The sequence below is a fragment of the Excalfactoria chinensis genome, chromosome 15 (genome assembly GCF_039878825.1).
Source record: "Excalfactoria chinensis isolate bCotChi1 chromosome 15, bCotChi1.hap2, whole genome shotgun sequence".
NCBI lineage: Eukaryota > Metazoa > Chordata > Aves > Galliformes > Phasianidae > Excalfactoria > Excalfactoria chinensis.
Genome location: NC_092839.1, coordinates 1,152,424 through 1,221,891, shown reverse-complemented (window position 1 = coordinate 1,221,891; position 69,468 = coordinate 1,152,424). Strand labels below are relative to the sequence as shown.

The 69,468-nt window shown below is 51.4% G+C and overlaps 4 protein-coding genes across 15 annotated transcripts in view; all 4 read right to left on the bottom strand.

Moving 5' to 3' along the window:
* The window catches only part of MMP24 (matrix metallopeptidase 24), a 41,909-nt gene extending 26,819 nt beyond the window's left edge, over positions 1-15,090 (bottom strand). The window contains exons 1-4 of the mRNA XM_072349857.1: positions 14,955-15,090; positions 12,842-12,990; positions 9,147-9,263; positions 6,740-7,044 (exon numbers count right to left, since the gene is read on the bottom strand). Of these exons, the coding sequence (XP_072205958.1) occupies positions 6,740-7,044; positions 9,147-9,263; positions 12,842-12,990; positions 14,955-15,053 (670 nt within the window). The 5' untranslated portion in view covers positions 15,054-15,090. The remainder of the gene's footprint in view (positions 1-6,739; positions 7,045-9,146; positions 9,264-12,841; positions 12,991-14,954) is intronic.
* Positions 15,091-28,500: 13,410 nt separating this feature from the next.
* On the bottom strand, positions 28,501-40,944 carry MAP1LC3A (microtubule associated protein 1 light chain 3 alpha). The gene is made up of 4 exons (XM_072350148.1): positions 40,790-40,944; positions 33,896-33,951; positions 30,151-30,257; positions 28,501-29,714 (listed from the first exon to the last, which is right to left on the bottom strand). Exons 1-4 carry the CDS (start codon positions 40,827-40,829, stop codon positions 29,552-29,554), a joined length of 366 nt encoding a protein of 121 aa, XP_072206249.1. The 5' UTR covers positions 40,830-40,944; the 3' UTR covers positions 28,501-29,551.
* A 3,508-nt stretch (positions 40,945-44,452) lies between these two features.
* LOC140259118 (dynein light chain roadblock-type 1) lies at positions 44,453-51,867 on the bottom strand. The gene is made up of 4 exons (XM_072350147.1): positions 51,612-51,867; positions 49,214-49,289; positions 48,507-48,674; positions 44,453-45,545 (listed from the first exon to the last, which is right to left on the bottom strand). The coding sequence occupies exons 1-4, from the start codon at positions 51,735-51,737 to the stop codon at positions 45,502-45,504; spliced, it is 414 nt and encodes a 137-aa protein (XP_072206248.1). The 5' UTR covers positions 51,738-51,867; the 3' UTR covers positions 44,453-45,501.
* Positions 51,868-52,653: 786 nt separating this feature from the next.
* Positions 52,654-67,650, bottom strand: LOC140259029 (uncharacterized). 12 transcript variants are annotated; one of them, XR_011905351.1, is made up of 13 exons: positions 67,413-67,650; positions 66,320-67,167; positions 65,743-65,937; positions 64,262-64,333; positions 63,865-63,924; positions 62,989-63,060; positions 62,537-62,629; positions 61,625-61,738; positions 61,166-61,313; positions 53,692-60,874; positions 53,543-53,606; positions 53,280-53,390; positions 52,654-53,182 (listed from the first exon to the last, which is right to left on the bottom strand). XR_011905351.1 is itself a non-coding variant. In XM_072349945.1 (6 exons), exons 1-6 carry the CDS (start codon positions 64,061-64,063, stop codon positions 60,745-60,747), a joined length of 756 nt encoding a protein of 251 aa, XP_072206046.1. In that variant the 5' UTR covers positions 64,064-64,233; the 3' UTR covers positions 53,419-60,744. The 12 variants fall into 12 exon arrangements, 1 of the variants encoding a protein (XP_072206046.1); XR_011905350.1 differs by having other exon boundaries at positions 67,426-67,650; XR_011905349.1 differs by lacking the exon at positions 67,413-67,650 and adding an exon at positions 67,296-67,378.
* Between the last annotated feature and the right edge of the window lie 1,818 nt (positions 67,651-69,468).

The window sequence follows — 69,468 nt, the reverse complement described above, 5'->3', positions numbered from 1 at the left end:
TTTTAATCAAAGGCACCAGACAGGACAGAAGTCACATAATAGGCAACGGTTCTGAAGTGATGTCTTATGATGACCAGTTTAAATAAAAGACAAACCTACTTACACAGTCTGCTTAGTATGACCCTAACACACCCCCAATACATTTATAATACCCATCAGTGATGCTTACAGCACTACTTACATAGAATACTGCCATCTACCTTTTCATGCACATCAGTCCTCCCTCGTGAATAATGACAGCATTAAAAGATTCCTTTTACTAAGAAGGGAATTTGCTGCCATCATTCTATAAGCTGAATACCTTCTTACAGCTCTGAGCTGCTGTGGGAAGATTAAAATACAAGATTAAAATACAAGTCCAACTAGTATAGAAAACTGCCTGACCTACACAGAGCAGAACCATTACAGTAAAAATACAAAGAAACACTGAAGATTCATCCAGGGTCTGACACACACATAAACAGGGGCTAAGTGAAACAGAACCTTGCATTTTCTAGTATTGAGTGCTTCTGTAACCTGATTTGAACAGTTTTCTGTGTGAAAATTCCTCTTTAACAAATGAGAAGCACACACTAATGTGAGCTGATGCAGGGCTTCCTAATGTTTATTTCCTTGAAGAACCCAAGTCCCACCTGCTAGCCTTGTGACCATGCCTAGTACCCATGGGTGATCTGGGGCTTTGAAAGCCAGAAGTCTCTCTCTCTGTGCAACTGAATTCTGCAGAGGAAGCAGGGATGTGACAGAGGATTCTGTCTTTAGGAAAAGGGATACAGTTATCACAGGAATCTGAAAGGCCTGTGATATCCACACTGCCAAGACAGAAAACAACAAACCTGCAGTGGCAGACACTAAAGAAGAGAACCGAACAGTTCAGTTGGAAGGGACCTAGAAGGATCATAGAATCCAATGGCCTGACCACTTCAGGGCTAACCAGAAGTAAAAGCGTATGTTGGAGTGCCTTGTCCAAATGCCTCTTGAAAACCCACAGGCTCACGGCATCATTAGGAAACCTTTTCCCATCCCTGACAGCCCTCACAGTAAGATGTTTCCTGACACCCACTCTGAGCCTCCCCCGGGTCAGCTCTGTGCTGTTCCCATCCCACCACCACTTCCCAGGAGCAGCCCCCTCTGCTCCCCCTCCTCAGGGGCTGCAGGCTGCTGTGAGGCCACCTCTCAGCCCACTGCTCTTCAGACCAGGCAACCCCTGTGATCTCAGGCCCTCCCCACAGCACACGCCTCCCAGCCCTGCTCTGTGTTCTCCTTGGGATGCCTTCAAGGACCTTAACATCCCTTTCACATTGTACAGCCCAGAGCTGCACACAAGACTCAAGGTGAGGCCACATCAGTGCTACACACAGCAGGAGAATTCCTGCTTCTGACTGGCTGGCCATGCTGCATTCAGTGCACCCAGAATGTGGTCTGCCCTTCAAGCCGGGCACACCGCTGGCTCCCGCTGACACCAGTGCTGCCAGTCCCTTCCTGCTGAGCTGCTCCAGCCAACAGCTCCATGCTGTGCCTGCACGCTCTGCACATGCTGCCTCCACAGATTAAATGTCAGCTCAGAGCGCTGCACCTCCTCCCCACCAACAGGCAGAATTCCCCCTCAGAGGCTGTAACACTCACTGGACAACAAGATTCTCCTCCAAAATCAGCTACTCTAGCCAAAATTTCTTCCTTGACATCCTTGCTGAACACTGACCAGCTTTGATGGCTTCTGGCTGTCCCAAAAACCCTGCTGAGCATATGCCACGTCCAGATGGCCGCTTGAGCATTTGTTCTGCTGTCCAGCAAGCTGTTCACTGAAACAGCACTTGTCCTTGTGGTGGAAACACAGAGAGAAGCCTCTCAGTTCTCTGTGGCAAACAGGAGCCTTCCTGCCAAGCAGCTCACACCCTTCTCCTCCACAACCCCTGCAGGAGCTCCTGCAGGCACTGCTCCTTGCACTGATGGTGACACAAGCAGGTACTGGCACTGCAAACAGATACTAATAGCTGTGTGCACTGCAGAGCTAATAGCTGCAGCACTTTGGCACACTGCGCACTCAGACACGTGGTGCTGACAGCAACAATCATAGAAAACAAAAAACAAAAACACGAGGAAGATTTGACTGGGATGTTATTTGCAGTGTTAATCAGGGGGATTAAAACTGACTTCTTGTAATTAAGCCGGGTTACAGAAACATCTGAGTTGTTAGAGAGGTATGAGAACAGTCATGCTTAAAGTGGATATCTAACATGACAGTTCAGTTTCTGCCACTTGGTAAGATACGTTTTCAAGCTATTATTGCAGATCCATGAAAATACATTATTAACAGTTTAATATAAAGGCTAAAAAATACTTGCACTGGCCCAGTTAACAATAGATGTCATACAGCACATCTACACTTGATTCAAGCTAAGTAAGACCCTGTGGCAGCCATGGGAGTGGTCACAGCACAGCACAGCCTGGATGTCCTCTTTCAGGCACAGGCTTTGCATCCTACAGTGAACAACGCATGGCAGCAGCTGTGAGTCCTGAGACAGCTATTCTGATGTGTGCTCAGCTTTTATTCATATTTCACATGAATAAACGCCCAAGGCTTGGAGAAAGCACAGCACAGTCATCTTTGATGTGCCTTCTGGTAATAGAAACAACCGAGATACTGGGGCTGCATTCATGAGCAGGCTCATTGACCAAGCACTCCAAGCAGCCAACAGGGGCCACCTGTCTCACAAGCAACCCATACCCAGCACACCACTAAAAGACAACAAATCCGAAATGGCTTCAGCTGCCTCCACATGCCCACACACTGAAAACTAATGAACAGGAGTGTCTGCTGCCACAAGTCTGGGGTCAGCTGAGGGCTGAGTGCTGCTTTCACTGCTACTGAGAAGCACCTTGCAGGAAAAGTAAGAGATACATCTTCCTACTGCGACCACTCCAGTGCCTCCTCACTGTGTGGTTGAGCAGCTGATTTATCTCTAAATGAAAATGAAAACCATACTCCTCTTCTTCAGTTGCTTCCTGTTTGCCACATCACTTGCTTGCCTTGATCCTTCTGAATTCCAAGCCTGCCTCATGCTTGTTGCAGCTCCCACTGACAGCCCCCTTCTAATACTTAGCAAAGGAATTCTGTACGCATGACAAGGACAGCTCCATGAATTCAGCTTCCTACTCAGCTTTGCAGATCCTTATATTAACTAAATTAGTTTTCTCCATAGCTTACTTATGGCAACCTGAGAGAAGGCAGTAGAATTAACATGAAAACACAGTAGTCATGAATTGATAGCACAGTATTACTTGGCTAAAGGAACTGAATGCAGAAGAGAAACTGTATTTAAAATACAATGTGAAGGGGACTGCATTTACCTCTCCACAGCAGAAGATACAGACGTGCTTGGAGAACACACCCCTATGAGCCCAGTCTTGGACAATCAACATCATGCCTATTACGATCATACCACTGATTTTAATGGACACAGTAACAGTCTGCAATAGGCCAAGTCAGCATAACAATGATCATGCAAAACAATGAGCACACGAATTTCAACTGACTACGCACTGGCTGCTGTGATAAACTGCTACTGAAGTTCAGCCGGTTACCGCAGGGTGTTTTCACATGATTCATACTTTGATGAATGGGAGCACTGTGACAGGCTGTGCAGAGAGGTGGTGTACTGCCCTTCTCTGAGGGTATTCAGAACCCATGTGGGCACTGTGCTGCACAACCTGCTCTGGGGAACCTGCTCTGGCATGGGGTGGAATGGGATCTCCAGAGGTCCCCTCCAGCCTCTACAAATCTGTATGTCATGTTTCCCATAGACAAGAAATGACACAGAAACATCCATTCACACCATTCTTCATTTCTCCTGCCCGGATGAGCCTCCAAGGGAAATGTTTTGCCTCTGTCCACACAACTAGCACAACTACTGAAGACTCTCAAGTAGCTCCTCTGCAGGGTGACAGTTGCAACCAGTCATGGATTTAGTGCAACTCCTCAGGTGCTACAACACAGTAAGACAAATGCAGACCAACAAAAGCAAACCTTCAAGTCATATCATTTTGCAACAAAACCACACAGAGCTCTCATCAGCCAAGTGTTCTGTGGATCCATGGTGCCAGCCTCAGCATCCTGGCACACTGACCAGAGGGTCTACCTTTACAATTACCACAAGGAGACACCATTCAAATTTCCCTTACAATTAACACATTCTTATCAGGAATTGAACATTTTACAGGTTCCTTTTTGCATAGGAACACAAGTGAGAATGCTTTGCTACTGGTCTGCTGGTAATGTTTTGTGGGTATTTTCGCTGAGACCATTTTTCAGTTCTATACTGCCCCAAAATACTAATCATAAGAACAAGCAAGACAATGTGTGAAGAACTATTTCCTGTTAAAGAAGCAACATTGTCCTTGCTAATGTTTTATTTCCAACAAAAAAAGGTACTGAGATGATTGCAGTCAAGAAAAATGACAAAGGAGAAACTCTCTAAGAGCGGTTAACTGCATTTCAAGTAAAACACATCAGAAAGTGAGACCATGGAGCTGGTGAGAGTTGTAATGACAAGAGATTGTGAAACAGAAAGAAAAACCCTCCTACAAAGGCCTTGGCCACCTCTAGCAATGAGACAGGATATCGTCACATTGGCACATCAAGGCTAAGAACACAAGAAAACCAAGCTAGTCATGTTTAATGCCCACATTTACAGTGCTGAGTACAGACTCACCCCGTCACCCTCCACATACGACATTCCCCTTCTGCCATCAGCAATTCCCTCAGATGCAGGGGGCACATATGATCACACCATTCTCATTTCCCTTCCTGGTCACTTTTATAGATATTTTAAAACAACTATGCCATCCAGATAATGCTTCACCCAAGTGCAGAAGTAACATTTGTGCTCTGGATAGAAAAGTTCAACGCTTTAATCAGTTTCCACAAGTAGCAGAGTGCACACCAGTCCCTCAAATACCAACCAGAGGCACTCTGAGGACATCACCCAGTCTCAACAGAGAAATGCACCGTGTGTTTTCAAGAGCCACCATGTAAGACATAGTTTTCATACAAAAAGAGGCCATCAACTCATTGTACACATTGCTCTCAAATGATGTCCTAAAACACACACACAAAGAAAAGAAGAAAACCTCAAGAAAGTGACAGTGTCGTACCATCGTACCAAAGAGGAAGTTTTCCCCAAAGCCACCCCTCCAAGACTTTAAACTGCCTCCCAACCTGTTAGAAGAAGGAAGTTTATGGGTTGAAAAAAAAGTAAAACTTGCCAAAAGCTCTCCTTCCACCTTCCTGTAAGGAGCTCCTGTTCCAGCACATCTGAGGGCCTCTTACAGGCTTGCCTATCAAGCTGCACCCTGCACACAGTCCACCAATATGGAATCCACACAATCCAATATGGAAACTGGATAACTGCTAAGGCCAGAAAACTTGCACAGACCACTGATGGAACACAAAAGCAGCTCTCACAAGGCAGCTTCTCAGTCTTTGATTCTCAGTCTCGATCCTCAAAGAAATCTATGAGCTGCCTACCAGCCACAAACACAGCAATTAAAATTCATAACATCTCAAAGATAGCAGAGTGCTTTTCCACCGCACCATCATCTCCCACGCTCTCCACAACCCACAGGCTATAACCTCTCTTTATTTGATCATTTAAACATGCCAGGAAAGATTTCTTCTCTTTCCCTGAGAAAATAATTATCTCATAAGTGCTGCTTTCCTTCAAATTAGCATTTCCATACTGTATTTAGCAGCTCTATTTCTCATCAAAGATGATCTGATAGATAACAACTCAAAACTCAGGGATTTTCTCCGTTTGCATTCTATTCTGAAAGAAAGCTGCAACAAGAATGCTGTCTGGTTGAAGGAAAGTTATCACCACTGCGTTTGTTCTTAGACATCATAGCCATGACATCATAGACATCATGGCCACACAAAGGATCCTGTGCATTTGTACTATTTAAAAATCAAGTCATTTACATGCCAAAAAGTTCAAATATTTATAAACTGTTCCAAAACACGATTTTTGAATCCCATGTTCTCTCTAGCGCATTAAAGTCAATAGAAATTCAAGATCACTATAAAATTCTGGTTTTCCAAATTAAGAAGTTTTACAAATCATCACAATCCTGAATTATAGGTTTTAAAATAAATCAGAAAATGCACATTGTCACTTGACAGCAAGATAAAGCCACAAAGACACCGAAGCTTTTCATCGCTTAATATCAAAAGAACAGTTCTTCTAATTATCTGCCTTCCTTAACAAGGCAGCCAGCCCCATCCTCTGACAGAAGGCATAATGACTACACCCAGTTTGTGGGAAAATAAATATAGATTCAAACTATTCGAAATACAAATGCCTTCATTCTCTCCATTTTCTGTTCATTACTACAACCAGCTAAGCATTCTGTGGGACACAGTTTACAGTCCATGATCCTCCTGTTCATCTTGTCCCTTGGGAAACCTAACCTTCTGCAGCAACAATGGCCCAGATCTCAAGATACTCAGTGAGCAAGAAGATGCATCCTTCTGTTCAACACTCAGCATGTACCACATGCTCATGGCAGCATGCACTCATAAACCTACTAACGAGATGATTTATCCATTTAAGGCAATACATGCCTTAGAACACATCTGAACTGCCGTTTGGGAAGGGAAAGCTCTGCTAAGCACTTCCAGTTATAAGCCTTCCAGTGTGCTTACATTCGACTTTTTCTTATTCTGAAAAAGAACTTGCACTCTTACCATCATGATTGGAATTTCCCAGGGTCCACGGCTCATCTGAATCAAAGTGAGTGTCCCCTCCTATTCCTGGTCCAGGAAAGTAAGCATGAGCTAGGAATCCACCTTCTCCATCAAATGGAGAACTGTCACCATGGAAACCAGAGGCAAAAAATATCATAATATCTGCCTCCTTCCTGTCATTTTTAATTTCATGGTAGGGGACCTCTTCAAAGGTAAGTGGTGTCACTCTCTGCCAAACATCAAATGCCTGACGAATGGCTCTCCTTGTATCAAGCTCTCCAACCTTGGGGGTATAGTTGTGTACACTGTGAATGAGAGAGAAGGAGCATTTAGAAGCGCAGATTCCAGACTTACTATAACTCCAGTACTCACCCACAGCATTTTTACTGATTGCAGACTCGACTTTGGCCATGACAAGTTTCGCTGTTACAGATAAAGTTACCAACAAAATAACAGCCTGGATCTGGACCGCATTTATTAGTAAGAATAATCCCAGTACTGAGGTTCATCTTGTAATTGCTAACGTTCTTCCAAATCCTCACAAACAGAACTAAGTTTAAAAACAAGTAAATTATTCCATATTTTCCCTGAAAATACTACACTAAAATAGAATCCACCATATGAAAACACCTGACTAGTATAATTCTTTTTGAGAAACAAACCTTTCAGTAAATCTTTTTAGACTAAAGGTCCACTACGGTGAGCCTCAGTCCACAACAGCTAATGCAGGGGTTAATAAAAAATGCCTAGGTCCCTCTTAGAGCCATGTCTGCCATTTACTGCTGTGGAAATCACAACAGGTACAAAGAGCACAATAACACTCCCCGAAAGAGCAAATTTTAAACTACAAAACACTATTTTTCAGCATAGTCACCATCATTAGTTCTGCATTTTTGCCAGTGAAGAACAAGAGCCTGTATGAGGTGCTCAAAAATCTGCATGGCTATCTGGAAGGCGGCACTGTCGCCACTGCTGAAGTGTACCAACTCACTGTGCTCACATTCACTGTTTGGCCTCCCTAAACGTTCACCAAGTGTCAACAGATGTCAGTGGGTGTCATTTTTTCCACATAGAAGAGTTCAATTCCACACCTCTGCTCCACATATGCTCCCATATGAGATGCCGTTTTGTCAGACTGCCCCTCTGCCACTGTCTGTCATACAGCAGCAAAATGAAACGGGGTTCAACCTCTACTGCCATCCCACCTCTGACATTGTGGTACAAAAGCACAAAATAGGAGGCATTACTTTCGGAGTACACCTCATAGCTTAACTGCAGATATATTTCTCATAATTGTAAACTTCAGCTTAAAGAGTGCTGCTTTCGGAGTTTTGGCTTTGTTTGTTGGTGGACATAGAGCAGACTCAAGGCCCAAGGAACATAACACATCCATATATGGTAAAGCAACCACTGCCAGTGTTTAATGAAACCACTTCAATTTAATAGAATGACTGAGAGATTAAACATCCTGCAATATATTTAGTGGTAAAATAAGACATCCAAGACCACACTGTCACATACTCTGCCTCTCACATCTTCACATATACAGGGTAGCCTTTTATCATTTCAGTTAAAGGAGTAAGTTTTGGAGAAAGATTTGAACTAGGCCCCAGAAATAATTCCTTCTACCACTCTCAGTGCTCCCTCACTGTTCAATAGAAGAATTCTCCTCCTCTCTCAAAAGAAATACTGAAACTCCACAGACCCTAATTCTCCTTCCCTTTACACTGTCATCTCTCTTGCTATATGTGGGCTCAGGCAAATTACTTATGCCACTCATTCAGATTTCTACCTCTTCAATACAGATCTCTTTCTTTCCATTGAAACTTGGTTTATCCGTATCTTCTCCTTAGTGTCTCATTCCTAAGTATTACTCCGCCCAAAATTAGAAGGCCGCACTTCTGGAACTCTCATCTGCAAGGGCTTTACATTTTCTTTTAATAGTGACAAACCATTGTGAATGTCATTCAGCATCACTAAAAAGCAAGGGAGCAAAACAACTAACAAAAGGCTTCTCTGGAAAACAACCATCACCACGTAACACTCATTTGACACTTGTTGATTACTTCAGCGTCTTGTCTTAGCAGGTCTAAGTCTGGACAAAAGCAAGAGTTGCACTACATGACCAAAATTAAGCACTCTGCAAAAACAAATATGCAGTAAAATGTTGCACATCAGTGGAAGGAGAAAGCATTACTCCTTTAGACAGTAATATCCCTTCTGTTTAAGGGGCTGTTTATTTGAGAAACATATGATTTGAGGGTTAGAATCCTGCTGACCCCAACCTTAGCTGCGGTTCCAAGGATTACATTTCATAAGCATTTAGATTTCCAAGGCCATTTGTACTCCAAACAAACACAGAACATTTTTCCCCCCTAAATATAAAGAGTGAGTGAGCAGACTATACCTGTAGGTTATATGCTTCTGTCTCCATTTTTGCCCTGTTAACGCGTACCGCTTTTTCCTCCGGCTATGGCCTAAGTGGGGATGATCTGGAACTCCACATCGAGGCTTCTTCATCCACCTAGAGGAGCCAAAGAGCAAAAAAGGAAGCTAATGAAGGGTTTGGAAAAGAGATTCAGAAGAACTCAATGGCAACCAGAAGACCTCCTGGGATGACAAACATACACTAAGAAAGGCTCAGTATTCCCCTCCTTGTGCAGAGCTATAAACTCCATCTCTGCTGACATTCCACACACATCAGCACACCAAAAAGGCTTCATTTTTCCTTTGGGAAAGGGATACCAGGGGCAGGTAGCCCTCATTCTTGACAACAACTGAACAGTGAGACCACGAGGGACCCTGCATCCCAGGCTGCATGTGCGTATACACTAGGATCAAATTCTTTTATCACCTTCTGCACCTGCTCTACCTCTGCTGAAGTACTCCTGTCTTGGTCAAAGCAAAAGAAAACCACAACACCACCACCAAAAGCCACCCCAAGGCAGAACTCACAGGAGAAAAATCAAACAAGTGCTACCACTCCCCTCTCATCTACTGACTGCAGCTGCCTGTAATCACCAGAACAGGACACCAAAGCCTGGGGGTCTCAGCCACCCAACTCCCACAGCTCCTCTGGGTAACCCTTGTCTCTTTGGCTGTAACTCACAACATAGGAAACCCCTGCTTTCCCTGTAGGAAACACTACAGTTTTTAGCACAACCTTACATAAAGTGCAGAGTGAATTAGGTTTTTCTTTCATACGCTTCATGAAAACTCTGGTCATCTCAACATCACTCTCCTCAGTTCCTGATTACACTGTCAGAAAATTATCTTCTATTTTCTTCCAGTACCTCCTGGAAGACAGAGGCCAGCTGCAACACGCTGCTCTGGGCTTTAAGAACTTCTGGAGCCAAAGCTCCTATGGCATCAGCACTCGCAGAGCTGACTGACAGCAGACTTCTGTTGCATACAGCTGCCTTGTTCCTCTTTGGATCCCATTGTATTTAGGCCAGACTGAGCTCCCAAAGTGTACCACAGCTTATTCCATAGTTCAGCTACACGTTGCTCAAAATACATCAAATACAAAATGCCTAATTACCTTGTGTCCTGATTCTGGCCCGGTTATTTTTCTTAATACACCAAACTTTCAATTGCTGCAGAACAGTGTGGACAGAGTCAAAGGCATTTCATCTCCTTGCAATGTCCTGTCAGCAAGGAGCTGGGACATACAGAACCTGGACAGCTGACCAAAACAGACCAAAGGGATATTCCGTGCCACATGGCTTTACACTCAGTGATAAAAGCTAGGGGGAGAGGAGGAAGGGTGTTCGCCTTCCCAAGAAACTCTGCTTTACCAGCAAAGGAAAGTAGCGTGCAGATTATGCTTTACCTAGCACAACATCTCAACCCACCAGTTCTCACACTTTACCCTTCTAATTCTCTCCCCAATCCTGCATGGGCATAGCAATCTAGCAGCCGGGTAGTGCTGGGCTGCAGGCCAGGTTACACCACACCACCTGGCTGTAACTAGGCAAATCTTTTTTTTAAATAGGACACAAAGAGCATTTGGCCACCAGATGTCCTACGTCACACTGTTCAAGTATTGACTACTGCACTCCTCCAGCTGCTTGGCATACAGAACCATGGGTAATTTCCTACAGAAGGGACAGCCAGCTCTTGACCACACACAACTGCTTTCCCCGGCTCAGGTTCCAAGTCCTCCAGTAGCCTCTCCTGTTTAAGAGGAAGCTGTCACTCTTGTCCTGCTACTGTTGAGCAGATGGCAGTGGTACCTTTAAACTCACTGATGTAAATAATTAAATAAGACAGCTGTGTCTTGCATCTCAAGGTGGGGGACCTATGCAACAGGCTCAAGATGCAGAAGACATACACACATCCAACACAACTAAGACTATTTCTTGGTTCTCCTCAAGCCTATGTGATTACAAGCAATAAAACAGCGAGCACTCCTGTTAGGTGCTAGTGCGCCTTCTCTCCCTGCATACTCCCAGGATTATATGCTTGCTTAGCTGTTAAATCAAATTACTATTCAACCCACTTACTGCAGGCAGACAAAGTTTGCTGAGGTGCTGTTGAATGCAGAGTAGGAGGAGGCTGTTCTAAGTATCTCCCACGCTCTTTTCACAGGAAATCACACATCCTCAACCTGTTCTCTCAAGACATCCCCCCTTGTCCCTTTGCTGAACACCAACTACCTTCCCTACAAGAACCAGTAAGCCAGAGTAACGGCCTTCTTCCTTCCTATTTCCCACTCCCACTGGCAGAGCTTGTACAGCAGCTTCCACACACTTGGATGCCACTCTTGGAGGAAAGCCCAAGCTCAGGGTTTGTGTGTGAAGGAGATAAAGAACATGAGGCATCTATAATAAGCGTAAATAGAAGATACAAAATTTTCTGCCTAACAAAGAAGACATAGAAACTAATAATTTTGCACACTGACCAATTGCACACCAAACCTTTAAAGGCACAGAGCACATGACACCACCAGAAGTGACAGAAAACTTCACAAATCCAATCTCCACAACCATATCACAGATTGAAATAACAACTTAGTAAGCACCTGACTAACTTGGAGCCCTTAGAGCCAGTCTGCACTGCTGGTTCTGCTCCCTTTGCTCAGCTTCCAGAACAGTGCGATTTTCCACAGCTGGGTCCAAGGAAATAACAGAGCCCAATGAAGCCCAGTGAGTCCCCTCCCATTCAAAATGCAGGCTCACAGCAGTAAGGACTTCTCTTTTCTTTAGTCTGACTCCTAAGTAGGTACTCCAGCTCATCCCTGTCATACAAGAAATGGACCTACTGGTTAGACACAGCAACAGCACAATCCTGCACAGCCCATGTGTACTTGGTTGCAGGTTTTAAGCCTCTGGAGATTTGTTTCAGAAAATGGAACACAGCTTTTTTCACCATCAGCAACTGAGTCTCCGTGCAGTGATAAAACCTGCCTTCATACACTGAGTACAAAAAAGACACCACCTTCTTTTTCTCCAGAAAAATCCTTCTGCTTACTAAAGCTTCCACATACAGTTTGCTCCCTTCCCCCACCACCCAAAAGGCAGCAGCTGCTCATGGCCCCTTCACCACCCTGCGTCAACTCACAATCATTCCACCCTCAAGCTTCTACACATCAGCTACACATACAAAGCCTTGCTCTCCTCTAGCTCTGCTTCAATGCAGACTATCACAACTCACTTCAAATCAGCACTGGAGCTCTCCAGAGGCAGCATCTATGCAAATCCACTGCTCCAGTTCATGAAGAAATACTCTATTATTGGTCATTTCTGGAGCCAGCTTTTCACCTAGGTCTAGATGCAGATGCAATAAATGAAACCCTTGAGGCTCAGTGCCTTCAGAAGCCTCATACTTCCCTTCTGCACTAGCAACAGGGATCCCCATATTAAGAATGATATTTAACAAGAGCTTCTCACACTCCCAAACAGCACTGCAGACAACAAGATCAAGCTGGAGTTGTCCACGTGTTCATTAGGGGCACCTCTCTGCAAACACTGAGACTTCTCTGATGAGGCTCAGTCAGACAAATCTATCCCCCCTGAAGACTTCTGGCACCTGGGACAACTACCCAGGTAACAAGACAAGGCTGTGAGAATGAAAGACAAAATGAGCCCACATCAATCTTACTCAAGAGTTGTTTGGTCCAAAACTCCTGTTACCGGGATCCCATAAAATTGTTGCATAGTGGCCACTGCAGACTGCACAGCTTTTCCCGACTGCGCGGCAGACATTTGGCTGTCAGATGGAAGCAAGTAGCCATAAGTTTTTAACCAACCCTGAAAAAGAAAAAAACAGATCATAAGTTTCTGCCACGGTAAATTTTTAGCTTAACAAATCAAAGCATTTTTCAAAAGAAAGAGTGACAAACTAGCACAATAAATTCAGCAGCCTCTCTTTTTCAATGAGCTTTGAGTGCAGTGGATCTCTGGGAAGGCCCAGCAACCATCTGTCCTAACCTGGCAACTAGAAACAGCCAGTGTTCTCATCGACTAATTGGGGAAGACTAAGGTTTGTGGTGCAACACAAATGCCCAAGGAGATCTGTTCCTTGTGCAGACTGTGCCTGCCCCACAGACCTCCTGCACACCTCACCATCACCGCCAGGCTGTTCAGCTCCCACAGCAACACACTCCAGACAGACACTGCTCACCCCCTGGACGGCTCCCAGGGCACAGCTCTGAGCAAACAGCTCAGCAGCCCTGGGCAGTTCCCATGAGTTCTGCTTTATGCCTGCACTGAGCACAGCAGCATTTCCCCCAATAAACAACTCAGAAAGTTAACATGGACCCTCAGTAGGCAGCCTTTCCTCTCAATACCGTAACATGGACCCTCAGTAGGCAGCCTTTCCTCTCAATACCGTGTCTCCCAACAGTTTTCAGAGCAAAACAATTAAATGAAGCATTGTTTATCTCTACCCCTCTCAAGTACAGCTCTGCAGACCAGGGACAGTGTTTTCAAAACCAGCCAAGTAAACCAACACTTTCTTTTGAATTACTATACTATCATGAGAAAAAGTCACATTAATTCAACATTAAATGAAAAAACAAACCAACCAACCAAGAAACCAACCCTGAATGCAGATTTGCTTTCGCAAACTTTCAAGGTAACATTCAGTGAACACACCACAGTGGGTTTTTTTCTGGCCAATACCCAACAGAAATTAACACAACCATGCTGACAAGCTCTCCAACATCCAGAAACACAGCAAAGAAACCTGAAGTATTAATAACCAAGCAGAAGGACGCCCAACTGCTCTGGCACACTTCACATTCCAAAAAGAGGTTTATAAAACCTTCATAATGCCCAGCTGTCTCAGACAATGCTTGCTTAGGCCACGATTACTACAAGCCCTGCACAGAGCCCACCAGCTTCCTCCCGCCAGCAGGACAACATGCCAACGAACCAACACAGGAGTGCTGACGGCTGCCGAGAGCAGGGAAGGCAGGAAGGCACATCTGCCTTCACCTGATGTAGTGTAGAAGAGTTCAGGTGAGGAGTGTGGGGGGACAGCAAGCCCCATTTCTTTTTAAGTAAATGCAAGGGAGACAGAAAGGCTTTGCTTGCACAGCTGGAAAAGCATCACAACACAGCACCAGGGTTGGTGGTGCCAAAGCTCACGAAGTAACTGGACTCGCAGCGTGGTCACCAAAGGCATCACCAACAGCTCGAGCTGCAGAGCTGCTCGGATACGGGGCGTTTTTAGTGCCGTCCCACACCTCAAGTTGGCCTCCGATACGCACAGGACACCCGAAGGCACCGACCGCCCTCTCACCGAAGCCCGCTGCCCCCGAGCAGTGCCGCCCCCGCTCCGCCTCAGCCCGGCCCAACCGGCGGGGTCGGGGCACGGCCCGCAGCACCGCACCGCACCGCACGCTCCTCTGGGAGTACGAAGCAGGGCACGGCGAGCTCCGGCATCCGGTTCGCCCCCGAAAGACGAACGCGCACAGGAAAAGAGCTCGGGCACGGCCAAAGGAGCCGCCGGGGAGCGAGGCCGCGCCTCCGAGCCCCGCTGGGCAGCGGCCCCCAGGGCGGGCGGGCTGCTCGCGGAACGGCGGGGCCCGGAGCAGCTGCCGGAGCGATCCCGGCGGGGCAGCCGAAGCAGAACGGTGCGGAGATTTCGGGGGCGCCTCCCGGCCCGCCTCCGGACACCCCCCCGCCCGCTGCCCCGCTCCCGGCCGCAGAGTTCTGCGGCCTCCCGGCAGAGCCGCGCCGGTGCCCTCAGAGACGCGACCGGCACCCACCCGGCCGGTGCTGGTGTCGGCGGCGGCGCGGAGCAGGGCGCAGAGCAGCGGTAGCAGGGAGCCCGCCGCGGCCAGGCCCCGGCGCCGCCTCGGCGCCATGGCAGCGCGGCGGGGCTCCGGGCAGCGCTCCGGCCCGGCGGCGCGGGCTGCGGCTGCGCGGGGACGGCGGAACTGGGAGGCGGCGGCCGCGGCAACGCCTCTTCCTCCGCTGGGCCGGGCCGCGGGGGGTGGCGGCTGCGGCTGTGCCTCCGGGTCGGGTCGCGTCCGTGCGGTACCGGACAGCCGCGGGAGAGTGTGCGGAGGGGCTCGGCGGCCCTTGGGTCCTACGCTGTAGCAGGGCTCCGTCCGTCTGCGCCGGCCTCTCCTCACGGAACGCGCTCCTTTCCCGCTCTCGGAGCTCTTGAAGGCGGGCGGACTCCGGACGGCCACGCGGGGTGCCGTGGGTTCCTCGCGTGTTCTGCTTGGCCGCAGCGCGTGAGGCGGAGAACAGCGCGGCTGCTCTGTTGTCCGGGAGCCCCAAAGCGCAGAACATCCCGTGCTCCGCACAGCAGCACCCCAACGCAGCTCGGGGCCGTGCCCGCCGCCCTGGCAGCCTGCGCCATGCCCACCGCCCTCTGGGGCACGGCCTTGCCCTGACCCACAGCTGATCCTTCCCTGACCCAGCTCTGTGCTGTTCCTCAGCCCCTGTCGCTGTCACAGAGCAGAGCTCAGCTGCAACTGCCTTGAGGGCTCCCCTCAGCCAGTTCTCTAATATAGATATCCAACGAGTTATTAGAAAATCCTTCACCATGAGGGTAGTGAGGCACTGGAAGTGGCTGCCCAGGGAAGCTGTGGGCACCCCATCCCTGGGACTCTACCAGGTTGGACAGGACTTTGAATAATTTGTTCTAATGGGAGATTATCTTGAGAGTGGAGCCCATCTGGTCCCATGGACTTGTGACAGTCCAGGTGGAGGAGGAGCTCTTCAACTATCTCCACCTGAATCACTGGAGATGTATTCTGCGTTCCATCCCAGACTTTCAGATCGGGGCATAAAGTGCATTGAAGATAACAGTTCTGCCCATTAAAGGCAGATGTAAAGAAGGCGTTGAGGACCTCAGCCTTCCCCTTATCCTCAGTGGTCACATTCCCTGCTGCATCAAGTCAGGGGTGGACATTTTCCTTGGTTCTCCTCGTACCATTAGTATATTTGTAAAAAGATTTTTTATTCTCTTTTACTGTCGTGGCCAATCTAAATTTGAGTTGGGCTTTAGCCTTCCTAACTTCATCCATGCATACATTAGCAATCTATCGTCAGGTTCCTCAGGTTGGCTTTGAGGTTGCAGTAGGCCTGCTGATGTGGGTCATGCCGGCTGTTATACTCTGTGCACAGTAGAGCACAGTGTGGATCCTCCACATCAAATTGAGAAGGTTGGTTGAGCTGGATGTTCTAGAATTGGGACTGGGGGTGGAGAGAGCAGGCAAGACACAAAGATGCTTCCAAGCTTCTCAAGCACACAGTCAAGCCTTTTGCACACCCAGCTGGAGGAGAGTCAGAATTGTATCATAGGATGGCCTGGGTCAAAAAGGACCGCAATGATCATCTGGTTTCAACCCCTGCTGTGTGCAGGGTCACTAACCACCAGACCAGGCTTCCCAGAGCCACATCCAGCCTGGCCTGGAATGCCTCCAGAGATGGGGCATCCACAGCCTCCGTGGGCAACCTGTTCCAGTGCGTCACCACCCTCTGCATAGAAAAACTTCCTCCTAATATCCAACCTAATCCCCCACCGTCTCAGTTTTAAACTATTCCCCCTTGTCTTATCACTGCCCACCCTTGCAAACATTCATTCCACCTCCTGTTTATACTCTCCCTTCAAGAACTGGCAGGCCACAATGAGGTCTCCCTGAGGCCTTTCCTGAGCTAAACAAGCCCAGTTCCCTCAACCTTTCCTCACAGGAGAGGTGCTCCAGCCCTCTGATCTTCTAAGTGTCCCTCCTCTGGACTCGTTCCAAGAGCTCCAAGTCTTTCTCGTGCTGGAGGCAGTATTGCAGGTGGGGCCTCACAGGAGCTGAGGTGAGGGGGACAATCACCTCCCTCTCCCTGCTGGCCACCCTTTTCTTAATGCAGCCCAGCACACAGTTGGCCTTTTGGGCTGCAAGCACACACTGCCAGCTCATGTCCAGCTTCTCATTTATCAGGACCTCCAAGTCCTCCGCAGGGCTGTTCTCAAGATCTTCCCCCAGTCTGTATAAATACCTGGGATTGCCCTGACCCAAGTGCAGCACCCTGCGCTTGGCCTTATTCAACCTCCTTAGGTTCACATGGGACCACTTATACAGCCTGTACAGGCCCCTGCCTGGCAGCCTGGAAAGTCCTCCTGAGGAGACCTGTGTTGGTCAGCCCAACAGCCAAACCTACTCTGCCACCCTTGGTGACCAAGCCTCTTTCCTTTAGGTTTCCTTTAGGCCCTGCTTTGAGCCTGGGGCCTGGGTCACTTCCACAGCCTCCTTCCCACCACAACGCTTTTGTCATTCTCAGAAGGATACACACGTCTATCAGCACAAAACATGGAATGTCCACACAGAAAAGCTTTGTTTGTTTGTTTCAGTGATCACAAATGCATCATCCTCAGTAGCTGTGTAAGAACATTTCATGCAGGTCACACCTATTTTGATAACTTCCAAAGCTTTCTTCTTCAAAAGATCCGTGCAGCCTACCAGCAGCTGCTGTGCTTAGAATCATAGCATTGCTCAGGTTGGGAAAGACCTTCAAGATCAAGTCCAACCTCAACGTAACCATACCACCCCCAAACTCATAACAATCCACAGCTAAGTCACATCCATGAGCACTTCCTGAACTTCCCACATCCATGGCCCTCCATCCTGCAGCATTTCTCCCTCAGTCTCCCTCATGCCTTGTCATACAAGGTAGGAGGCTTTGCATGAACATACAAGGGCTCCTCTCTGCCACTCCCTGACTCTCCCCTTCTCCTCTCCCATCCCTCCAGCATGCCTGCTCCACCAGCACTCCTGAGAAGAGCCACAGTGTTAGTTCAGTCTTTGTGCCCAGCATGCAGAAATGAACACATGGTTAGAGTCTACACAGAAAAGCAAACTTCATTAGATAGCGTAGCAACCTTTCTCCTGCCAATGTTTCTTCAAAAGCCCAAGAACTGTCAAGGTAGCTATACAGGCAGCCTTCCACAAAACCGGGGGGCCCCAGTGGCAGGGGAGCCACCCCATGCTACACCACCCCCTGCCACAAAAGAGGGGCCACAGATTTCATCCCATCCAGGACTGAGCCTCCACAACACTCAGGCAGTGCAAGGCATCCAGACAACAGCAGGAGTGGGAATTGCCAACAGGGTTTTGGGGCTAAGCATGTTCCCAGGGAAAGCAGCATGACTGCCTTGTGTCCTCCACCAGCAACAGGAGGCTGCAGCAAGTGCTCTGGAAACCCATCCCAAGGAGGCCTGTGTTGGTCGCTTCAGTATTCAAACCTACCATGCCATTGCTGGCTCTTAGAATCATCAAAGAATCACAAGGTTGGAAAGGACCTACAAGATCATCTAGTCCAACCGTCCTCCCTTTACCATACCTACAGCAAACCACTAACCCATATCTCCTAGCTCCCTATCCAGACGCCTCTTGAACACTGCCAGGGGTGGCGACTCCACCACCTCCCTGGGCAGCTATTCCAGTGCCTGACCACTCTCTGAGAGAAAAAGTTCCTTCTGATGTCCAGTCTAAACCTCATCTGATACAACTTGTGGCCGTTTCCTCGGGTCCTCTTTATTGCCTGGGAGAAAAGGCCAAGCCCTTCCTCATCACAGCCTCCCTTCAGGAGGTTCTAGAGTGCAGTGGGGTCTCCCCTGAGCCTCCTCTTCTCCAGGCTGAACAATCCCAGCTCCCTGAGCCGCTCCTCATAAGACTTGTGCTCCAGACCCCTCACCAGTTTCGCTGCCCTTCTCTGGACACGTTCCAGGGCCTCAACGTCTTTCTTGTAGTGAGGAGCCCCAAACTGCACACAGTACTCGAGATGCGGCCTCACCAGAGCTGAGTACAGAGGGATGATCACCTCTCTGCTCCTGCTGGCCACACTATTTCTTATACAGGCCAGGATGCCGTTGGCTCTCTTGGCCACCCGGGCACACTGTGGGCTCATGTTGAGCCGAGCATCGACCAACACCCCCAGGTCCCTTTCCTCTTCACAGTCATCCAGCCATTCTGCCCCAAGCCTGCAGCACTGCCTGTCCCAGAAGAGAACAGCTACATCCCCCAGAGGATTGCTTGCTGCTCTGTCACCCTTTCTGCTCAGAGCAAAAGATAAAAGCCATTCGTAAATCACTTGACCTCCCCTTTCCTTTTTGATCCCAGCAGCATGTGAGCTCCCTGGGTTGTCTCACCTCGGCTTTAGAATAAGGACTTCAGTTTTCAGACACATTTTGTAATTTTTTTTGGTTGTTTTTATTGGTTTTAATTCTAATGATGTTGCATTATATTGTACTGCAGTGTGTTATCTTGCATTCTGATATCTTCTTTGGTAAATGAGTGTGCTTCTTCTCAGATCGTTGCCACAGTTTTGGTTTTTGGCCCATGTCTCTACTCGTTTTCCCTTTGTTTCCCTTTTCCCTTCCCAGGGGCCTGGATCTGCAGGTCCCTCCGCCCCGCCAGGCGTGGAACCGGGCCGAACCAGGCCATAAACTGTTGACAAATGCTGCTACTCAGATGAGACACGTCAGCAGCGCTTGGTATCGGTTGGATCGTGGGCAGCTTTTCTCTCTGGCTTGTTGCTGGGCTCTGATCTTCTGATGAGCCTCGTCCTTCCTTCCTGCTCTGCCACTACAGAGGCACTTGGGATGGCTGCGGCTGCCTCTGATGGAGATGGCTGGTGGGAAGCTCGATGGTTTCAGAATATTCGCAGCCAAAGTCTTGCTCAGAGTGAGAAGCTACAAAGGTGGTTCTACAATTGGCAACATGTTCCATTTTCAGAGGCTTCTAGTATGACTTGGTGAAGGAAGCCTGTGAGGATGCTTTGTCAGAGGCTTCCCTTCCTCTGGTTTTCCTGTTCTGAATGTTATTCCAGTAATGGACTGCTCCCACAGCCTGGCTGCTGGCCTTGGCTCAGGCGCAGTGTGTTGGATTCGAATGAATTCTACTTTGAGGTTTTCTTCAGGATGCTCCCTGCCACATTCCAAGCCAGCAATGCAACTTTCTGCTCGGTATTGAGAGGTGGAATCTTTGAAGGCTCTGCTCTTTTGGTGCTCCTAGATACATTGGGGCTGTTCTTTTGCGGAGCCTTCCTTAAGGAGCAGACAGGATGATCCGGTGCCTTCAACTTCCCCTTTACTTCTCTCCGCCGAGTCCCAGTCACCTCTGGAAGACTCCCTGCTTGTTTTTCAGACAACCCTCTGAATTTGCAGTGTCCAGGGAGCTGTGGTTTTCTTGTTGAAGCAGAAGCAGCCTGGTTGATTCTGGGGAGTCTGGAGTCTGTTGCAGATGCAGAAGCAGCCTGGATGCTTCTGGGGAGTCTGGAGCCTTCCCTGCCCAGCTCAGGTTTGGGTAACTTCTCAGGCAGGTTCATTGCACGCCGTGTGCTCAGTGAGTCTCCCTGAAGGCCATGCTCCATCAAAGCCACGCTCCTTCTGTGTTGGCCAGACAGGAGGTTATGGCATGAAGGAGAGGGGCCAGCTGGTTTACGAAGTTTTGTGGGTCTGATTTTCGCACCCACAATGTAATCCACAGGACCGTGATGGAAATCGGACATGGCCATCTTTAGTCTGTCGACAGATTTCTCCAAGTTGGAAATCTCCCGAAGAAGCTCCTCCTGGAAGGGAACAGCGGGTTGATGCTTGGTCTTGTCTTAGAGAGTGCTTCCCACCCAGAGTGCTGATGCTTTATGCAGATGAGGGCAAGCACTCTGCTTCAGCCTTGCAATGAGGGCAGAAGAGAACGGCTGCCACAGTGCTCTGTTTGTAAGCAAGCGGCTTTCCAGGCTGCCTTCACACCAGCACGCTGTGCTAGCTCAGCTCTGAGCTGAGTTGTCCTTCCCATGCCGCAATGCCCAGACCACCAGCCCGTCCCTCACCTTTTCTGCTTTCCCCATCTCCCTCAGATCCATCAAGTAAAGCCCATGCCCTCAGTGCCATGCCGCTGACACACGCGCCTTCCAGTACTGGGCTTTGCCTACCTCTTCTCGCCTCTTTGCCTGCTTGTGGTCCTGCTTCAGCCTGGTCAGGTACTGCCTGTACTCGTTGAACTCTTTCAGAGTGCAGACAACCTAGAGAGGAGACAGTGACAGATGGCACTCAAAAACTGCCGAGGTAGCTGCCCACCAATGAGCAGGCCCCCAGCAGCAGGGGAGCTGCTCCTCTTCACCCTCCTGTCCCCATCTGGGGGGCCGCTGCCTCCTCCCTCCTTCCCAGGGCCAAGAGGACTCCTGGCTGCAGTGTCAGGCCCCTGCCTGGCAGCCTGGAAAGCCCTCCTGAGGAGACCTGTGTTGGTCAGCCCAAGAGCCAAACCTACTTCGCAATCCTCGGTGACCAAGCCTCTTTTCTTCAGGTTCCGCAGGTTGTCCTTGCGGTTGTGGAATTTCCGCAGATGCGGGTCGTGCAGGCTGTTGTATTCTGTGCTCATCTGGCGACAGTACGGATCACTCAGGTCGAACAGAGGATGCGGCTGGTGGAGCTGGAAGAGATGTGTTGCAGAATGTGAATGGGGAAGGAGAGAGCAGCAAAGAGACAGAGACGCTTCCAAGCTGCTCACACCCACAGGCTGGCCTCTTGCCTCTTTCCCCAACAGTCATGTCGGGGTTTTTCTAAGTCCTCCAAGAGGGAGAGCAGAAGGTTGCACCCTCCTCCAGGAACGACCTGGTCTCCACATTTCTGGCTGTGCCAGATGGGTGCCTGGCCCCGGCATCCCAACCCATGGCCAGCAGCTGCCTGCTTGCCTGGTGCCAGATACGGTGAGGGAACTGTTGCAGGAGAGCTCGTCCAGTGTGAAGAGCCCAGACCCTCTCCTGACTGGCAGGCACTGCTATTGGCAAGCCCTTGGTTGTCTCCCTGCTGTGGAGCCAGAAGCATCCCCTCATTCCCATATGCAGTTGGGGCAAAGGGCCACAGCTCCCACAATAGAGGCACGAGGTGGCCACAAGGCCTCCTTGGCATGGTGGCAACCCCAGGAAACAAGAGGCCTTTTTGACGCTTCCCTCCTCCTCTCACCTTTTCCCCCAGCTTTGTCCTGCTGAAGACAGGCTTGGTGCTGGGCTGCACAGGGATTTTGACCCCGAGTGGAAGGTCCAGCAGCCCGCTACCTCCTGCTCCAACTTCCCGTCCTCCGGGTCGGAGCTAGAAAGACAAAGACACGCTTGAACACTCAGACACTCCATTCCCCTCTCCAGCCCACCTCCGCTCCCTTTGGCAGCTCCCTCCCCACTTCTGTACCCGATGCTGGGATGTGCAGAGAGGTGCGATTCCCTGCAAGCCTTCTCCAGCACCAGCATGAGAAGAAATGTCCCTCAGCCTCTGGAGAGCATCTACAGCCCCAGAGCAGCCCCGCATACCCCAGGCTGCTGCACTCAGCTCTCGCTTGATGTAGCAGCGCTCACCTTTCCACTCTTCCCCGCTTTGCTACAAGATTCATCTGGATTTCGCAATCCAGCAGTGCTACAGCGCTCCATTGCTCCTAGTAGGAACTCTCCGAGAGCTGCAACCATCCACTGCCACCTCTCGCTCCAGCAGCAGCGAACTGAGGCCACCCCAGCCGGAGTTCCAGCCTGCAGCTTTATGTCACGCTCACCCACTGTTGCATCACAATGCCATGGAATGACACGCGGCAACCCTGCAGCTGCATGGAGGCCCTTCTGGGTGCACTCGTGGTAAGCTGCTCCAGTTGGCCCTGCTTTGAGCCAAAAAGGCTTGCTGAGTCCTGAGGCCTGCTGTAGGCTTCCTTGGTTTCTATCACAGGTGATGCTGCACGTGGAACAAATACCTGATCGGGTTGTCCCAGAGCCTGTTTTATAAGTAAATGACACTGAAACAATGTGGGAGAGCTGGCCTGTTTTTCTGTCATAGAATCTTAGAATGGTTTGTGTTGGAAGGGACCCTTCAGAGCACCTCGTTCCATCCTGCTCTAGACAGGGACACCTCGCTGTAGACCAGGTTGCTCACAGCGCGTCCAGCCTGGCCTTGAGTGCTTCCAGGGAGAGGAGGCGTCCACAGCCTCACTGGGGAAGCTGTTCCAACGTCTCACCACCCTCACAGTAAAGTTCTTCCTGGTACGTATTCTAAATCTACCCTCTTCCAGTTTAAAACCATTTTCCTTCATCCTGTCACTACACGCCTTTATAAAAAGTCCCTCCCCAGCTTTCTTATGGACTCCCTTCAGATACGGGGATGCAGTTGCTGTAAGGTTCCCCTGCAGCCTTCTCTTCTCCAGGCTGAAGAGCCCCAGCTCTCTCAGCCTGTCCTCATAGAGGAGGTGCTCCAGCCCTCTGATCGTCTCCATTTCCCTCATCTGGACCTGCTCCAACAGCTCAGTGTCCTTGTGTTGGGGTCCCCACAGCTGGACGCAGTACTCCATGTGGGCTCTTACAAGAGCAGCGTAGAGGGGCAGAAGCACCTCCTCGACCTGCCGGCCACGCTTCTCTTGATGAAACCCGGGATATAGTTGGCCTTCCAGGCTGCAAGCGTACATTGCCACCTCGTGCTGAATCATCTGACACCCCCAAATCCTTCTCCTCAGTGCTGCTCTCAAGCCATTCTGCACCCAACCTTGATCTGCGCTTGAGATTGCCCCAGCTCAGGGCACTTGGCCTTGTTGAACTTCATGAAGTTGACATGGGCCGCCAAGTTTGTCAGGTGTGACTTGCCCATGGTGAAACCATTTTGATGACCACCAGTCACCTTGTCTTTGTTTTCCGTGTGGTGCAGTAGGGCCTTCAGTTGGATTTGCCCCATGATCTTACCAAGCACGGAGGGGAGACTGACTGGCCTCTGGTTCCCTGGATCTTCTTTTTTCCCGTTCTGGAAAAGGGGGGTTATGTTTCCCCTTTTCTGATCAGTGGGATCAGATTCACCAGACTGCCGTGACCTTTCAAATATGACACATACCAGCTTGGCAAGTTCATCCACCAGTTCCCTCAGAACCTGCAGATAGATCTCTTTGGGTCCCTTGGACTTGTGCACCTTCAGATTCTTTAGATGGACTTGAACCTGATCTCCACTTACATCACACAGATCCACCTTCTCCAAGTTTTACTGTTGCTTTCTGCACTCTGGGCTCTGTGCCTAGAGCCCTTGCCAGCGAGGACTGAAGCAAAGAAGTCATTGAGCACCTCAGCTTTCTCCGTGTTCCTCGTGACCAGGCCTCTGCTTTCCTTCCAGAGAGGGCCCACATCCTCCCTTATGTTCTTTTGAATCACTGATGTTCCCCTTTCTGTCCTAGATTTAGTTCTGCCTGGGTTTTAGCTTTCCTAACCTGATCTTTGAGGTTCCTGTACTACTTGGAAGAGGAAGTTATCATCAACACATTCCAGAAACCTCTTTGATTTCTGGTGCAATGCTTTGTTGTCCATCCCACAGATATCAGGGTGGTTGAAGTCCCTATGAGAACCAAGTTTTTTGAACGTGAAGCTGCTCCTATCTGCTTACAGAGGACCTCATCCACTCGGTCTTCCTGATCGGGCAGCCTGTAGCAGACCCCCACTATAATGTCGCCTTCCCCTTCCTTCCTCTCAACCTTAACCCATAAACTCTGTCAGCTCCTCATTTATCCTCAGGTGGAGCTCAGGTCCAGGTTTGAGGATCCCCACCCCTAGCAACTCTAGGTTAAAGCGCTCCTGATTAAATCACAGAATCATAGAGTCACAAGGTTGGAAAGGACCTACAAGATCATCTAGTCCAACCGTTCTCCCTTTACCATACCTACAGCAAACCACTAACCCATATCTCCTAGCTCCCTATCCAGACGCCTCTTGAACACTGCCAGGGGTGGCGACTCCACCACCTCCCTGGGCAGCCATTCAAGTGCCTTGAGGATGACTGTTCTGCCCTTTAAAGGCAGATGTAAAGAAGGCATTGAGTACCTCAGCCTTCCCCTTACCCTCAGTGGTCACATTCCCTGCTGCATGAAGTCAGGGATTGATATTTTCCTTGGTTCTTCTCTTACCATTGACATATTTGTAAAAAGATTTTTTATTCTCTTTTACTGTAGTGGCCAATCTAAATTCATGTCAGGCTTTTGCCTTCCTAACTTCCTCCCTGCATACCTTAGCAGCCTCCTTGCAATCTCCCCAAGCAGCCCGTCCCTGCTTCCAGAGGACACAGACTCTCTTTTTCTTCCAGAGTCTCAACAGTAGTTCCCGGTTCATCCACACTGGTCTTCTTCCCCTATGTGTCACCTTGCGGCATTCAGGGACAGCCTGTTCGTGTGCCTTTAAGATTTCCATCTTGAGGAGCATCCAGGCTTCCTGGACCCCTTTACCCTTAAGGAGAGGCTCCCAAGGGACCCATGCTACAAGTGTCCTGATCAGGTCAAAGTCCGCCCTCTGGAAGTTCAAGAGAGCAGTTTTGCTGGTCACCCTTCTGACATCTCCAAGAACAGAGAATTCTAGAATTTCATGGTCGCTCTGCCCAAGAAATTCCCCAACCTTCACATCTCCCACCATTCCTTCACTGTTAGTGAAGAGCAGGTCTAGCTGGGCGCCACCCCTGGTAGGCTCTCGTACCAGCTGTGTAAGGAAGCATCTTCCACACACTCTGGAAACCTCTTGGACTGCTTCCTCTGGGCTGTATTATATTCCCAACATAGATCAGGGAAGTTGAAGTCTCCCAAGAGAACGTGCAACTTCCGCCAGCTGCTCATAGAATGCCTCATCCACCCCTGCAGGCCTTCCCCCTGATCCTTACCCACAGACACTCAACTTTTATCATTCCCAACCACAAGCTCTTCAACTTCAAAACAGTTTTTAATATAAAGGGCCACACCACCATCCTTCCTTCCTCATCTGTCCCTTCTGAAGAGCTTATAACCATCCAGCACAGCACTCCACTTGTGGGAGCGGTCCCACCACGTTTCGGTGATAGCAGCTGGGTCACAGTTTGCCTGACAGTCACTTTCAGCTCCTCCTGCTTGTTGCCCATTCTGCATGCATTGGTATACATGCACTTCAGCTGTGTCACCTGCCTCACCCCCAGCTGAAGCATAATTCCCGTAGGCTCATTTCTTGTAAGCCCTGTTTCATTCCCTCCCCCTGTCGTAGCCAATCTAAAGCTCTTTTGATAAGCCCTGCTAGCTTCTGCACTAGGATTTGTTGCCCCCTTTGAGATAGGCGGGTTCCATGGACAGACTGCAGGCCAGGAGCCGAGTGAACTGCCCCAAGGTCAAAGAACCCAAAGTTTCTGGTTTGACATCAGCCTCTGAACCATTTATTCATTGCTTGTACTTTCCAGGCTTGCTCTGTGTCCCTCGCTCCCCCTGAAGGTATAGAAAATAATCACTTGAGCTCCCGCTCCTTCAAGTAAACACCCTAAACCCCTGAAATCTCTTTTCATAGTTCTCAGGCTTCTCTGAGCGATTTCATCACTGAAACTGAAACATGAACTATTAGTAATGGAAAGTAATCAGTGGGCCTAGCCAGCTTCGGGAGTTTCCTGGTTACGTCCCTGACCTGGAAGGCAGCACACCTCTGGACAGCACAGGTCTGGTCTGCATACAGGGCCCTCCGTTCCTCTAAGGAGGGAGTCACCCACCATAACCACCCTTCTTTCTTTCCTGACATATGAAGTCTCAAGGTGTGGGAGTGGCTGCGTTGCCTTAGGCTCCCTCTTAGGCAGCTTCTCCATCCTCTCTTCACTCACCTCCCCGTCCATTCCCAGTGCCTGGTACCTCAGAGGGAGCGGTGGACACGAGGTGGGCAGGCAGGGGGAGCACCCACAACGCTGAGTCGGGACTCTCTTCCAACCCTCCTTGTCAGTCAGCTCTGTCCTCCTGTGACTGCTCAGGGGTCCACCACTTTGCTGGGGTTATCTCCGTGGTCCCCCTTCCCTCTGGGACACCAGAGTCACTCCACCAGCTGATCTCCCTCTTGCATTCCCTGATGGTTCTCAGCCTCTGCACCTCCTTGAGCTCCACCACCAGGCTGAGCAGCTCATCCAGCTGCTCACATCTCACACAGCTGCAATCCCTGCCCCCCTCCCGGGGCAGCAGCAGGCTCAGGCACTGCCTGCAGCCACAGATCTGAGCAGCTGCATTTCTGGGCAGGCCCTCCGTCTGGGTTGCCAGAGTCCTCCTGGAATAGGCCCTCTGTCTGGTGCAGGCCATGTTTGGGCCTGCAGTCTCAGAGACCACCTAGAGCTGGAAAGCTAAGCAAGGAGGGGCAATGCCTACAGCCCTCAGCACTTGAGCCACAGCTCAAGCACAGCTGTATCACCCTACAGGCAGCAGGGACAACGCCGACTCACTGAGCAAAAACAACTGTTACCAATCTGGGATGAACTCGCTTCTGCCCTCCTTAAGGCCCTTTAAAGCTTGTGCTCAGGCGCTGACGGTAATGGCAGTAACAACACGTTCTCAGGCTGTTTAAAGCGCCGCGACTGTGTCAGCTCCACCCCTGAGCCCGCCCACAAGCTGTCAGCTCCCCAGCACCAGCAAAGCAGTCACTGCCTTCAGAAAAGCCTTTACAAAGAGCTTTTCTTTTGGCTTTTTCTGCTCCAGATCCCTTACCCAGCGCAGTCTTACCTGCTCCGTATCTAGTCTCCGCAGTAAATGACCAATGACAAACGTACTTGTGGACACAGAAAGGTACTCCAGTACTCTGTCCCATCGCGCCTCTCCTGCCCACTATGTCTACCCGTGCCTGCTCCGATGTTACCAGCTCCCGTCAAGAAAAGCCTCACCTGGGATGGCTGCTGCTGAAGCAAGGCACGATCCCATCACCTGCAGCCCCCCCTGCCGGGAGCAGCGGGGCAGCTGTTCTGCCCTGCGCTCTGCTGGGGGCGGTGCTTCCAGCTGCCTTAACGCCGGTTTGCTTCACCCCTGCGCCCCCCCGTCCCTCACACCAGGTCCTTCTCCGGACAGAAAGTCTCCTGCAGGCGCGGGGCGTGAGCAACGCTGTCAGCAACTCGGGCAAAGAGTATCCAGTCTTCTCTGCTAGGAAGCGCAAGGGAAGGGAAACAATGAAGTGCTGGATGACATTTTCAGTCCCCGCCTTTGCCTGGACAAGTTTTGACTGGAGGCTCAGGGAGGTTTCCAGCGCTGCTCAGGGCTTCATTAATAGCAGCGAGTCTGTGCAAATCCCTCCAACTGCAAAGCTTTGTTTCCCCAATGAGGCAACTCGGTCACAAGTTACCTGTCACAGGTAGGATAAGGATAACCACGCTGCTGTCCGGTGCTCCGGCCCATAAACCAGGGTACCACCTTTTGTTTAGTCCCCGTGCCGTACCCTGGAGGAAGCAGCAGCGGGAGCTGAGCAGCGTGCCAGCAAACACAGCAACGTGCACCACATACACATCACCCATCTGAGGGACAGCCGACACAGACAAATGAGATGGAAACAAAACATACCTACAAGACACAACTTGAATGTATATTTATTATATATATATATATATACCTTTGTATAGATTAAACTGGGTGGGATTTTATCATATACATTTTTCTGGTATAATACATGAAAAACTGGAACGGGAACATAGCAAATACAAATCCATACATTCCTTGAGCAAACTGTTTGCCACACTGAGACTGAAAGACTGCATGCAATGGGGAGACAGAGAGAGGGAAACGATTCTTATTTAACAAAAGAAAGACGATCTAGGTACAACTGCCATCGGAGGAGCAGCACGAAATATGGCAACCCTGTATAAATTAAAAGGAAATTCCACTCTGACATCTACTGTGCCTTAAAGTGCAACAAAGCTCGACTGACCGCCCTACAGAACATGGAACAGATCTCCCCTCTCCCATTCCAACCTGTCCCTCAAAAATGAAACCAAACAAAAAACACAAACAAACCGATAAAACGAATCTAAAGGATACACGTTATCCACAGTCATACAGAGACGCCTACATCTACTCAGTAGCACCAAGACTCTGATATGGGTGTAATTAAAATCAATTAAAACTCAGGAGCAATGATTACATTTGTTGTTTTTGCAGACTTTCTGCCCTTTATTAGTGCCTGGAAGGAGGAGGCAGCTCTCCTTGTGCTGAACGTGAAGGTGACAGTGTCCTGTCCTCTCTCCAGCAGCAGCCGAACTGTTTTGGCAGCAGGCTAGGAACACACACACACACAGCACAGCGAGAGCAGCAGGAGGTTACGCCAAGGGGATGGGATGGGAAGCCGAGGCCTGATGTGTGTGCCTGGGTGCCTGTATGTATATACACACACACACGTGCGTGGATGGAGAGGGGCTAATCTACACAGAAGTGAAGGGTTGTGCAAGTCCAACACACACCATGAGCCTCTTTGGTGAGAGGGTGATGGGAAGAGGAAGGAGGGAGAGACGGGAGGTCAGCACAGTCCCCCTCTCAACAGCCTCCGGTTGTTGTCTCCCAGGGCTGGGAGCACATGTGCCACAGTTAATCTGTCTCCACGTGCCACCTCTCAGCAGGCCTCAGTAGCCAAAGGTCTCCTGGGAAGCGTAGACCATGTAGAGGAAGCCATCCTCATCCTTCTCCTGCTCGTAGATCTCTGAGATGGGAGTAGACACACTCACCATGCTGTGCTGGTTCACCAGCAGGAAGAAAGCCTGGGTGGGATTCAGCTGTAAGCGGCGCCTGTGGGAACAAGGGCAGGAGGTCTGGGTCAGCCCACTGTGAGAGCAAGTCCTGCCTCCCCCCACGACACTGCTCACATAGGGCCAGGCTGCCATCAGGATGTGCTGCTGGGGAGCCACGCTGAGCTGCTGGGGGCTCCTGGCCTTCTGAGCTGGGAGGACTCAGCAAAACCCCTTTCCCCAAGCACTGCTGCAAAAGCTGAGGGCCTTCCTCCTCCACGTGAGCTGAAGGAAGCTGGAAGGAGACTCCCCCTCAGGAGTATCCCGAGAGAGAGCTAACGGCCCTCACCAAGTGCCACGTGCTCCTCACACAAACAACTGGCAAAACTTGCTGTGGTTTCCTTGTCCTCCATCCCCTCCCTCAGCAGCTGTCTCTGCCTCATCCTCTTCCCACCGCTGTGTGTTCACGGCACATCAGTCAGGGCCACCCAACTCACCGGATTATTTTGACCAATTCACTCATGTTGACGTGGTCCGGGACAAGGAACTTGGTCTTGTCCAGCACTGGCAGCTGTTTTTCCCCTTTATAGCGTTCAATGATGACCTGGGAAGAGAGAAAAGGAGAGGGTTATCCACAGTTTACAGTGCCCCAACCCCTGGCCTCAAGGTCATACATGGACCAAACTGACTCTGATGGAAGAGCTGAGGTGAGGCCCCCCCTTGCTTCTCCCTGGCAGAACAGCAAGAAGAGATCACAAGCAGTAACCAGAAGGTTGGCTGCAGCCCCCCTTCAGCAGAGCCACCTGTCCACATAAAGCAGACCACGGGCAGCATCCAAGATAAGTGGCTAAAGCATCAGTTGCTCCAGCTGAATGTGAAACAGGCGGCTGGCCCTCGTGCTCTGATGCCTCCCCTGCCACGTGGGAGATCTGTAACAGCAGCACAGCGTATTTTGGACTTTTAGACTCACAGAAATCTGAGCTAAGGACCTAACTTATGTGCTGGGAGGGGCCAGAGGGAGAGAGAAAGGAGCTGGCCCAGCCTGACCAGCCTCTGCACAGCAGGAGATGTTTTCCTTCCCTTTTACACCATGAAGCTGCACTTCAGCATCACTCTGCCTGTTTAGGAAAAGCTGTAGATATTCCCATAGTTGTTAAAAACAGCTGCAGAGCCACCCAAGGCATTCCTTTAGGAAGGAGAGCTGGGTTTTGCCAGTCCCGTTCCACACGTTAACAGCCAGACACCTCCACAGCTCATCAGGAACCCATGGCCACTTCAGCACAGTAGCATGAGGGAACAGCCCGGCCTGCCCTCCCCCACCATCAATAAAGCTCTCACCACTCCTACCTTCTGAAAAGACAAAACAAGGATTTCTATCCACCTTCCTCATCTATTGTCATTAATGAACGTCTTCCCCAACAGCTACAACTACTGTTCTAAGCCAATCAGGAAGCGCAGTGTTTGTTTACTAAGAGAGAAGGTGGTAAGCATTTATAGTAATTAATGATCTCAAAAAGCTCAATGCATTCCGCTCAGAGTGACATTTTGACTCCCACATCTCTCCAGTACTTGGCCATTTTCCCCACAGGATGACACCTGTACACTAATCCATTCGCTGCGCTCCCCAAGCTGGGACTGAGCATTATTTTCCACTTATGGCAATTCCCATCAGCTGTTTTCCCAGCTCTTTCACAAAGGAAACAGCCGGGAAAGCAGAGATGCCCGTGGCAGTGGAGGAGCAGACATCACAGGGCCCAGGAGATGGCTCTGCAGAGCCAGAAGGAAGATGCACACTCAGGAAGCTCCATTCACCTCTCTTGACCACCTGATGATGCACACCGGCCTCTGCCACCAGTAGCAATGCATCTCCTGCTGCCTGGGCGCAACCAAAAGCAGTAAGCACCCCCAGGGCCACTGCAGACACCTGTCAGAGGGGTGCTGGAGGAACATCCAGACCTCTTCCCACTGCAGAAAGCCTCGTGCCCATCCCACGGCCCTTCCTGTTCTCTCCGCAGCAAAGACTGCCCTGGGAAAGAAGGCAGCCCTTGCTGGCACTTTGAGCATCGAGGGGAGCAGATCCCAGCCAGCCACTGGTGGGCCTTCATCACCAGGAACAGCAGCCCTGCATCTGAAGCACGCAGTGCTGCATGCCCTGTGCAGAGCTGATGGGGAGCGGTGGGGCTGAGCTTCATCTCAGGCAGTTTGCAGACAAGGGAGAGGTGCGAGGCACTTTGGAGGAACTCTGTACCTCAGCACCCTCTGAAACTCACACAAGGGAACCCAGGAGCCCAAGAAACAGGACAACCAGCGTATGAAGGGCATCCGAGCCCCTAATGTACTCTCACACCAGCCACATCCCCTCTTTCTCACCAGAGCAGAAGAACATGAAAAAAACAGGTACTGCTCCTTCAGCCCCTCTTGCCATGTGGGGCCTTGCTGAATGAACAACTTTCTGCACCAGGACGCCTCTTACCATCCTGCTAACTTCCCTCTGCAGGAGGGAGGGCAAACTCAATCAGAGCCATCCTGCTCTACTTATTTGAGTCTTACTTTCACAGATGAATACTTTGGCTACAGGGAGATGAAGAGACTGGAGGGGCTGGGTGCTCACAACTGCCACCTGCAGAGATGCAGCTCTGCCCACTGGGAAACACAGAGGCAATACCCAGAGCTTCAGATTTTAACCATAGTTTGCACCAAGGGTGACAGTGACACGGCAGCTGCTCACACAGTGTTCTGCTGTAGGGAGGGTCCTGTGCAGCTGCACTGAGGCTCACTTCTCACTTACCTCTAAGAGGAACAGAGGGAGGCATCTCTAATTACCATCCAGCTCCATCCCACAAACAAATGCCTCTCAGTTAACCCAAGAATGGGCTGAGGAGGATGTCCCAGCTGCTAAAGCAACAGCTGCCTCGTGCCTCGAGCAGACACGGGGTCTGTCATGAAGAACAGCTCCAGGAGTTTCTATTTCCAGAACTCGAGCTGCTATTTGGGTAACCCAGTTAAGGGAACAGGTGGCCAGTGGAGGGAAATGTATGATCAAATGCTAATATTACATCCCTGAGGCCTTGGGCTTGGATACAAAAGCACCTCCCTTCTGGGTCCTCTTCCAAGCTGCTGTGGGGGGAACCCTCTGTGAGCTGGGCACAGGTGGGAGGGCCGAGGGCAGAGCCTGGGCAGACCAGGCCCACGGGCAGCGCTTACAGACACAAGCCTTGTTGTGGGACCAAGGCTGAAGAGGTGGAAAGGGGAGCGGGACCAGACATGACAGCCTGACAGCGGCAAGGCACCTGCAGCTCCACATCTCCAGGTCTGACCACTAGTGAGACTCAGGAGGCAGACGCACAGATGTGTGTTTAGAACACACGTAATGAAGGACATACCTATCTGCATGACCAGTCACTCACCAACAGCCTCCCCTGTCCTCCCCAGAAGGGTGGAGGTCCTTCAGTAGGACCACATACAGTAGCACTCAGTCTCAGAGGGGCTCATTTTGCTGCCTGCCTGCCCTGGACAATGATGGTCCCTGGAACAGCCCTGGCAGGAGCCCAGAGCAGCTCATCCCTTTCTCTGAGGATGCAGTTTAGGTTTCCATCCACCACTGTCCTGAGGTGAGATATTACTTTGGGTCCCTGCCTGATGTCTCTCTGTGCTCCTCCGTGGTTGTGAAGATGTTTTTTTTACCATATAACTTTACAGATATTTCTTCGCATGAACCAAACAGACCCCAAGCCTTTGCTAATGCACCCTGTGCAGCAATACTGCCCATGAGTCCACAGGTCTCACTTAGCTTTAGGGCTTTGAGCAACGTCAGCTCCCAGTGCAACCCAGCACAGGTTGGCTCAAACAGCATCAATCCCCTGTGATTCTAGATTCTTCAAGGCTCACAAGAGCTGCCTTTAAGCCCTCAAAGGGCCCAGCCTCAATGGGCTCCAAAAAGAAACTGCTGAAGCCAACAGCCTGAGCAGGCATAAGCTTGGTCTGTCCTCTAGTGGGCAGATGATTTCTAAAGTACCTGCTGCAGGCTGTGCTTGGAGCTCCCAGTGAGGAGGCATGAAGCTGAGGCAGCAGCCCTGAAGGGCAGCCTGTGGACACTGCTGCCAGCAGGAAGGTGTGACTGCAGCCATCTCCATCGAGGCCATGTGCTGCGGGGCACACACTGCCATGCACAGGCAGCTCTCTCACACAGGTGGAATGATTTGAACAGATATATTTATGAAAAGAGCAAGAATTGGCACTTACCGGGATTTTGTTTGGATGCTGCTCTCGGATCTGCTGTACTTCTTTACAACGATCCGCTGCAAGGAAAAAAGCAAAGTGAGGAAGTTAGAAGTAGCTGACTGTGCCCTGTGAGCGGACAGCGGGGACATGGCAAACGGAATCCAAGTGCTTCCCCAGAGCATTCCTACACGCCTTGCAGCAGGCGCTGTCAGGCAGATCTCAGCTGCAGTGAGTAAGTAGCCCTTTGGAGTTTCACACCAGCCCCCAGAGCAGCTAAGTGCCACCCTGCCCAGTAAAACACCTGGAAATGGAGTGACTCACATGAGAAATAAGGATTATAAAGCCATATTCCTAAATCCACACGAGCAGTGCTCACACCCAGCAGAGCTGGGCAGCAGCAGCTTTAGGGTCTCAGCTCTGATGGGGTTCCCCTTGCCTCCCAGCTGCTCCTCCAGGGAATCCCCCAACCAGGGCTGGGTTCTTCCCATTTCTTGTCTGCACTACCTGGCAGAGTGCCTTTGTCCTAAAGAGATGTGCCTTGCCAAAAAGAAATCCTGCACTATCATCGACCTGCAGCTGCAAAAGCTCTTAGCCTGAGAGAATGCATCTCTTGGCCTGAGAGACCTGTTGTGGGAACAGGGATAAAAACTAAGCAAGGAGAGCGACGTTTTCTGCAACCATTCTGAGACATTCTAACCCATTTTCCTCCAGAGCTCATACCCTGTGACAGTGCTCATTCCTCTGTGCACATCCCTCTGAGTTTCTCTCCTGCAAGAAGCAGGCGGTGCTCACCCACAGTCCCCATCCTGCCTGGGAGGTGGGTGTGGGTCCTCAGGAAGGCACCTACCATGGCACACAGGAATGGCTGTAACACCATCTTTCATTTAACCTGTATGTGATCTAATTACATAAAATTAAGTAAATTAAGCAGCACTTCTGACTCTGGCAGGAGAGGATGGAACTGTTGTATGCAGGGGCTGAGCAATGATGAATGAGCTGCCCCCACCCATGGGGAAAGCCCCGTCCCAGCTGGTGTGGGCCCCAGGCTGCCCCCACACCACGATGGGAGAACTCAGCACAGCAGTAAGGCAAAACCCGCACCTTTTATTGGCTACTCCCAAAATACTCCCTGCTGTGGCCCACTGAAAGGCAGGAGTTATTTTTGTATCTGTGCACATGACAGAAAAACTGCCTCTCTCTCCTCAGACTGCAGTTTCAGCTGTCAAGTACCATCAGCAATGCTGCAAGCCATACGAATAACAGGAATCTCCACAGTTTGCTTGAGGCAGGTCCTTCCCAAGTTGTTCTCCCAAGGATTTGGGTGAACAGCATCTCCCACAGCAATATGGGACGAGGTCATTATGCCAGCTAAGGAGAACAGTGAAAGATGTTATGGCTTTCCAAGCACTGACCTCTACCAGCAGTGCCCATGGGACACTATTCTGCCCTGCAAACACTGCACAGACACAGGCGAGAGGACAGCACAACAGTTCCACTGACCACAGACACAGATGGGGGAACACAAGGAGAACACGTGGCAAATCCTGCAAGAGTGTGGTTGTGTAAGGGGTGGCATTTGGGGGGGGTCAGGCACTGGTGCTGCCCCAAGGCAGTGGCCAGACACCTGAAGTAAGAACACACCACCTGGACACGCTGTCAAGGTCAACAGCTCCTGACCCAAGCCAGAGCTGCATGTGGAGGGCAGAGCAAAGCATGGACTCAGCCCCATCCCCAGCCCTGCCTCTAGCAGCAACCCACACAGCTCAGTGCACGTGAACAGGGCATGTGCAGATGTCCTTGCCCCCAGCAGCTGTGGGGTTCTTGCTGCACGCCCCACAGCCCACATAGGCCCTATGTCTGCGGTCAGCCCCAGGACAGAGCACTGTTATTGTGGTCCTCTTTCTGAGAGATCTCCAGCATGGAGAATTGAATGGTGTGAAATCAGGATGCATCTGGGATGAGCTGGTGATGGCTGAAGGGGTGGGCACATCGCACAGCTCATTTCAGATGAAGGTCAAAAAATATTTACGTAATGCACCGCCCTGAGGACTCTACCTACCAGGAAATCCACCCGTGTTTACGTGCAGGGCTCACACAACAGCTGCCCTGCCCATCCCTACACAGTGCTGCACAGCTTGTTCCTGGCTGGGGCACTGCAGGAGCAGCAGCAGCCTCCCACATCCAGAAAGCAGGACAAAGCCTGGAGGCCAGCGCTGCCCTGGGAGCACACGTGGGACAGCAGTGCCACAGCAACTGCAAGTGTACGCTCAAGGCAGGACAGCTGGTCACTGGTCACACAGCACGGTGTCCCCCCGCTCCAGGTCAGCAGGGTCTATATCAGATTCCTACCGCTCAGACAGTGCTACTTCTGCTGGCACCTTCAGGACATCCACAACACTAGTGGGCATCCCAATGCGCCCAGCAAAACATGGAGACTCAGAAAACAAAATGACATCACCACAGAGGATGCCAAGAAATGAGACATGGCTGCAGCCAGACGAGTGGAGCTGGATCTGGGCAGGAGGATGGAGAATGAATTGAATGGTGCCTGGGCTTCAGCCCCTCAGCCTCCTCTCTTCACTTACAGCCCAGGGGAAAGGGATGTGCCTGAAGCTAGAAGCACACAGCTGGGGCAGTTGTACTCTTCACTGGGCAGATGGCCAGGTCCAGAGAGTGGTGGTGAATGGAGTTCCAGTCACTGGTGGTGTTCCCCAGGGGTCGGTATTGGGACCAGCCCTGTTTAATGCTTTTATTGATGACCTGGACAAGGGGACTGAGCGCTAAGGGAATGGGACTGTTTAGTCTGGAGGAGGCTCTAGGGGAGATCTCACCGCCCTCTATAGCCCCCTGAAAGGAGGCAGAGCCTCAGCCTGTGCTCCCAGCTGATTAGTGACAGGATCTGAGGGAACAGCCTTAAGCTGCGCCATGGGAGGTTCAGGTTGGATGTTAGGAAAACTTTCTTTTCTGGAAGAGCGATGATGCAGCAGCACAGGCTGCTCGGGGTGGTGGCAGAGTAACCAGCCCTGCAGGTGTTCAGGAAACACGGAGATGTGGCACTGAGGGACGTGGTCAGTGGGCATGGTGGGATGGGGCGGCAGTTGGACTGGACGATCTTGGTGGTCTTTACCAACCTCAATGATCCTATGGTTCTGTACCCAGGAGTATCAGCCCGGATGCTCCAGAAAGGATGGATGTGGTACAATCAGACAGGGAAAGAAATCACCAACTTGTTAAATCCAACCAGATGTTTTCTCTTCACATCAGTTGAAGGTAATCAAGCAAAGGCTGTTGTTTCCTCACCAAGTTTCAGGGCACCCCCGCTACAAAAAGGCATAAGGGAGCCAACAGCTCTGCTTCCAGGGAACAGGGGCTGCGTGAAAGGCAGAAGCAGCTGAGAAGGAGAAAGCAGATGTTGAGAGCTTTCCCCTCAACATTAAGAAAAATATTTTCCACGTGGTGTTTGGACTGTGTACACCGTGTTCACGTTAAGCGTTCCAGATAAAGGACTGCTTTTCACTCACTGTTTAACCACAGTTTCACTAGTCCTGGAAAAAGAACAACCAGTTCTTGTGTGAGGAGCAGGCTGTCCTCTGCCAGGGCTTCCCCTGCCTTCTGTTTGACCTTTTCTTCCATCTTCACAACTCAACAATTACAAATCCCCGAGGCATTGGGAACACGCTCCTATTTCTCAGAATTGCTCCGGACAATTCAAATTGCTCAAGCAAACAACTGGCTTTTTCGACTGAACTACATCTGAATGCAGAATACACACGTGCAAGGACAAAGAGATGGCGGGGGCCGGTCACTGGAGCACATGAGAGCAGGGAGCTGAGCAGGAACGAGAGCCAGGAAGGAGCTGCTTCCTTTTTCCTTGCAGCCTGTTCCCAACCCGCTTTCTGAAGACAAGAGGCATCAGACACAAGGACAGCACACACAGCAGGCGACACGAACAGCTGATCCATGGGACACTGCTGTGTGAGTGCCAAGGCTGCCAGTCCCACCTTCAGCAGCACCTCTGCCCTGCTGGTTTAGTGGACACTTCATGTTTTTTGTAGCAAAGACAAGATTAAATAATCAACAAAATATTTTGTATTTTGTATGATTGCTGCCGACTGGTCAGAAGCTTTTGCTTAAAAACAAATAAAGATCAGCAGTTGTGGTCTGTAGACCTTGCTGGCATTTGTCCTCACCATTTGTTTACCTCTTCTTCTATCAGCATTTTCCTAAGTGCTGTTAGTCAGCCCCACATCAAGTCATGTCACACAGTGCCCTTGGCAAGTAACACAAGCAGACAGCGACAGCCAGGCACCAAAGAGCAGCAGCAAACCCCACCTTGGGGCTCTCAGCTCTTGCAGCACCATTGCATGAACATTCATAGCACGGCGTGCAGACAAGCCAACCCTGCGAGCAGCCCCAGCTCCAGGCCAGCTGACCATGAAGCATAACAGTTATGACAAGCACAGGACGACGTGTGGGACAGTATGTCCACTGGTGGTCTTTCCATTGGTATCAGCACGGCCAGCTCACACCTGGTGTGTCACAGAATCACTGAATGGTCTGGGCTGAAAGGGACCTCAAAGATCATGTAGTTCCAGACCCCTTGCCATGGGCAGGGCTGCCAAATACTCCATCAGGTTGCCCAGGGCCCCATCCATGGCTGTAGGCACCTCCAGGAACAGGGAACCCCCAGCTCTGAGCAGCAGTGCCAGGGCTGCACCGCCCTCTCAGTGAAAATCTTCCCCTTGAAATCTAATCTGAATCTTCTCTCTAGTTTAAAACTGTTCCCCCTCGTCCTATCACCATCTACATGTCTAAAAAGTTGATTTTCCTCCTGATTTCCTGAAATCTCCCTTTCAACACTGCAAGATTGCAACGAGGTCTCCCCACAGCTTTCCCTCCTCCAGGCAGAACACTCCCAGCTCCCTCAGCCTGACTCCATAGCAGAGATGCTCCAGCCCTCTGAGCACCTTTTTGTCCTCCTCTGGACCTACTGCAGCAGCTCCATGTCCTTCCTGTGCCAGCAGCCCCAGGGCTGGATGCAATACCAAGATGGGATCTTGCAGGAGCAGATCAGAGGGGGACAATCCCCTTCCCCACCTCGCTGCCGCCTGGTGAAGGCTACCCTTCAGTTCCATGTGCTGCTCTCACTGACTGCTGCCTTTTCCATATGAGAAGTACACTACCAGAACTGAAGGCAAACACCCAGAAAACTGCACCTGGGATGGGAGCATCCAGCCCAAAGATGCACCCCTCACAGGAAGCACTGTGGGGTCAGCAGGTGGCCACGCACAGGCTGCAGCCAGGACAGCCCGCTCCTGTGACACAGACCACAGCTTCACTCTGGTTATGGTTTGGACTCCTACCACGGATCTGACTGCGCAGAACGCAGCTCCCTCAGCATTCACAGACAAGTTTGCACTAACAGCTGAGGGGCTCCGTCAGACCTCACCCCCAGACCAAAGACACTGCCACAGACACACCGGGGAGCACAACCCCAGCACAGCCCCCAGCGGTGCATCAGGCACCAGGGGGATGCCTAAACCCTGGCTCTGCACTTAAGTCCTCAACAACATCCCACAGAAATCCATACAATGCATTCAGAACCCGAGACCAAGCAGATGAGTGAACAGAAGAAACCCAACAGAAAAACAAACCTCAGCGCTACAAGAAGGGGGAAAACGGGCACAAAGAACAGCAGAGCCTCAGCACGGGGCAGCGGGCCAAGGCCTCACGTGCCGTGACACCGGAGCCTTGGGAGGCTCTTGTAAACAGCCCCACTCTGACTCTGCCTTTTCTGTTCTTTTGGAGCTGTTCCACTTCTCCACAGCTCTGCGGCCTTACAAACAGCGCCGTTCTGAGGGCGCAGTGTCACTGGAAATATTTTCCATCGGCCGTCTCCAGCGGCACTGTAAACAATCGCTTCCTGCTCCCGTTGTGCAACGAGCTGAAGACGAAAACAAGCGCTGTTTACTTTCTCCAGCCGAGCAATCCCAGCCCTGACCCAAAGCGGCCGCGCGGCGCCAGGCCGCCTCCTCTTCCTCCTCCTCCCGCTGAGCTCCGCAGATCAGCTGGGAGCCAAAGGGCAGAGGATGGCGCAGCCACCCGCGGCTCTCACAGCACCCGACTCCGTCTCCCCCCCTTTCCCTCCCGGGCTATTTTAATCCCTCTCTCCTTCAGTCACTCCGAGCCTCGAGTTTTGTTTTCCTACAGTCTGAGCAACGTGCAAAGGCGAAGCGGGCTCCTCCGGCCCGCGATGTGCCGATTGCAGCAGCTGAGCAGCGGGCGGTTCCTAAGGGCGTCGTTCAGGATTCCGCTGCTTTTAACAAAAACTCCGGCGAAGCGCCGTGTGGCCGCAAGGTTCGGCCGCCGTCCGGCCGGCAAAGGTCAGGGGAAGCAGCAGCTGCCGCTCCACCGGCCCGCACTGCCGGGCCCGGCACGACGCGGCTCCCCGTTGGGTAACGTCGCCCGCCGCCGACATTCAGCACAACGCCGTTCCCACGCGAGCCCGGCGGCACTGGGAGCGGAGCGCGGGTTCCTCGGCACGGCCACCGCGACCCGGGCGGGGGCACCGTGCGGTGCGCGAAGGTGCGGCCGAACCTCCCGCAGCCGAAGGGGGCTCGGCACGCCGCCCCGCCCGGCACGCAGCGGGGCGAAGCGGTGGCGGCTCCGGGCGGTGCGACAATGGGAAACCGGGGGGGACCGCCGCGCCGAGGGACCGCTGCGCTCCGCGGGTGCGTTCGGGGCCGCGTTCGGGCGCTGCGGGAGGAGAAGGAGCCCGCGGGCCGCCCGGCACAGCACGGCCGGAGGGGCACCGCCCGCCCCGCGGCACCGCGCGGCCCCAGCCTCGCCTCCCGAGCGCTGCGCACAGCTCCCGAGGGCATCGCCCCGTCCCCGCCCGCCCCGCCGCCCGCTCACCGAAGGTGCGGCGCTGCTTGAAAGGCCGGTCCGAGGGCATGGCGGCGGCGGCCGGGCCGGAGCTCAGGTGCCGGCGGCGGCTCCGTGTGGCGCGGCTGCGGCGGAGCGGGCGGTGACGTCAGCGGGGCGGGCGGCGGGCCGTGACGTTCCCGTGACGTTCCCGTGACGTGTCCGGGGCGGTGCCGCCTCTGCCGCTCCGCCGTGATGCGCTCCGAGCGATGGATCCCGGCTGCAAACGCCGCCTTGCAGCGCCCGCTTACACGGCAAGAGCTGCCCTGCCCTCAACAGCGCATCGCTGCTGCGCTCAGAGCTGCCCGGGGCCCATCCGCAGCTCCGGGCAGCGGCGCCGGGACCGCACAGCCTGCGGGTGAAGGATTCCCTCCGCTCGTCGGACCTGAATCTCCCCTCTTCTAGTTAAAGCCACCCCCCATCCCACCGCTCTGCCCACGTATTTAGTCCCCACCCCTCTGCTTACTGCCCCTCACACCCCGGAGCTGCCCATCCTGCCGTCTCACAGCCTGCATACTCTGCAGACCAAATCACGGCTGCAAATAGAGCAGGCTATTTCTAGAGCCGTGAATGAATCAAACCCAGCAGCCAACGGTGGCGGTGTTTTGCAGAGCCGCACTTAATGTCCCCATGAAGGCATGTTGCAACGAACACTGCTCCAAAACAACACCCCGTGGTGTGCGGAGAGCTGGTGGAAAGGTGTCAGGCATTGAGTACATCCCTGCTTCAAAGAGACAGAATGGCTCCCATGCATTAAAAATGCTCTGATGATCAAAAGGGTCCTCGCCATCCAAAAATGCAGAAGGGAGTTGCAGTACTGACTGCGATAAGGCAAATGGACTGACATTGCAGACTGTAGGCTCACGTGAATTTGTTACTGTTGTTAAGCACTAACCCACTTTTGGCGAGGAACAAGTACACAGACCAACCCAGCAGCAGCAAGCTGCCCTGTAGCAACCCAGGATCAACAGCCAGCTTTATACATGCCAGCATTCCTGCAGGGTGAGCACCCTGGTAATGAGCACCCTGCATGCTTGTGGCAGCATGGAACCTCCCTGAGGAATGCTGTTGTGCTGCTGAAGAGGTATATTTCTGTCAACACAGACCTGATGACGCTCAGACTCCTGCAGTGATGGTGCTGTCAGAGCTCAGTGCCCTGCAGCCCCTCACACCACAGCTCTGCACACAGCCTGTGCTGGTCGGGGCACTCTGCTAACAAACAGGCAGCCTGGCCTGCTGTAGGCCTTGCCTTCATTCCCTGCAGACAGAGCTATGCATAGCAAAAGCTTTAAGACAGGTAAACAGAGCTGTGTGTGAAAGGAGTGCTGCTCAACCACAGCTCAGCCATCCCGGGCAGACAAATAGGTGCTGCCCATAGCAGCTGAAGGACCTGTCTGAAGATCCACAAAAGTCTATCTGTTGAGATCTCTTAAGTGCTGTCACCTCCATTCCTCTGCCATGGCCTTATCTCAGTTGGACAAAGAGTCCTTGGGCCTCAAGTGCTGCTGCTTGCAGCCCAGAGCCATACCTCAAACCCCTCTCATCAGCCTGTTAATGCATTAGGGTTTGTTTGCTCTGTCTTCGCAGCAGGTGTTTCCTCTGCCTTCAGAAAGGGATCCATTTCTCAAAGACAGAAAGTTAGGTCATTCTCCAGTTGTAACACAAAGCAGCTAAAGCCACAGAGCACAAATGTTTTTCAAGCCCATCTCTGAGTCACTGTTCTCTGCTTTCAGGCTAGGAAAAAGAGCTCCGAGCCATAATGCTTATTCATCTGTCTTCTTCAATTTGCTGTTGTCAATAATCTGACCTGAATGTCAATAACCCCCATGAAGGACTAGGTCCAGGCTCAGCAAACACAGGGCAAGCAGCAAAACGTCACCCAGTCTCTTTCCTGGACTTTGCTTTTCTAAAGCCACCTTAGTGAAGATGTCCCCTGACACCCATGCAGAGCAATTCCTTCCTGTCAGATCTTTGTGACTCTTCTGATGCTCCTGATTCAAGAAGCTTTTTCTCCATAATACTTATTTTACAAGTATATATACATATATATGTAAATGTATACACAATACTTCAAAAGAGAGCATTGTTCTTCACCTCGATCCACCCTACTTAAAAGAAACAACTTTGATTCAGCTCATGTGAAGTTGGTAACATATACTCAAGTCAGATTGGTAACAGCACTTTGGAATACACACACATACATATGCAATCCATTTCACTGTAAGATTCTGTCCTCATTTCTGGCCTCAGTGCAATGCAGAAAGCATGCACTATCTTTGTTGTTCAGTCAGCTTACTGCCTACAGGCTCTTTGAGGAAAACAAACATCACTGTGTCCTAAAAGCAGAAAGGATACAGAACCGTTAGCAGGGTGGTTACTCTTAAGGAAGAGTCAAATAGAATGCTGGGCACCAGGAAATCTTCAGCACTTTTTCAGTAACCACCTCCCAGGGAAAGCGAAAACACACCAGCAGGTCGCAGCCGCCAAGGAAACATTTCTCTGGCCACAAACAATAAAAAATAAAGCAGACAACTGAAGGCACATTGCTCTTCTGCCTTGCCTCATTATTCAGATATTATCCAGAGCTTCCAGCTTGCTGGAAATCATTTTCTGGAGACAATATTGAATTAAATTGTAACACATGGCATGTTTCATAGAAGCTGCTGCACATCAAATCAAGATTAAATAATAAAAGTCAGTGTGTGTGTGCTGTGTGAGTTACCAGTCACATTTCTAGACTAGGAGATGCATGGTTACATTAATCATTTCTTGGCACAAAACCGGATTGCAGGGAGGCACCAATTTAGTGTGGTCAGACATCTCCTGATGGGAGAAACAGTTCATTACTGAGCAACAGCCAACACTGAGTCACAGTGGTTACAGCTGAGGTGCTCAAAACACAAACAAGCAGCTAAACTACAAAGGAGTGCACACAGCCAGGTGCTGCAGGACTGAGCATTTTGAGTTAGAACTTCAGTTCTGCTCCGAAAGCATTTCTGGCTTTTATGGTCATAAACACTATTCAGAGAAATAGAAGTGGTCTGTAACTTAATGCCCATGTCTGAAGACACATTATGAAATGCTGAACATTCTGGTTACCTGCTGGAGTCGCCACATACACACCACATAACATCCTGCTCTGAAATCCAAAAAGGCATCCAAACCAACACCAACATTTTTACTAACAGACCCCAAACCTGCACTGCAGCCAATTGCTGACAGTATCCCATAACCTGCTGAGATCAGACACAGGTTCTCACTCTGTTCCCAGGTGTAGAACTGGGCACCACTCTGTGCTCCCAGCACCGCCTGTGGTTTCCAGAAGGCAGATTTGAACACAGGCTGCGCACTTGTGCTAACACAGATGGGTCAGGCAGGAGCAATCCCTCACCTGCACAAGCAGCAGCACCCCCCAAGACTGCAGTTACTCAATTAAGGGAAATCCTTCTCATGCTGATAAAACTGCCATCACGTAACTTCTAGCCGAGGTCAGAGGGGTGAAAAGGAGGGAGCCCAGCAGGCAAGACAGAACAGCTCATTGAAGGGCTCCAATCCCATGGGACAAAGCAGCCTGGGCTCTCTGAGCACTGCTCCCTGCTGATGCCATTCCCAGTACTGAGCTAGCTGAGCACACAAAGGAAATGCAGCACAAGACAACATGCATCATTTTTTAATGTGGGCTGTGACATTCTGCAGAGCACTGGGACGTTTCAGTACAAGGCAGAATTGTGTCTGCCACGAGGGACTAAAGTTGGTGACACAAACACTGGGCACAAATTCTTGAACTCTGCATGCAGTTACAAAGCTTTTTCAAGGCTACAAAAACAACCACCCCCTTTATTATTTCAGTGGAATCAGATAATATTTTTATCTTTAATAACATGAACAAAAAAAACGACAAGAGCAAAGGATCAGATGAAAGCAGTTCCTGAGCTTTGACAGCTGAGAGCTCCAACAGAACCTGGATGTCTGCACTCAGTCACAGCACCTCTCCCTGCTGCCTGAGACAACAAAGAGACGTGATGGAGAAACGCTCCGCCTGCAGTTATAAGCATGCAGTGCAGGTATCTGAAGTGAATCACTGTTCAGAAGAAGCAACAGATAGGAAAAATGCCCTACAAAGGTTCTACTTTTTGAAGAAAAAAACCAATTACGACAATAATTAAACTCCTTACAAGACAAGGAAAAACAAGACAAAAGCCATCACTGCTGACACTTTTGTAATTTAATATGACCAGACTTGTTCCAAGTAACTTATAAAACAAGAGAGAACAGCAGGACAGGAAGGTTTCATATTTACAGTCATTCAGAAGTAACAGTGTAAGAGCTTAACTCAAATAGTGGTGACAGGATCATGGAAATGTACAGAGAAGAATCGTTTAGAACACTATTAGGATGCTTTATGTTATCTCATCAACTATTAAAAGAATCTGTCGCATCTTTATTTTACTTTTTTTACTGCCAAGGTCATCAGATTCTAATTCCCCATCTCCTCAAAATGACACCAAAGTGATACCAAAAGAAGCCACTTTTGCTGTATGTAAAAAACATACAGACAAGAAGAACACCTGCTTTTGTTCTTCCTGAACATCACAGAAGTGGCACAGCAGAGTTAACAGCAGAGCTCTACTCTTCAGCTTTAAATTAAAAAAGAAAAAAGGAAAAGCTGGGCAAAGGGAGAAAAGCAGATCAAGTTAGTGTGATTATTCGGTTGGATTCTGGATGACAATCAAGAAGTAGTCTTTATCTGGAAGGGAAAAGAACAAAAAAACAAGTTATTCTTTCATTGCTGATATTTATTCACAAAGAAAAGCATTCCTGTTGCTAAATAGAGGACCTTTCAGCTTTTTTTCTTTTTCATATCTCACTGAAAGCTGTAGGAACTGTGCAGTCCTGACACTCATCCGCAGTGATCAAAACAGGTTTGACATGTTGGATCACTTATCTGAGCCTCATGGTAGAGAAGTCTCACATGCTTGAGAGTCAAATTTAACACCACTTGTGCCTAATGAATGAGAATAACTGACACAAGCAATGGTTTAACTAAACTAGGCAGTGAAAGACAAGTGATTTCCCATATCTCACAGGCAGACTGCTGAACTGAAAGGGTTCCAGCTGCATGGGTCCTGGAAATGGTGATTTCTCTTTTCATCTATCATACAGAAATGAGAGGATGCACCAGCATAAACCCGAGCCTCTCTTCCCAGGCACTGCTGTGACCAGTTCCTGCAGAGCTGCCTGCTGGAGCACCAGCCTCCTTCTTTGCCTCCCCACCAGCAGAATGCCACCATGGAGCAGGTGAAGTACAAAGGAACAAAGCTGAGTTCTTGCACCGTTAACGCAACTCATCTCATGGCTTCCCCTGTTCCATAGTTTGATGAAATACCGAGGGGTATCTCCAGAAGAAAAGGCTGCTGCCACATTCCATGACTCATCAGTACAGCCACAACATGCTAAAATCCTTTCCTGTTAGCCAGAAGTGGAATGAGTACCACAGGTACCAAGTAAGCCAGCTAGGACAGAAGCCCTCCTGTACTTCATGTATGGAGAGGGAAGGCCCTGTGGGAGCTGTGACAGCGGGCAGCTGTTGTGGCCACAGGGATCATGAAGTGGTTGAGTCCAAAATTTTTGGTGTAAGGAAGAAAAAAAATACCACCAGAATTGTCACCATGGACTTTTAAAGAGAACAAACTTCCAAAGGGAGAGTACAGAGCTGCAGTTCGCACCTGCAGGGAGAAAACAAGAAAAGCCAAAGCTGTACTTGAGCTGATGTGGAGCAGCGTGGTATGAGACAACAAAAAAGGCTTCTTCAAGTTTGTCAACAGCAAGAGGTGGTCAAAAGAAAACACGGGACTGATACTTGGAGTGAAAGGTCACCTCACAAGTGAGGAGGAAATGGTGAAGACATCTCATGCCTTTTCTGCTTCAGTATTTAACAATAGCAAGAGACCTTGGTTTGCTTGGACCTGAGCTGGAGGACCATGACAGGGGAAGAAACAGTTTTCAATTTGCAGATATTACAATTGTAGGGATCCAGCTGTACCAGCTGAATGGGGCCTGGTGAGACTCACTTCATAGTACCGAGGGAGTCAGCAGATGTTACAGCTGGATCCCTCTCAACAACTCACCAAAGGAGTTGGTCTGGGGAGGTCCCTTTGAAGCTGGCCAACATCACACCCATCCATCAGAAGGGCATGAGGGAAGAGACAGAACACTACAGACCTGCCAGTCCAACCTCAGTCCCAGGGCAAGTGATGGAGAAGTTTGTCCTGGGGGATATAGAAAATCATCTATAAAGCCATTATCAGGCATAGTCAACATGGGCACAAAAAAGGGAAAGTCCTGCCTCAGTAATTTGATCTCCTCTGATAAGGTCACCTGCTTGGTGAATGAAGGGAAGGCAGCAGATGTCACTGTTTTAGACTTTGGTGAGGCCTTTGATACAGTTCTTTATGGCAGCCTTCTGGACAGATTGTTTTGCTGTGAGACAATCGAGTTCACACTATGCTGGGTGATGGACTGGCTCAATAGAAGAGCTCAAGGGCCAAACGGGGCTACATCTGGCTGCATACAGTTACCAGTGGTGTTCTATGGGGCTCAACTCCAGGGCCAGTCCTGTCCAACATTTCCATCAACTGGACACAGACATGCATCCACAGCAGGTCTGACGATAGCACTGATCTAGGAGGTGCTGCTGATTCCCTGGTGGGATGAGAGGCCTTGCAGGGGGTCTCAACTGGTGGGACTACTGGGAAATCAGCAGCAGCATGAAGTTCAGCAAAGAGAAATGCCGGGCTCTGCAGCAGGGATGGAGCAGTGCTGGACTCCAGCCAGCAGCTGGAGCATCTCAGTGGAAAGAGACTGGGGGCACTGGTGGCAACAGGCTCAGCAAGGGCCAGCAGTGTGCCCTGGCTGCCAAGAGGCAAGATGTGGATTTTGGGGTGTCTTACACAAAGCATGACCAACAGGTCAAAAGGGGTGATTCTTCCATAATATTTAGCACTGGTGGGGCCTTGCCTTGAATGCTGTGTGCAGCTGTGGGCTCCACAAGATAAAAGGGATGTTAAGGTTTTTGGAAGTGAACCGAGGAGGACACAAAGCAGGCAGCAGAGTTAGGAAACGTGCTGTGAGAAGACCCAGAGGGCACTGGGGTTGCCTGGGCTGAAAAACAGGAGTCTGAGAGGTGGCCTCACATCACCCTGCAGCCCCTGGAAGCTGCTCCTGGAAACCAAGGACAGGATGTGCAGTAACAGTCCAATGTTGTGCCAGCTTCCATTTCAGATGCAGTAGCCTGGTTTATCAGTTCAGCACTCAGCTAGGTGAAATTGCTCTCCAAACGTATTTCTTTCTAACTTTCTGGATTTCACGTTGAAAAACACAAAGCATGAGAGGCTGCAACATGCTGTCAAATGCTAATTAACCATTTCTACTTCGTTGAAAATGAAATGAGGAAAGTGATTTTGCACATTACAATGTGAAAAAGCAAACTAAGTTTTTGATAAAAGTTTCCAACTGAAGAAGGCGACAAAGGACAAAGCCTTTGGAAAAGAGCAGAGTAGGTAACAGGAATAAAAGCAGCACACAGAACTCATTTCTCGGGGTCACAATGTCTCTACTGCAGAAAAAACAACCAGCGACTTTGACAGCCCTCACAAGAGAAGTACCTGCTGGATGCTCAGACGTCTGCTTTCAGTCTACTTCCTCTTACCTGGAGCAACCATGATTTCATTTTTCTTGGAACGGATCCGCAGGAATGTGAGGTCATTTTGGGGATCAATGTCTCGCACGGTGCTCCTTGCCTTCATGATGAAGCTGTGCATTAGGCCAGCGTACTGAATGGTTGTGGTGTTGTCCATAGTACTTTTGATAGGAATACCTGCAAGAAGCCACCATGAGGACAGCAAGAGTCAGTAACGCAGCTTTTGAAGCAACTCCCTCTTGGTATCAATCTATCCAACTGCAGTGGCCAGTGAACCTGAGTATGTGTTAGAGAACTAAAACAGGGGAATGGGATCAGGAGTGCTCTTTTTAAAGCTTAAAAGAAGAGTACAAGCAGAAATAAGACAGAGAGACTAAGTTCTGAAACCACAGTCGAAGGTGAGAATAACCACTCAACTCTACTAGCATCAGTGGTTTTCTTTTGCTTTGTCAATTATTCATTTGAGATGTATAAAAAGATAAATAAAAACAAAAATAAGTGTTTTAGGGGGGAGTGGGAATATCTGTCATGTTTTCTAAGGGTTATTTCTAGAAAACACTTGGTCTGAACTGACAATCACACAATTTTAACAAGCTGGACCGAACTACAGGAAAATCTTTGCCAAACAGAGACAGCAACTGGAAACAGTGCAACCGCTGTTCCTTGAAGTGCACGAGTGGTGTAAGTTATGATCTCAGAAAACAGACTGACAATACCTTCAGAATTAACAACAATGATTCCTTGCACTCCTTTCTGGCTCTGAATTCGCTTCAGCGTTTCTTCTACCTCAGCCTGCAAAAACAGAAAACACAAATCAAAAGATCACAGCTGCTGTTTGCCTTCAACTAAAGCTTCACAACAGCATGCCTGAAAGTAAAGATGCTAATAGGTGATGCAAACAGACACTGCCTACACCTTTCCATAAAGCACCGCATACTTTAGTACTATTTTCTCTGCATGGTCTTTTTAGTTGGTTTTCATCCATTTTGGATTTCAGGGGGAAGTTCTTTACAGAGAGAGCGGTGAGGTGCTGGATCAGCTGCCCAGAGAGGCTGTGAATATCCCATCCCTGCAGGTGTTCAAAACCACGTTGGATGGAGCCCTGGGCAGCCTGGTCTAGTGCCAGATCTGGAGGCTGGTGGTGCTGCCTGTGGCAGGAGGTTGGAACGTGATGATCCTTAGGCTTTCTTCAACCCATGCCATCCTGTGATTCTATGATCTTTCAGAGCAATCTACAGTCATTTGTGATTACAATCTTGTGCAAACTTGGAACTCTCTTTTAATCTTGTCCTGTTCTCCTCCCCACCTTCCTGCAGCCCCACACATGAGCTCCTTACTGCTGGCTCACAGTGGAAAGACTTCTTAGACTGCTACGGTATGTAGCAGGCATGCAGCAAAATCTGCATACACACAAATGGAATTCATGAACAAAACAGAATAATGCACACTCTACATGCAAAACTACCCTCCCTTTTATCAAACCAATGCTAAGAGGAATTAAAAGCATAAAAAGCGAAAGGAAGAAGTGATCCATGCTCTTTACTTCAATTTGTTGTTGTTATTACATAGGGATCACTACTTTGGAAAATCAACTCCTCCAAAAAATAAAGAAAAAAAGATGGCTGAAAGCATCAGTTTGGAGGCTTTTGATTCCCAGAAAAGGAAACAGAGACGTGCCGCATGTTTCAGATCCTGCACAGACCTGGCACAGAACAAAAGGATCAGCTAAAGCTGGGGGAAAGGCCAGAGCTACCGGGGGCACCTGGCCAACAGGGCTGCATTTGCCAGGCACTGCGAGTAACCCCCCGCCCACGTCCCCCAGCTGGGAGAGGTGATTTGTGTCATTGACAAGAAAAGCATCAGTTCAGCCTAAGAACTGCCAGAAACCTTCCACAGGGCTTTGGGAATGTAAGGAGTTCAGAGTAACACAGACTGCTGCAATGATCAGACAGCACCACCTGAGCTTGTCTTGACAAAGCAGTTTTTATCCCATACGGAAAAAAGCTGAGTTTAATCACGTTGAGCCTTTGATTCCTTCTGAACGCTGGACTGCTTCCATGTGGAAGACAAAGAGGAGAAAGAAACCCCAAACAGATGACCACAGGGTGTGAAAATGCTGAGGGATAATAGTGACACACTGTTCCACCTGAAATAATTTCCTGCCTCCCCTGTAGATGCATCTAAGCCCAAAGTTGTCCGACACTTAATCACACCTCAACGAGTCTGCTCGGGTGCAAAGAAGAATCCATACGGAACTTCACTGACCCCAGATCTCCCCTACCAACCAACAGTAACCTGACTCGAAGGAGGGGGAGCTGCCCTGGCAGCTCACTGCTGTTTGTATAGGGAAGTCTCCTGGAGCCGCACACAGAGAAAACTCCTCCCCAACACCTCACTGAGCCTCTGCCATTCACCGGGCCAACAAAAACATCACCCAGAAAAACACCACGTACTGAACCCGAGCACCAACAAAAGCTCAATCCCAACAAGAGACAGACAGCATCCGGAAAAGAGACGCACTTTGTGAAAGGAGAGCAGCATCTCCTCCTGTCAGGCTCTCACATAAGCTAATGCAGACGCAAGCTGCAGATCAGTGACAGGATTCGTCTAGAGCGTGTGAGCCACAATCCCACCGCACTGCGTGTCTTCATGACCCGCTCCAGCTCTTCACATACAGCTCCCATCTTCATTTCCACATGCACAACGTTATCACCACCTGCTGCCCAGCACTGCGCACAGGAAGCATCCTCCCACGGACTGACAACTAACCGACAGGCCGTTCCGCAGGACATCACACACAGACACGGCCTTTTCTCCCCATTCTCCTGCAGCCGTGGCGGCGCACAGCCCGGAGCCGCAGTGCCGTCCTGCGGGCACACACCGCAACGCGGCAGGGCAGCACCGCGGCCTCCCCCTGCACGGCTCCGGGCGCTGCCGGCCGCCCCGATCACCCCGCGGCTCCCAGCGCCTGCCGCTTCAGCCCGCGCCTCCCCGCACCGCCCCGGCAGCCCGGCGGCACAGCGGCCCTCCTCCTCCCCAGCAGGCCCGGCCCGCCCCGAGCGCTACGAGCGGAGGAGCGGCCCGCAGCCCGCAGCGCCCGGCCGCCTCACCCACCATTGCGAGCCGCCGCCTAGTCGCCCCGTCACACCCTGCACGCGTGCGCCGACGGCTCCACCAATCGGCGGGGCGGAGGGCGCTCCTGACCCGGAAGCGCTCGTTCGCTTCTCCGAACGTTGCCATAGCGCTGCAGAACCGGCCGGCGGTGCCGGTTGTCTCCCGGTAGGCCCCGAGCCCAGCGCTGCGCAGCCAGCACCGCCAGCACCGCCCGCACACGGCGCTGCCATCCGCACAGCTGTACAGCCCGCCGTGTGCACGCTGCAGCACCAGGCGCTCATCCCTGCCCTCAAACTGATGCGAAATAAGGCGACCAGCCACTAAAAACTGCCTGCAGTGACATCCATAGCTGGGTTTACACAACCGGATGGCCTGCTTTCCTCCTGCAGGAACGGAAAACTGCTTGGAATCTGCTGCAACTGAGCAAGTGACATTGAGAGGAACAGTGGGAGTCACTTTACCTCTCTGCAACCAGCTCCTTCCTTGGGGCTCAGCTCTGGGCCTGAGGCACGTTCACCTGCAGCCCTCCTGCTGCCAGCTCCTCCCCACTCCCAGCGCTGCGATTCACACCACCCTACCCACACTTGTACTCGAGGGGAGGCTATCAGCCTATCAGGCCACGGCTGCCAGCATGCAGCTGGGATTCCTGGGGGGGCAAACAGCAACACAGGGTGCATCAGAAGGGTGAAAGAACCCTCAGGGAAGAGAGGCCAGCTGAAGGGGCTGAGCGCAGGGACACCCTTCTTCCTCAAGGGCTGCTTCCCCTTCTTTCTGTTGGTCCTCCGAGAGCAAGGAGATGCTCACAGCCTGTCACCAGCACTTACGGGTTGGCTGAAAGGCCACCAGTTGGGAAGACCAACAAGGAAATGGGGGAAACCCGCACCATGTCAAGGGAGAGACGTGAAGCCGACCGCTTCATCACTCTGCGATTGCCAGCCCGAGCAAGGGACGTTCTGACCCGCTACTGAAAGAGGCAGCACCAGTTTTAGAAAGTCCGCTTCACTTTTATTGCGTACAAAAGGATTTGGCTTCTATTTATTACCCCGCCCCCCACCCCAAAATGAAACCCCGGTGCCCAGGATCTCCGCTCAGCAATCAGTCACTCGGCCTCCAGTCAGACCCAAGGAGAAGCCTGACCCCAGGGCTATGTCACCTCTTCCCTCTCCAGTCCCAGCCAGCCCTGACCCTGAAGAGACACACCCTGAAGGAATGCAGCGTCTCAAGCTCTTGCCATACATCAAGTCCTGCACAGGTGAAGCCCTCTTTGCTTCCAACGCAGCACAAGCCCTTCCCTTCCAGTTCACTTCCTTCCTCTGCTCCGTCCACGACAGGGAAAGCACGGCCGTGCCGGAAAACCGGACTGTTCAGTCAGCTGCTTTTGGTGTCACCTCTGAGGAAGCGTTGCAGGCGGTTCTGCTGTCCTTTGTGGCTTCTCGCTCAAGCCCTCATTGTTGCTCTCTGCTTTCCTTCTCGGCTTTCTTCCTCAGCTGAGCAGCGCTTGCCTTGCCTCGGCTTTCTTCACTCTCTCCCAAGACAGCCTGCTGCTCTACTGCTCTCACGGGGGCAGCTTGCTGCAAGAGGGAAAAAAGAGGCACTATTTCTCTCATGCACGCTGCTGGCACAGGCTGACTTAGAGAGCTGTTTGGAAGATAGCCTTGGGCTACTGACCCAGGAACAAGGAAGGACAAGAAACTCGCAGCTGCATCGTCTGTTACCACCTGCCGAGGAAGATTCCTCACACTCGAGCACTGCCCCACTTGCAGCTGCGGGGAGGAGGAGCTGGAAAGGACAGGTGGACAGAAAAGAAGGGAAAAGCTGAAGAGGCGAGAATCAACTTCTCCCCGAGGCAGATCACACCTTCGTGGGCACTCTTTGAGGAATGCTCATCATTCCTAGTCCTAGCATTAGCAAGATGGAAATTCACCACCTACCTTTTCACACTCCTCGGGTACGCACTGAGGGCCGTGCCGTGGCTGTGCTGCACAACACCAGCGACTGAAAGGAAGCACGCAGAGAGCGATCTGTTGCAGACAGTGCCAGGAGCTGTGCTTGAACAAGGCTTACGGTAAGGCGCGCCTACCTTGAAATGGCCACACGGGAGCTTTGGGACACAGCCACGTGTTGCTCTCCTGAGTCCCAGCTCCATTTCTCAGCCACTCACACTCTGCTCCTCCGTGTTCTGCAAAGGAAAAGTCCCAAGAGGGAAATTCAGTTCATCGCAGAAGTCTTCAAACCTCCGCTCTCAGGGCAGTGGCACTCATTGCTCGGGGTGAGCAACCAGCTGTGTGCTTACCCAAGGAGCAGCGGTTACTTTTACTTGAGTGTAGCAGCCAATGCCTGACTCTACAGTAACAACAGGCACCTATGCCTAACTCTAAAATAACAACAGGAACCTATGCCTAACTCTAAAATAACAACAGGAACCTATGCCAAACTCTAAAGAACAAACAGGAACCTATACCTAACTCTAAAGAACAAACAGGAACCTATGCCTAATGCTAAAACTAAACTGAACACTAACACTAACCTAACACTACTGTCAACAACAAAGCCCAGAACTGGCACCTAACTCCGACAGGGGGAAGAAGGAACTGGGGGCCCACAGAACCAGAGGAGCAACAAGGTGGAGGAGGAGCAGATGTTAAATAATGCCACCCAGCTAATGCTGGGGACGGGGGCCACGCAGCAGGTAAGGAGCCGAGCGCCTGGACCAGCGATGGTGAAGCTGTGACCATGCCAACGCGGGGCTTGGCACGGTGGTGTGGTGCCAGGCCAGCTGTGCCGCAGGCGGATCCACATCCATGGGCTCCTCTGGAGGGGGATCCACGTCCATCGGCTCCACATGGTTGGTGGTCACGGGGCTGGTCCAGGCACGATGGAAATGGGCTCCCTTCCCCCTCCTCCACATGATGATCATGGTGAGCCCCCTCCACCTCTTCGGTTCTGGGGCCCCCAGCTCCTTCTTCCCACTTAAAACAACACTGTTCTCATCTCTCACTCTCTTCGTGCTGGACATGGCTGCCACCTGCCCAGCACTCTCTGAGGCAAGTGCACCGAGTGGGGCAGCAGCAACCAAGGTGACAGCTGTGACATGGGGAAGATTCCAAAATGGCACCTGTGCTGCTGGGAGTGGCATTCTGCATAGGATGAGGAGGGGGCTGGAGGGCAGGGCACGGCACGGCAGCTACAAGGTGCTCCCTGTGCCCAGCGGGCAGCCCTTCTCTCCAGACAGCAAGAGGGCACAGAGGAGCCGGCCCCGAGAAAAGGGCCCTCGGCCTCTTTTACCCTCCCCCTCCTTCCACAAGGGAATCCCCCTTTGGGACTGGGGCACCCACATGGAAACATGGAAACTACAAGCTACTACTTTGCTTCTACAGCACGACTATTGTATTTCAATACTATTGTACTTCAAAGCACCTGCAATCACAGTACGCTCATTTTTAATATTAAACTCTCAAACTTCCACAGCAAATAATAACATCCGCTCACAAAGAAAATGTGGAGAGGCCACAAAAGGGAAAACCCAGTCATGAAAACATTTGTATTCAGACATTCAAACTAGGAATGTATACTTTGCCATTGCCTAACCGTACCAATCGGTGCTAGAAATACAATGTTCTGCTGCAGAGTACAATTTGGAGAGACCAAAAGCAGCTAAAACCTGGTCCACTCAGTAATCTGACCACCCACTGATATCTGGCTTTTATCTCCCTTGCTTTCCAATTGCTCACTCTTTAAACACATGCAAATCACATTGTCAAGGATTACAAAAACACTGTTAGCCAAAAAATTTATGCTGGCTGAATCTTAACATTAGAAATGTGTCTAAGTTGGTTGCAAAGAAGAAAGTGAAGAACAACACAGTAACCAAATACTAACGTATACATAAGGCTTCTCTCACGCATCCTGAAAACAGAACCGCCAGCCTTAATGAACTCTGCTCTTCAGACACTGACTGAAATTGAAGGCTTACGTGTAGCAGCCTGGATCTGGCAATAGTCAAAGAATCCTTTACCTCCAGCTCCTTAGCATCAAAATACTGCAGATACTGCTGTGGCAGAATTTCATTGAAGCCTTCAGAAAAGGCTCGTGTCTGTTCCTCAACGCCTCGGGAAAGTCTCCATGCTGCGACCAGCCTGGAAAAGACACAGAAGGATCATTTGAAACGGGCTACGCCAACCCAAGTTCATCTTTGTTAGTTTGTTTTGAAATGAACCGTAAACTGTGTTAAGAAAAAGGATGGAAAGTTCTGGGGATAGAGCACTTTATAACTGTATTCTAATTGTATTCGCAACCATTACCCTGCGCAAACAATTTTAAGTCCAAACCCTATGTTTCCAACCACTCAACTATGGAAACCTTTCCAGATGACTCGTGACAAAAGCCATTTTTACTCCCTCGTCCCTCAACACCTTCCCACCAAAAAGCCTTTGCAGATCAGATGGTAAGAAAGAGGGAAATTCTACAGCCACAGAAATAAAGCGCGCAGAAAGCCCATCTGTAGCAGACAGAGGAGTGAGCCGTGCTTAACCAACACTGCTTCAGCGCACGCTTACAGTAAGGCACACCTACCTTGCGCTGGCCACGCAGGAAGCTCGTGACGCAGCTCCAGACTGCTCTCCTGAGGCCCAGCTGCATTTCACGGCCACTCACGCTCTGCTGCTGGACATTCTGCAACAGAAATGCCACTGGATGCAAATCCCATCCCTCGCAGATGGCATCAGACCTCCGCTCTCACGGCAGTCGCACTCACGGCTCCGCGGGAGAAAGAAAGCAGACGTGTGCTTACCGAGCGAGCTCTGTTTGCTGCCAGCTGCTGGTAGGAACCCACGCCTAACTCGACAGTACCAGCAGTAACCTATGCCTAACTCCACAATGGGAACAACCATCTACTCCTAACGCTACAGCACCAACAGGAACCTACTCCGAACAGGAAAACAACAACATTACCTACTCCTAACACTAAAACATGAAAAATATATATGAGCAACCTATGCCTAACAGGAAAACATGAACAATAACCTACACCTAATGCTAAAACTAAACACAACACTAAAACCAAGAAGAGAAACGGGAACTTTACAGGGTAAAGATGGGACTGGGGGCCCACAGAACTTGGCTGCAGAAGAGGCCCAAAGGAGGAGCAGACGTTACAAAAATGCCACCCAGCTAATGCCAGGGGCCACAAAGCGGGTAAGGAGCCGAGCGCCTGGACCAGCGACGGTAGAGCTATGATGGTGCCAATGCAGGGCCTGGCACGGTGGTGTGGTGCCAGGCCAGCTGTGCCGCGGGCGGATCCACCTCCATGGGCTCATCTGGACGTGGATCCACCTCCATAGGCTCCACTTGGGTGGCGGTCACCACGCTGGTGCAGGCGCGATGGAAACTCAGGGCTCTCTTACCCCTCCTCTGCCTGATGGTCATGGTGGGCCCCCTCCTCCTTTTCGCCCCCAGGGCCCCCAGCTCCATCCTCCCACCTGAAACTGAGAGAACTTCCACCCTCGCCCTCTTTGCTGCTGACATGGCTCTTATCTGCCACAGCTCTCACAGGAGAGTGCGTTGCGCGCAGCAGTGGTGACCAAGGTGACCAAGGTGGGGAGGGTTCTAAAATGGCGGCCACACTGCTGGCCCTGGCATTCCACATAGGATGAGGAGGGGGCTGGAGGGCAGGGCTACAAGGCGCTCCCTGTGCCCAGCGGGCAGCCCTTCTCTCCAGCCAGCAAGAGGGCACAGAGGAGCTGGCCCCGAGAAAAGGGCCCTCGGCCTCCTTCACCCTCCCCCTCCTTCCACAAGGGAATCTTTTCGGGCTGCCATACTGTCATGGTTTTGTACTTCTTCTATTGCTATTACTCATCATAACATCACGTGGAGATCATAGACTAATCAATCAGTCATAGATTGATCTAGATAAGTCCGCCACACAGACGCAGCACACAGCAGCATGCTGATGGGGATCCTGAGCTCAGTGCCAACAACGGCAGGCTCCAAAGGGGACCTGACTACGCCTGCCTCCTGGGACACACAAGCTCTGCTTTCCACAGTCGCATCCAGCGCCTCTCCTTGTGCGGCACCTCGGTGGATTCAACCCTTCCCTACAATTAAGAGCTCCGACTGAGTTGGGATTCCAGGCACTGTGATTCCATCCCAAATCCGCACGGGGCCACGCTGCCTCGCCCATCCTGTGGGGACCCACAGACCCCATTAGAAACGGGACGTGCTCCTGACTGCTTCCGCTTTCCAAACCTCCCTCTCCCTGCCCCCAGTCTGCTAACAAACATCATCGCACGAGACCGCAGCCCTGACTCGTCCCGCTCACCCACAGCCACAGGAAGGACATCGGACACACCTTTGTTCGGCTCCACAGCCTCAGTCCAACACGGCACCCAGGCCTGGCGCTCCATTCCTTGCTCCGTTCCTTTGCTCACCGCCAGTTCCCACGGGGAGGCCTCGTTCACACACCTGAATGCTGCAGGATTCCTCTCGGATGGCGCCGAACTTTGCTTCTGCTTTCCCTTTCCTTTCCTTCTCTCTTTCTTTTCTTTGCCTTTCTTCTCCAGTCTCTCCTCCCCTTTCCCCTTTCCCTTGCTTTTCTTCCTTTCTTCCCTCCCTTCCCTTTGCTTTCTGGCACATCAATCGCTCGTACTGTTTCCCTGCTCGGTGCTCTTGACAGACTCTGCTCTCCTCACTGAGGAGTGATCCTTGAGAGCAGCTCGGCAGAGAAGGACCTGGGGGTCCTGATGGACGAGAAACGTAACATGAGCCAGCAGTGCGCTCTGGCAGCTCTGAAGGCAAACGGTGTCCTGGGCTCCATCAGGAGAGGGGTGGCCAGCAGGGACAGGGAAGCGATTCTCCCTCCTTACTCGGCTCTTGTGAGGCCCCATCTGGAGTACTGTGTCCAGGTGTGGAGCCCTCAGTGCAAGAAAGACGTGGAGCTGTTGGAAAGGGTCCAGAGGAGAGCGACAAAGAAGATCGGGGGGCTGGAGCACCTCCACTATGAGGACAGGCTGAGGGAGCTGGGCTTGTTCAGCCTGGAGAAGAGAAGGCTGCGGGGTGACCTCATTGCAGCCTTTCAGTACCTGAAGGGAACCTACACCCAGGGGGGGAGTAAACTCTTTGAAAGGGCTGATAATAGCAGGACTAGGGGAAATGGATTTAAGTTGAAAGAGGGAAGATTTAGGTTGGATGTCAGGGGGGAAGTTCTTTACTAGGAGAGTGGTGAGGTCCTGGAACAGGCTGCCCAGGGAGGTTGTGGATGCTCATCCCTGGGGGTGCTCAAGGCCAGGTTGGACAGGACCCTGGGCAGCCCGATCTAGTAAATGTGGAAGTTTGGTGGCCCTGCCAGGCAGGGGGGTTGGAACTTCATGATCCTTGAGGTCCCTTCCAACCCGGGTCATTCTGTGATTCTGTGATACTGGTGTGTGTCTGTTGTCCCAGCACGCTGACCTTTTGCCTTCGGGTTCACCAACATGACTGTAACTGATTTATGGAGGAGGCAAGTGATGGGTGCTACTGTGTGACAATCAACATCACTTGGTGGACATTTGAAAGCACCTTCCTCCAGAGCTGTTTGCCTCCAGAAGAGGGTGCTCAGGAGTGTTTACTGGCGGAAGATCTGGCTCCAGCTTGGTGTGGGAAAATTGGGGGATGATACCATCGTGTTCTGTGAAGCATCCCTGCTCCCTCTTGTCTGCTGGCAAGGCCCAGAAGATGGGAACAAAGGAGTTTCTGCTGAGATCCCAGAGCCAGAAAGCTGCCATTCCAAGGAGAGCTGACTCAACCACTTTGGATTCCAGCTGTCACTCCAAGGAGAGCTGACTGAACCACGTTGGACTTCTTTGTAAGTCTGTACTACCATTGGAAATTGTTGCCGTGGTCACAGTCATCGTCAGCGGAACAACAGCGCCCAACAGCCCACCAGTACTGAAGATCAATGACCGAACTACAAAACACGCCAGATCCATGGTGGTGACTCTCTCTCCCTCTTGCTTCCTATAAAGACTCCTTGATTCTATTTCCTATCTTTTCTATGTCCCGCCTTCCCTTCCCAATCACCCTAAATCGTCATAGCGTCCATCCTCCAACATTTGAACCATTGTTTCTTAATCTCACGCCCGGGCATACATGTATGGACCTCCTCTCCTTCCTATGAATTGAAGCAGGACAGGGACCCACAAGGATTGTCAGCTCCCAAGTCATATAAGTATTGCACACAACACAGATAACTTCATCTGTTGGCCCTGTTGTCTCTGCATACCACCATGCGAGGACCTGCAGTGCCCAGGCGAGACGATGTGCCTGGCAGTGCAAAGCCAGCCCACGTGTGTGCAAATGGCAAGGAGTGTGCCTGTGGCACTGCGCACCGACAGCCCTTGCCTGCCCAGGACCGTGTCTGGAGGGCGTTCCCCACTGCAGCCCTGCCCGACAGTCGGTAGGGGGTGTGCGCCCATTATGGCAGTAATGAACAAACTGCTGCTTCACTAAGATCTTGGCCCGATTAGAAATCTTTGAGCAGTGCTGTTACAGCAGACAGAAAGTGATAAGCGCAAGTAGTCTCCTACACTTCACATCCTTGCTACTTTGTTCTGGGTGTTGTTGCTGAGCAGCTTCTAACAGAAGTTCTGCCCTGGTCAGCTGGCTGCCTTAGCTTGAGCCCTGATGGCAACACCAAGACGTGAGGTTAGTATTGCTGTTTTCTCCTCGTCAGAATACTCTGCCTTTTGAAGGAAGCAGCTTCTTGGTTATTTTGTTTTGTTGTTGAATTTTATTGAATTCATTTGCAATATCTATATTCCATATAGTTAGAGATGTTTTGAATATGATCATTTGTGGTGCTGAGAATTTTTACCGAAAAGCTATACTCAGTTCAGAAGGTGTAATAAGGATGTTAAAGAACCCCCTGTTGTGTTGACCAGTGATGATGATGCTCCCACCCCCTGACCAATGGCAGAGAGGAGCATGAAGAGAGAGGTGGTGCTGGGGGGATCTTGGGGCTGCTGGGCCAGTTGTACATCCCAGGGGCCGCGGAGCCTGGGCTGGTGGGCTATGGGGGATGCAGTGAGGACAGTTGAGCCTGACAGCCGTCAGGCCTGGCAGGGGCCGCTCTGGTGGTGCTCAGCGGCCGGTGGGCAGGTCGTCACTGTAGAGGCACTGGCTGTTGGTGCTGTGTCTTTCTGTCCAGCGCCTTGAGGCGAGCAAGCCGTCTGTCCAAGCGCGAGGTGTAGCTGCGGGCAATACGCTCGGCTTCAGCAGCTTCAGCAAGGCGCCTGCAGAGAGAGAAACGTGCTGAGGGCACAGGAGAGCCCCCTGCTCTCCTTCCTCACAGTGCATGCTAGAGCCACCCTCAGCTCCCGGCCTGTCTCAGGCCCAGCAGTAAGAACAAGCTGCAGGAATGGCGAGGCCAGTTAAAACATCTGACAGCGTCAATCTCTGTAGACAGAGTTAGGCAACAACTAACTGGCTTCTCTATGCTGCTTTAACTAGAAATGCCTCCTGGCTCACAGGAGCCCTATAGTAAAGAGGTGGGCAGGATGGTTGTGGGGTGAACAAGAACTCACTGGTTTATCTGCCTCCGTTGCCGGATGAGACGATAGCATGAAAACATTGCTATCAGCATGGTAACCAGGACAGCTGCACCAAATCCCAGGCAGTACTTCACTACAAAGTTATCCTCTGCAGCATTTGCATGTCCCTCACCAACCACACCTGGAAAAACAATGTGGATCTGTTTCACCAGCTGCTGCTTTGAGTGACAGGGACAAGAACAACCACAGGAAGGATCCCGATCCGGGCTGCTGTTGTTCCTGGTGGCTCAAGGGAAGCACAGCAAGTGCTGGAATGAGGGGACTGTGCACAGGAGGTACCATGGAGGGTCCCGTTTCCTCTCCTTATCTGCTGAATGTGGTTCTGGTGGCCTAGTTCCCAAAAGGACAAAGTTCCTAAGCCCCTGGGAACTGGCTGCAGTGGGAGGGGAGCAACTCTAACCACGGCCACAGAGCTCTATGAGCAGCTCTTACCTGGAGCTGGAGTTGCAGTTGTGTGCACGGCCTCTTCTTCTACCAGGGCGACAGGCAGTGTGTGAACACGGCCATTCTGAAATGTAATCCGATGCACAGGCTGTCCACCTATCTCTTTAGAAAGGAGGTAAGAGAGTGGGATTGTAAGTAACTGCTTCTCATTGGGAAGATGGTATCTTCAGTGTCTGGGAATAAGGTCAACCAGGGGATGGGCCTGAGGAAAGAACTGCTAAGATAACAACAGCCGAAGCAGCTGAAGCGGAACCATGGAACAGGGATAGGAAGAAGCGCTTTGCCAGATGCCCCGTGATGACACCATTTATGCAAGGGAGGACTCTGGGAGTGGGAAGGAAGGGTCGTGTGTGTGTGGGGTTGCGTAGCGGGTGTATGGGACGCACATGCATGGAAGCCATGCTAGTACATAAGCTGTGTGACGCAGCAGTAGATTTGAAGAGAGAGTTAACCCCACAGCATCTGTGTTTACATATCTCTTCCCCGGCTCATCGAGGTTCTGGGACAATCGAGTTATTTGATGGCTACAGCATTCAGAAGGCACCACTTCTCAGGACACGTCAGTAAAATTTAGGAACAAAGCCCGGGCTTTTTGTGACATGCCTCATTCCCAGTGCAAACAGCATGCCGTTTTGGGACACAAACTGAAGTGCTCAACACTTTCCAGTTTGTGTCTTGTCCACGGTGCACCTTGTGCAATTCTGGCAAGTTGCAAAATGATGCTAAATTCCGCCCTTCAAAGAGAGCAGCAAAATCTGCAAGCCAGCCCAGACACAGAGGCATCACCACAGCAGGGCTCTGATCCGTCCTTTCTTGCTGTGCACGCTACAGTTTCTCCACACGTATTTCTAGAAACTCAGCTTCGCGAGTCTTTCAGGGAACAGACAGAAATACACTCACCACGTGCATTGTCCTTCATGATTTTCATTAGCAGAGGGGGCAGCGTCTGCAGATATTTTCCTCTTTTCGGGGCCTCTTTCTGTTTCTCAGGAACTAAACAAAAAACATTAAGATAACTTTCAGACAAACAAGGTATTAAACTGAATGGTCTTTTTAGTGAAGTCAGTAACAACAACAGCCACCCCTGGGATGCCTGTGGGGTTCCAGCACAACTAAGGATTTAGCACGGCCTTCCCTGGAGGCACTTCTGCAACCAAAGAACGAGAACTTTTCACCACACGCTGCAACTTACATAAACACACAACGGCATCACTGAATGGGACCAGGGGATGGTGCGAGGGCAGGGCACACACACACAGGTGTGCATTCTCACTCACACCTGCAGACATGCCTGGCTGACATTAGGACTGTGAGCTGGCATCTCTCAAAGGAAGTAAAGTCTCGTGACGTACCCATTCGAGTCGCTGGGGCTTCTGTCCTGGAGCTCAGCTGGGAAGCTGGATCCCATTCAACTCCACTCGGAGCTGTCAACAAACACAGACAGAGCAGCTCCCGTCAGACACCTGTTTAGACTGCAATGACAGCACTGCTTCACAGCACTCTCCTCTCCCTGCCACACAGAAGCATCTGGCAAATAGTTGTTGGGTGCCTGCAGTGGCACCGTGCCAGTCCAAAAAGGAACCGTGCGCAGAACTGCCTGGAGAAGGGAAGGGGGTGGAAGAGGAAGGGCGAGATCTAAAGCCCTTTCCTTTGGGATTGCCCTGAGGCTCACAGGCTGGATGATGCTGAGTCTTTGGCAAGGCACTGCTTATAGGCACAGCCGAAATCACGCATCGATGAGAAACATCTCCTGGTGTTGATGCCTGGGGGCAGCTGAGCAGATGCCACTCATCTGCCAGGGTGCTGCTGTTTGGGTGCCATGGTATGCTGTGATTTCTCTCTTCCTTAGGGACCTGCAGTGACTGGAAGGAGCTCAGGTGATGACATGGGACCCAGACCTGGGTCAACAGTTGCAAAGCTGCAGAGAGGCCAGGTGGGCAGTTGGCTGGCACTCAGCAGCTTTCCAGATACTCTCTCCAGGCCATGTGAAACAGTCCTCAGAGATGGCACAGAAGAACATTTGGCCCCTCAAGTTTTTCTTACTGGGGAGATCTCTGATGTACGGAGACAAAGTCAACGGGATGCAGGGAGCATGCAGCACCCAAGATACAGTGAGTACCCAAGCTTCTCATGGAGAAGAAATCATCAGGCAGTGAAAAGCTGAACCCCTCCTGAACTTCCACAACCAAATATGAGCAAAGATCATGAGATGAAGACTGGTGACTTACCTCTGGCATCCACCCCAGGTTCAGGGACACGACTCTGCACTGATAATGCACCAAGGAGGCCTGCAGGCACAAGAGTGATCAGACACAGGTGAGGAGAGCTTCCACTGCGCACTGAGGTCTGCTTTGGTTTTTTTCCTGCAGTGACCTGCGAGGACTGGCTGCTGGTCAGGGAATGACATGGCCCAAACAGCAAAGGCATAAAAGCAAAGACTGGCAAGGGCCGCCTTCCCACTGAAATGTGACAATTCTCCAAGTAAAGAAATACTCGTGACTGATCTGCGTATAACCTTCAAAGTACGAAGAGACTTGAAAGACCTTTGGAAGTCCTTACGGACCCAAATAAGCTATTACAGCACTTATTTTTCTACCTCCAAGGAAACAGACACTCACAACTTACCTCGGAGTTTCCCCTGAGGCACAAAAGCAGTCCCCTTCCAGTCGTCTGGAGAAGGAATACCAATGTCATCATCTAGAATAAAGAACAGAAGAGGGATGTTCCCATTGCATGTTGTGATCTTCCTCTCCCTTAGTGACGGGGAAGGGGCCAGGTAACGGGATGGGAGACTCAGGACTAGACTGCCAAAGCTATAGAGTGGCCAGGGTAACCTGGAGCCTGGCACTCGGCAGCTTTACAAATGCTCTCTCCCGGCCACATGCAACACCCCTCCGGGACCACATGGAAGAGCATACAAAGAAAAGGTGCCTGAACCCATCTGGGCTGCAGCTGGGGGTCTCTGTTGGGAACCGGGATTTTTCTATGGGGAGCATCAGGCAGCTGGAGCAGAAATGCTCCTGCTTTTCCCAGCACACATCTTCCAAGTTCTCCCCTAGGACACCCCCAGGATCAAGAGCATGCTCCAGCCAGCCAGCGGCAGAGCCATGGGAGCGCAGTGCTTCCTCGTGCCCTTGCCCAGCTCCTGCAGTGCTGCCTGTCCCCCCTGTTCCAACACCCCTCCCATCAAAGGCAGCCCTAGGGCAGCATGGCACAGAGCCACGGGAACCAGAACCTGGGCTTCTCACCCTCAGTTCTGCTCATTTTTGACCCCATCTCTGCGCACCCACCTGCTCCTCGCCACGGAGCAGCACAAGTCTTCTGGGAACACATGGCTATCAGTAGGAGGAGGAAGGCAAGGCAGGTGGGGGCCGTGGCCCCCAGTACTCGTGCCATGCTGTCACCACCACCGCTGCAGCCACAGCAAGTGCTGCTACTGGGGCACAGAATGCCTGGGGCAAGCAGCTGGGCATTGTGACCTCATGGCACAAGGCAGCGATGCGGCAGGGCATAGTGACCTCACATCCCCAGGATGCTGGCTGGGCCTCCTCACGGGCTGCTCCTCCTGTGCAGCAGGGCTGCATAGAGTGGGTGCTTGTGGCACCCCTTAGTGGGTGAGTGCCAGGCCGCTGGGGAGGAATTACTGGGAGCGTTTCCTGCTGGGCAGATCTGTTCCACCACAAGGGCCAGGCTCCCCCTGGGCTTGCTATGGACGCTGTCCCTGGGGCTGAGGATTCCCAGTCATCTAAAGCAGCGGGAGACCACGGCTGATATTTTCACATTTACATCGTGGGAATATAGAATTGTGGAATGGCTTGGGTGGGAAGGGACATTAAAGACTAAGAGACGCTGTCAAAGGATAAAAAAAATCTCTTCAGTGTTGTTTTTACTGCTTCATGCAAATCAAAAGATTGCGTTTTGTCTTTTAATGGCCAAAAAAGCCATTTCTTCAGTGACATTATATTTGTTGACACAGACTCTAATAAAAATGCAAACTGAGCTGTATCTATAGCATCAATGTTTTTGTATTTCGTATCTTGTATTTGACGGTTCCCTCCCAGCCGGTTGCCCGTGCCTTTCTCTCAGCCTGCAGGAGCACCACTTACTGCCTCTGGGAACTTGGAAACTGGCAGCATGATGGCCAGCACACACACAAGCTGCAAAACGGCTCCATAGAAGAGTCCATGGCGCAGCACAGTCTCCATTAGCGTGGGCTCAGGGATCTCAGGTGGCCAGAAATGCTGTTCAGCAGCCATAGCGCAGACAGCCTGCTGCTCTACTGCTCTCATGGAGGCTGCCTGCTGCGAGGAGGGAACAAGAGGCATCGTTACTCTCAGGCACTGCGACGGGGTCACTTCCTGCTAGAAACATTGCCAGGCTGACTTAGAGAGCTGCTCTGAAGATATCCTTGGGCTACCGACCCGAGAAGAAAGAGGGACATCAAACTTGCATTTCAGTTGCCCTTTAAGCAACTTTAAGCAAGAGCCCTCAGCCTTCAGTATTGCTGCACTTGCAGGTGAGGGGAATAGAAGCAAGAGCAGACGGGTGAAGGTCAAAGAAGGGAAAAGCTTACCAGGCAAGAATAAATCTATCCCTGAGTTCCATCACAAACGCGTGACCATTGCCTTGCTACTATGAACAATAACGTCATTCACACGGTTAAAGTTACCCACGTTCACATACCTGCTTATGGACATGTTCACGGCCTTGCTGCTGCTGTGCTCATCAACGCCAGCCACAGAAATAAGGCACGCAGAAAGCCCATCTGTTGCAGACAGAGGAGTGAGCCGTGCTTAACCAACACTGCTTCAGTGCACGCTGAACAACTGAAAGAGGCAGCACCAGTTTTAGAAAGTCTGCTTCAATTTATTCCATACAAAAGGATTTGGCTTCTATTTATTACCCTGCCCCCCACCTCAAAATGAAACCCCGGTGCCCAGGATTTCCGCTCAGCAATCAGTCACTCGGCCTCCAGTCAGACCCAAGGAGAAGCCTGACCCCAGGGCTACGTCACCTCTTCCCTCTCCAGTCCCGGCCAGCCCTATTTCAACCTAACCCTACACCAGCCCTGACCCTCAAGAGACACACCATGAAGGAATGCAGTGTCTCCAGCTCTTGCCATACATCAAGTCCTGCACAGGTGAAGCCCTCTTTGCTTCTAACGCAGCACAAGCCCTTCCCTTCCAGTTCACTTCCTTCCTCTGCTCCATCCACGACAGGGAAAGCACGGCCGTGCCGGAAAACCGGACTGTTCAGTCAGCTGCTTTTGGTGCCACCTCCGAGGAAGCGTTGCAGGCGGTTCTGCTGTCCTTTGTGGCTTCTCGCTCAAGCCCTCATCGTTGCTCTCTGCTTTCCTTCTCGGCTTTCTTCCTCAGCTGAGCAGCGCCACAGGAGTCACAGGAAGGACATCGGACACAGCTTCGCTCGGCTCCACAGCCTCAGTCCAACACGGCACCCAGGCCTGGCGCTCCATTCTTCGCTCCGTTCCTTTGCTCGCCGCCGATTCCCACGGGGAGGCCTCGTTCACACACCTGAAACCCCAACGCGCACCAACACGTCAGGCAAACGACAGACGCGCACGAGACGCAAACACAAAACGCCCTCCTCGGATCCCGACCCCGTTCGCAGCACACAGCCCGCTCCTCCCGGCCCCGCTCACCGGCCCCGCTCACCGGCCCCGCTCACCGGCCCCGCTCACCGGCCCCGCTCACCGGCCCCGCTCACCGGCCCCGCTCACCGGCCCCGCTCACCGGCCCCGCTCACCGGCCCCGCTCACCGGCCCCGCTCACCGGCCCCGCTACGCCGCCATGTTGCACCGCCTCGGAAGTGCTCTCCGCCGCCACCAAACACTTCCTGTCACGTGGCCGGGCTGGGGGCGGCTGCCGACTTCGTCCCGGATGCGGCCGTACTGCCGGCACTTCGCTGCTTCCCTCCGCGTCTCATTCCGCCTCTTTTCTCTCGCTTTCCTTCCTTCCTTCCTCGCCCTCGGCCCCCCCCCCTCCCTTGGCTTCTTTCTGCCCACCCTCGCTATCCAGCTCTGCACCGGAGATGCCTCCGGCAGCTCATCTCCGCAGGCAATTGATGGCTCGCGCTGTTTCCCTGCTCTGCTCTGCCCTCCCCGAACCCCGCAGTGATAGACCAGCAGTGCCCGGCTGTTGTTGCTGCGCAGCCTTATCACCTGACAGTGCAGACTTGGGGGCAAAGCTCAGCAGCTGCGCAGCTGCCGATGTTCCACGCCGTGCCCTGTCCTGCACAGCCCGGCTCTCCTCGCTCTGCTCTCCCGGTGTTTCCCGCAGTCCCTGAGCTGTGACCAACACGAGCGGGACTCGCGCCCAGCGCTGTCCCTGCTGCACGTAACATGCGGCCATCAAACTCCATTTACCACAGAGCAGTTATAAAGCAGGGATGTTCCATCAGCGCTGCACACACAGTGGCTGCAGAGCAAGTATTCCCAAGTGGACCGCATACCACAGGGCAAGAAAGGCACACGATGCAAGAACAAGCTGCTTACACACGCTTTACATTCCCAAGAAAAGGTTGGGTCGTTACAAGTCCCCAGCATGGCTGACATTTCCTCCACTCTGAGCCCCAGTCCTTGGACACATGCATGGTATCGGGGGCCATTTGGTGGTTTTGTGGTGTCTGATGCACCGACTCAGATGTGAACGGTCCAAATCGCTTATTACAAGTCCTCACATCACTTAGATACCTCTGCAAGTTTGCTCTTTCTAGCTTTCCCATTCGCCTCTGTGTGTCAACAGAACATTCCACAAACACTCTTCAGCTGTTCATTTGGGCACTGCAGAGCCACAAGGCATTCTTTCTTCTTCTAGAGGTGTCCTTGGTTCCCGTGTTGTTGATCTTGCTCCACAGCTGCTGCTCTGTACAGTTCCTCTTCTATTCCCACAGGGAACAGTCCCCATACTTCCAATAACACATCTGTCCCCAAGGCTGCATACACTCTGCTGTTAGGTGCCTACATGATGCCCACACACCAAATGCTGGCCATTCATCAACCAAAACTACCAAAACCAACAACCAAAGCCTCTTATCCCCCCTGATGCCACCAAGTCAGTACCTCAATTGAAGCATTGTGTCACCACCCAAACAGAGATGAGAACCCAATGGAGTCGCCAGCCAAAAGGCCAGTGGTGTGCACTGGATTTGGCCAGTCCTCCACTCCTCACCAGCTGCAACACGTGGATCCGGATGAGGCCATCCCATTGGGTTTCCAGAGAACTCTTGTCCAAAAGGTGGATCCCTCAGCGCCATGCAGTGAGCAAGTCTCACTCACAGAGGTATGCATTTATTGCAAGGTTGCAGAAGCACTGGCTGGTCCCCCACAAAGCTAGCACACTCCAAGATTTCATGACACTTTTGAATGCATATTTTTACCACTTGACCACAACTCTCACTCAGTGCCCAGCCTACAATTGGTCAGTTAAGGACAGGGCTCATCTCCCTTCCTGCAGGCTAGCTACCTTAACTACCTTTTCTCAAGGTGATCTTCAAAGACAAGTTTAGTCATTGCAGTGATTAAGAGTTCCTTAACAGTTTCAAGGATGGTCACCCTGACCTAGGGAAAAGCAGACACCTGCTGTATCTAAGGATACTCACAGAGGACTTGTACAAAGGTTTGCTCCTACCTGACCAATAACACCAAGGGTGGGAGGCGCTGCCTGGCACAGCCTTGCCCTCCTGACCCTGTAAGTCATGCTGGGATGGTTCCACTCTCTACAGCCTGGTGCGTCCAGTGCTTGGTTTCCTTATGACACCAGGACAGAATTTTAGCTCAGGAAGGACAGAGAAAGACTGAGAAATGTGCCAGGCCA

Coding starts and splice junctions, on each gene's coding strand:
- LOC140259118 (XM_072350147.1), bottom strand. CDS start 51,737: ATGGCAACGTTCGGAGAAGCGAACGAGCGCTTCCGGGTCAGGAGCGCC. Junction 49,290..51,611: donor CTAGGCGGCGGCTCGCAATG/GTGGGTGAGGCG, acceptor CTGTTTTTGCAG/GCTGAGGTAGAAGAAACGCT. Junction 45,546..48,506: donor TGAAATCATGGTTGCTCCAG/GTAAGAGGAAGT, acceptor TTTCCCTTCCAG/ATAAAGACTACTTCTTGATT.
- MAP1LC3A (XM_072350148.1), bottom strand. CDS start 40,829: ATGCCCTCGGACCGGCCTTTCAAGCAGCGCCGCACCTTCG. Junction 33,952..40,789: donor CAAGCAGCGCCGCACCTTCG/GTGAGCGGGCGG, acceptor TTTTCCTTGCAG/CGGATCGTTGTAAAGAAGTA. Junction 30,258..33,895: donor AGCATCCAAACAAAATCCCG/GTAAGTGCCAAT, acceptor CTCTCTTCCCAG/GTCATCATTGAACGCTATAA.
- LOC140259029 (XM_072349945.1), bottom strand. CDS start 64,063: ATGCCTTTGCTGTTTGGGCCATGTCATTCCCTGACCAGCAGCCAGTCC. Junction 61,314..61,624: donor AACTGCAACTCCAGCTCCAG/GTAAGAGCTGCT, acceptor TTGTTTTTCCAG/GTGTGGTTGGTGAGGGACAT. Junction 60,875..61,165: donor CAACGGAGGCAGATAAACCA/GTGAGTTCTTGT, acceptor CTCTCTCTGCAG/GCGCCTTGCTGAAGCTGCTG.